Source organism: Lytechinus pictus, chromosome 14 (assembly GCF_037042905.1).
Source record: "Lytechinus pictus isolate F3 Inbred chromosome 14, Lp3.0, whole genome shotgun sequence".
NCBI lineage: Eukaryota > Metazoa > Echinodermata > Echinoidea > Temnopleuroida > Toxopneustidae > Lytechinus > Lytechinus pictus.
The window spans coordinates 27,459,409-27,524,153 of NC_087258.1; the positions used below are offsets into that span (position 1 = coordinate 27,459,409).

General features: G+C 36.5%; 1 long non-coding RNA gene across 1 annotated transcript; it reads left to right on the top strand.

Annotated features, from left to right (window-relative positions):
* The first annotated feature begins 50,917 nt into the window (after positions 1-50,917).
* On the top strand, positions 50,918-53,991 carry LOC129275609 (uncharacterized). Its single transcript, XR_008586031.2, has 2 exons — positions 50,918-53,114; positions 53,907-53,991. It is a non-coding gene; the product is annotated as an uncharacterized LOC129275609 (long non-coding RNA).
* Positions 53,992-64,745: the final 10,754 nt, after the last annotated feature.

Sequence of the window (64,745 nt, forward strand, 5' to 3'; positions counted from 1 at the left end):
CAAGTCTTCAATCACTGATCAATCTAACTTCCAAAACAAATTTATCTGGTAGAAGCATCGACTGAACAACTTACAAGACATTGCCTCCGTGTACTTTCTCATGTCTTTACCATTCTTCTAAGAGAATAATCAAGCCCTTCACATTTTGAGTCTCCTCCACCACTAATGTCTATCATGGAGATTTTTATTGTGAGGTGTAATTGCATTTATGGGGCCGCTCTAGTGAGAGAGACTTGATCAAGTATGTCAGAGATGTTTAAGAGAGAACAGACTTCCATTAGAGAAATGAAGTTGAGGCGAGCCTTAAACAAGCGAAACCTGTTTAAATGTTCCCGTTTGTTTGATAGGTCTAATGAGTGTGTACTTCTTTGTAGGTTAGAAGGTGTTTCTCATTGGGGAATGCTTTGGATTCTGATGGGATATATTGACCGGTTTGGGCATTCTTTTCCTTCTTGAGATATACTTTGATGAGTGCAAAATGCAATGTTTTAGAATGTCTCTACTACAACAGTGATGATGACGGTGATGATGATGATGATGATGATGATGATTGTGGTGGTGATGATGATGATGTTGATGATGTTGATGATGGTGATGATGGCAATAATGATGATGATGAGGAGGAGGACGAGGATGATGACTACGATGACCATGATAATGATAACAATGATAGTGGTTTGTAATTGCCCAAGATATCTCATACTTGATAAACAGACTATTATCAATAATATCATCATTGTCACTTTGTATCACACACACAGAGGAAAGAGAGTATCAGTGCTACGTCCACATCTACTTTAGATCCTGAAAAAGTATTGAAACATGATACATTGTAATTTCCATGTGTACTTTAGAATCTGTACTATGATGTATATGACAAATTTCATGCTTTCAGTAGTGCAATTTTTCCAAAGGTTTTGTGAAAACCACCCATCCACTTCTGCATCATAAATCACGGCACCCACCATAGACAAACACAGTGAAAACAAATAGATGTAATTTGTGTGGAGTCTCCACTTACATTAACCACTCCCCATTGAAGAAAGTACATCTCTCCTGGGCTTTAATCATTTCAGAGGCAGAGCGACATTAGTGGGAGGGAAGTCAATGCCTTATTTTGAATGAATGGTTCTAGCTGTTATTGGCTGAAAACATTGATATTTTATATTGGAATGAACAAACATTATGTTAAGGACAATAGTAAAGAACACTCCCCCCCCCCCCCCCATATAAATTAGGATTGTTTTTATTGAGAGTTTCACTATCAAGTTGCGCTCATTTTCATGGCACAAATTGTACTTGTTTCTTCTTTTTATTTGAATCGGGGTGTGTTTCACAAAGAGATGCAATTAAACACTATGTGATATTCAACCAATCAGAAGCATGTATTACAGACTTGTGATTGATCTCTTGAATTTCATTCAAAGCCTCTCGTACAGGCCCCTGTAAAGTAATGACTTGGCTGTGCCATATTTGATAAACATTCATTTCAATAAACCTATAATCACAGTGGAGAAAAAAATTGTTGAGAATGAACTAGAATATCTAATTAGTAGCGAAGACAATGATGTAGATTTAGTTTGAGTGGCAGATCCAGAATTTACTTGGCAAAGGGGGGGGGGCACGATTTCTGAGAAAAGAAAAATTGACAAGAAAAAAGTAGAAAAGAAAAAAATGTTACCACCCCTTAAATTGGTGCATTTTCCCTTCATTTTTCATTTGACTTTTATTTTTTTTATTTTGATAAATAAAAAGGAAAAGTGATCCTTATTGGTTTTAGTTGATTGGGGGAAGGGGGTTGTGCCCCTTGGAACTGTGCTTGGCCCACTTTACCCTATGTTGATTATAGTTTGCTTCAATGCAATCAGGGTCATCAATTATTGGAGTAGTTGACTACCGTGTAGTCGAACAGGTCAAAGTGATGTAGGTGGAAATGATTTTTCAAATTGCAATATGGAACAGGACGAGAGGTAGTAGTGTTGGTGATTTGAATTGAATTGGTTTTGCCCTTCTCCCTTTTTCTAGGTGACATCTCCATACAGGATGAAAATTGATTCTCTATCTCTTAGTTCCTTTTCTCCTCTCCTCTCCACCCCCCCCTCCCTCTCACTCTTTCTTTCTCTTTCTGCGTGTTTCTGTTTCTCCCTGTCTGTTATTTGTACTAACCTGTGTCTCTCTAGCTCTCTGTTGGCATGTCTTTCTCTGTCTCTATCTTCATCTCTATCCTGCATTCATTTACTCTTTCCTCTCACCTTCTTCTATCTTGCATTCTTTTTCCTCTTCTCCATTTTTACTCTCCGTATATTGTCAAGCAAAGCAACCAGAAAGCATTGAATTGCTCATGAGAATACACCTTAAAGTAAACCCTCTTTTCCCAGTCAGTGCTGTTGATATGATTGTGTGGGGGGGGGGTGTTGATATTTTAGTAATGACTCCTCACTTACCATGATGAAATGGGGGTGACAAAAAGTTCTGTGGCAGTCTTTGACAGTAAATAATGTTCAGATAACCTTTAACTTTTCTACATTTCTTCTTTAGTTGATATTTCATGTACAAGTGAGATACACATTGATGAAGTATTCCAAACTAAGTAAAACAAATCAGATTCTATGTATTGGATGTTACCACTTCTTTGAAAAATAATGTTTCTATTTGCGTTAAGATCTCTAAATAGTTGCTCTCTATTTTTGCAGTTAAAGTTTTAGAAAATATATATATATATATATATATATATATATCATAGATATGGCTCAGATTGGGTTTGGATGTGGGGATAAGGTTTAGGTCAAGAACGTATGCACTATAAATTTCAAGGATTGAAATAAATCCAGATCTGGTGTGAATAGTGACCAGCTGGATATTGGATTTATTTTCAATCTTAAGGATTAACTTTCAAACCTCAAAAGATTTAAATTCAAAACTTTTAGCTTGATATTCAAATCCACAAGATTTAAAATTAAATCTCATTCTTTAATCTAATAGTTACCTGGATTCATTATAAATCCTTGAAATTTATCGTCCAGTCACACCACTAAATGGTCACCATCAAACACATCATCTCTATCATAAGTCTAGACTTGTTCAGTCTGACTAGTGCATCACTGTCACCATAGACCATAGCTCTCCGTCGTCATGCCAATTGGCTTTTATCGGCATCATTTAGCAAGAGGATGATGTTCCCTGTGCCTTGTCACGTAATGCTCTCTATATTTCATATTATATTTATCAGGGACAATGAAGGGGCCCCTAGAAACTGAGGAGATATGATTTTCTACCAGAAACAAAGAAACATACAACCAAGAGAGTATGAGTATGACGTACCTCCAAATTGATCTAGTCTTACTGATTTACCTTTAATCTTCAGTTGCAATGACTATCACATGATATGCGTCAATTCCATGGAACCCATTTTGTGGAATATTATCATGTTTTATCATATTATTATAATGCTGTTTTTGAGGATGCCATTTGGACTACAGACAATAGCACATTAATGAAATAAGTAATGCTCTAACTTCTGAACCTGCTAGGATAATGAAAGTACACTCAAAGCTTTGTGTACTTACCAACTGCAATGTTAACTGAATTCAGTGTACAAAGAATTACTGATGGACCATTCCACTTTACAAGAAAATTTGGTAATAAACTTTCATAACATGGGATCAGTGTTGAGTAGAAGAACATCTCCAACAATGATGATTACTTTGTCCGAAATTGGAGCAATCATGTTTTTATGAGATATGAAAAGGACTATGGAAATATGAGTATATTTATTGATTTATGCCATATCTTTCAGGGGACACCTGCACAGTGTGTGCATGTGTGTAAAGAGAGAATCAGGCATCCTAGGGGCCTACTATTAGTCTCTTTTTCAAGGCACATCGATTTTCATTAAAATAGCTAGAATATAGTCATTGCAACCAACCATATTAACATAATAATCATTGTCCAACATTTGTATTTTTCGGGGGGGGGGGCACATCCGGGAGTGCAAAAAAGGTGAAAGTAGGAAAGAGAGGGAAAATACCCTTAAAAACCGCATTGTAAACGAACATTCAAAATCAGAAATTCAAAGGGACATAAATAATACCAGTGTTTGCCCTGTCATATGCATTGTGTGCTCGCAAGCCAGGATCTGATGACTGAATCTGTAAAGTGCTTAGAGATGTCTTCTGGTGTATTTAGTGCTGTATGAAAGTGAAATATTATTATTATCATAATTATGACTTGTGGTTCAGTTCTTATAATCTTCAATACTAATTAAAATCAATATAATCAGATAAAACAAATGATGCATGCACTTCAGTTACAAAACAGATGCAGTTGACACACAAACAAAACAAGGTTCACACTGACTTAGAACATGGTCAGCTGTGGATGTGGGGGCGGGGTTGGCTCATGGATCTAGAGCTGGGAAGGGGTGGCTATGGATCTAGGGTAGGGGAGGGGTGGCTATAGATCTAGTGCAGGGAGGGGTGGCTATAGATCTAGGGTAGGGAGGGGTGGCTATAGATCTAGTGCGGGGAGGGGTGGCTATGGATCTAGGGTAGGGGAGGGGTGGCTATGGATCTAGGGGTGGGGAGGGGTGGCTATGGATCTAGGGGCAGGGAGGGGTGGCTATGGATCTAGGGGCAGGGAGGGGTGGCTATAGATCTAGTGTGGGGAGGGGTGGATATGGATCTAGGGGCGGTGAGGGGTGGCTATGGATCTAGGGGCGGGGGAGGAGTGGCTATGGATCTAGGATGGGGAGGGATGGCTATGGATCTAGGGGTAGGGAGGAGTGGCTATGGATCTAGGGTGGGGAGGGGTGGCTATGGATCTAGGGGAGGGGTGGCTATGGATCTAGGGGCGGGGAGGGGTGGATATGGATCTAGGGGCAGGGGAGGGGTGGCTATGGATCTAGTGCGGGGAGGGGTGGCTATGGATCTAGGGGTGGGAGGGTTGGCTATGGATCTAGGGTGGGGAGGGGTGGCTATGGATCTAGGGGAGGGGTGGCTATGGATCTAGGGGCGGGGAGGGGTGGATATGGATCTAGGGGCAGGGGAGGGGTGGCTATGGATCTAGTGCGGGGAGGGGTGGCTATGGATCTAGGGGTGGGAGGGTTGGCTATGGATCTAGGGCGGGGAGGGATGGCTATTGATGTAGGGCAGGGAAGGGGCAGCATTGGATCTAAGGTTGGGGAGGGGATCTGTGGCTTTAGGGATGGGGGAGGAGCAGACGTGACTCTGTGACCTTCCAACCTCAACTATCAGACGGAAGGGAGGTTGTGCCTATTTCAAAAGTCTTTTTCAGCTAGACTACCAGTGTAAGATTATGGTTTATGCAGGGTGGAGAGAGAATGAGGTTAAGGCGTATGTTTCTGTGATTGAGCACCCTGGGTTTGAATTTCAGAAACCGATCTCCGAAAAGGATTGAAAATATTGGCAAATAGCCAGCTCGAATCGATGCTGCTTCCCGTTTCATTTTTTGTGAGAGAAGTCCGTATATCGCAAGCTGGGCAGAAAAAAGTACAGTTTTACACAATCTTGTGAATTCTCGTGAATTTCTGTGATTTTAAAGGGTAATGGTGCATGGTGTCTTTTTCAGAATATTGTACGAAAATAATATCAAATTATTGTCAATACTAATGTATATGGATTCATATTTCTGTTCAGTTTCTAACAAAGAGCATTTTTCCTATTATTCATCTTCATGAAATGGAAGCATTTGTTCATTCTAGTTACAATAGTTAAGAAGTACCCAAGATGGTGATCATCAATGTGAATGGATAAAAGATCAGTAGAACTTAATCAGTTGGCTCACAATGCCGTCGGCAAATGAACCCATGTTTGCTTTCATCACAAAACATTTCCTACTCCTCAAAAATATACTTTTAAGAATGAAATTAGCAACAAATTTTCAATAAACAGAATCCTAACCCCCCCCCTTCTCCTTGATAGATGATTTCAGTAATCCGAATATCCTCATGGCTATCTTGTGAGGGACAAACATTGTGAATAACACCAATCCCTCTTCTATTGAAAATCACAATTCACCCTCAATCCAACACACATGCTAAATATTTGTCGATGGATTCCCCGGCGATTTTGAATTTGTGTTCATTGGTATACAGTGAGCCGTTTCCTTATAGAAGGCCTTAAGGTATATAGACTGTGATTTGATGAGGAATATATTCAGTTACACTGCCCTTGTAAGGTGGAGCAAGGAGAGGTTGTCATGTCCATCATCCCAAAAGATAGTGTTGGTGAGCATTACTTTGTTTGGGGTTTTTAAAACCTTAAGTACTTGGTAATTTAACAAATTAATTCTGGAAGAATCTTGAAGTATTCAGTGAAACTTATGGTAGTGAAACTCAAGGTAGCCGTGCTAAAGCCGGGGTAATAATAATAGCAGGGCCCGCTGGGAGAACAGTTTTCGGAACTGAAGTGGCTATCCTGGGTAAATATGCCGTTACTATTATTAAACTTCAGAACCACCAAAAAAAATATTACTTTAGCAAATTTCTAAAGATCTGTTGTACTTGAATGCTTAGTTGAACTTGAGTCAAAAACATACAAGAAAAGTGTATATTTTCATGACTAGTAGAGACATGTGGGAAAGGGTATAAATGAAGATAATTGGTAGGGGGGGTTTTGGTGAGAAATAAATGTTCTTCACTACCTCCATCACTCTGTGTAAAAAAATAAGAAATACAGTGTTTTGTGCAATTTACTGACCTCTATCATTTTGCCTATCACTCTTGTAATCTTGACCCCTTTTGGAATGGCCAGACCGCATCTCATCCATTATCTAGTGGTCAGTTTTTGTACAGGTAATGGATGAATTGCAAATGTCTATTTCCAGGTGTAAATATATTCAGTGACCGTTGCCCTTATATGTGTATTGCTTGCAATTTTATTTCTCCTCATTTTTTTCTGCTTGACAGTGACATCCGTCCCTGCTCTAAGTTAGCTCCTTAAATGCTAGTAGGCCTGTACTTCCACACCAAGTAGAAAGCACTATTGATATTATGTCATATAATTTGCTATATGATTAATAATTTAAGTGCAGGCTATAGCATGATTGCATATAGGGACCTTGGCCCGTATTCCATAAACGAGATAAGCATGCTTAAGTCAAAAATCTAAGCATTTTGTCTTAGTTTTCTGTCTAAGACAAAATTCTTAGCCAAAACGCGTATTCCATAAAGAATTGGCTAAGAATTTTGTATAAGAATTTGGCTAAGAATTTTTGCGCGACTAAGACAGATTTAGGATGAATGGCTAAGTAACTTTTCTTAAATATGCAGAGTCTGTATTTCATAAATTCTACATGGCTAAGAATTTTGCCCTAACTTTAAGACAGTTGTGAGTTGTCTTAATTGCTTTAAGACAACGTTTAAATCCAACAAATCATGGCCAATTTTTTTTTAGAATTTATACCTATATTGCATTTCGAGCTACTTCCTCAGTTTTTAACCAATTTTCATGAAATTTGGAACACATATTGGTCTTAAGGTAAGGAGGTGTAAGAATTTTTTTTTTGCTTTTTCAGAAATTGTGTTGCCATGGTAACAGTATATTATGGCCAAAATTTAAAATTTAAATTACTTCATCGGTTTTCTACCAATTCTCATGAAAGTTGGCTCACACATTGGATTTGAGGAAAAGATGTGCAAGACACAATTTTGCATGTGTCGGAAATTGTGTTGCCATGGTAACAGTATATTATGGCAAAAATTATGTATAAATCTTGCTATTCCAACTACTTCCTCAGTTTTTAACCAATTCTCATGAAATGTGGCACAAACATTAGTCTTGATGTGAAGATGTGCAAAACATATTTTATGCCTATATACAAAAATTGCGTTGCCATGGTAACAACATACTAAATAACAAAAATTAGGTGGAAAATTTGTGGTTTTAACAAGTTTACAATATTTCAACCACTTCTCATGATGTTTGCCACAGACATAAGTCTTGAGGTAAAGATGTGCAAGACACATTTTCACATGTGTCGGAAATTGTGTTGCCATGGTAACGGTATATTAGGGCAAAAATTATGTAAAAATCTTGCAGTTCCAACGACTTCTTCAGTTTTTAATCAATTCTCATGAAATGTGGCACAAACGTTAGTCTTGATGTGAAGATGTGCAAAGTATATTTTATGCCTTTATAAAAAATTGCGTTGCCATGGCAACAAATAAAATAACAAAAACTAGATGAAAATCTTGTAATTTGAATTACTTTATCAGTTTTCAACTGGTCAATTCTCCTAAAATGTTGGCGCACACAATAGTCTTGAGTTGAAGATGTCTAAGATATACTTTTGCCTGTATCAGAATTCGTGTTGCTATGGTAACAACATATTATATAAAGAAATTAGGTGAAAATCTTGTGGTTTGAATCCCTTTATTAGTTTTACCAATTCTTATAAAAGTTGGCTCACACATTGATTTTGAGGTGTAGATCTGCAAGATATATATTTGAAAATTTGTTGCCATGGTAACAGCATATCAGATCAATAAATGTGTAAACAGCATGATGTGTATTGAACTACTTCTTCATTTTATGACATTGGCCTATATGTCCATGAAATGTAGGTTTTGAGCTAAAATAATCTGCAAAGACACATTTTCTCATTCATCAAAATATGTGTTTGTATGATAACTACATGTATACGCCAAAAAAGATTAAGACAATGGTCAATGCTAACTTTTGTTTGGCTACATAGAGAACTACATGTAGCTGAGGGCTTAGTTCTAGTTTTTGTTGTTGTTTTTTTTTTTTTTTTTTGGGGGGGGGGGCTAGACCTCAAGATTTCGAACTACAGCCCCTAGTTTAGATCTAAGCCTAGATCAAGATTCTTTAGTCCTAGAAATAACCCAATGCTAGATCCCTAGCCTACTTCCTTTCTCAGGCCTAACGTTAGATGAGTAGAACTAGACTAGATCTAGCCTACATTTACTATTTTTAGATCTAGAATCTACATTGAGATAGAGTCTACAAGTCTCTAGATCTACATCTATTACTATGAGTATGACCCTATGTACACCTAGATTGGTATAGTTCTAGATCTAGATAGGGTCTAACTTTTAGTCTAAGTGAGTAAGTCATTTAGTCTAGATCTAGGCCTAGGTTAGAGATTTCTAGATCAAACAGTAGACTAGATCAGCCAGTCCTAACGTTAGGGCTACCGAATAGGCTAGAAATAAAATCTAGAATGAATAGAAGAAAGCACAGGCTAGGCCGCCTAGGCCCTAGATCTAAATTCTTATATAAATCTAGGCCCTAGTCTAGACTGAGCTGTTGCCAGTGTTGGTCTAGGTTTAGGCCTGTTTTCTAGTCCTGACAGGAATAACCGTCGTTTCTGGGGATTTATTTAAAAGTTTCTGACATTTACTGTCATATCACATTGGTGAGACTAGGCCAACGTAACGTTAGACTGTTTAGTGTCGTACTCGTAATACTAAAATAGCGGAACAACCAAAATACAGTCGGAGACTGAAGCTTTTGGTCTAAGTCAGATCTATTCTAGACCTACATGTAGATCTAGATAGATCTATCCCTGTCTTAAGGCTAAGCCAGGCTAAGTCCTGCATGTTCTAGGCCTAGACCAATACTAATATAGGTCTATCGTTAGATCTAGGCCTAGTATGTAGCTTCAGTCTCAGTTGCTCCATTACGGCACTAGACTAACAAAGTTACGTTTTGCTTCAGCCTTCAGCCAAAAGTAAAAAGTAAAAACAATGTTCAATTCTCCTCCAAACAGACGGATATTAGTTGTAGATCTTGGGCCTAGGCTAGATCTAGGCCTAATGTTAGACCCAAGACTAGTCTCAAAAGTTACAAATGTTTTCCCTTAGACCCTAGGTCTACTTCAACTGAAGTAGAATAAAGATGTCGAGAGGAATCTACCCTATCCCATTTAGATTTTGACAAACAATACATGAAAAGTAATGAATGGGACTGATACATAAAAAACTGTGCAAGTCACTCGGTTTGTGATTGAAATGTTTTGGTAATTAACAAAATATAGAATACTCTGAATAAAGAATTCTTACCATATATGGGTGATGAATGCTCTTCTTTTACTACAATAGTTGTAATTAGTTTCAATAAAATCAAACTTGTTAAGAAAAAACAACTTCAATGACATTTTTGCTATTTTGTTGCAGTCACCCCTGCAGCAGTTTAGAAGGTCATAGAATTTGACTTTGAGACTTTGGCTTAGCCATATCGTCTGACTTGAGACAAATGTCTTAAAGTTTATAGAATATCGTTAGGGAAGATTTCTTAGACAAGCAAAATGCTAAGACAAATTGCTAAGACTTAAGCAAAAAGCTTATCTCGTTTATGGAATACGGGCCCTTGTTCTCTGTTTATAAAAAAAAAAAAACTCTGGTGTTCTTTGGTGTTTCAATTTTCAATTCTGTTTTCTTCGTCATCGACCTGGACAAAAAAACGGCAAAGTCTGTTAAAGGAAAATGAAACCTTTGCAACAAGATAGCTTGTGCGAAAAAAGAAAAATCAAAGAAATAGATAAACAAAAGTTTGAGAAAATTAATAAATAATAAGAAAGTTATGAGCATTTAAAGTTTAGATCATTATTGTTATGTTGATCCTCCATTGGCAATGTGATAATGATGTGTGATATCACACGTGAACAACTTTCCAATTACTTTTGTATATATTTCACTTAAACTGCCTCTTTTATCACATTCATCAGTAGATCGTGTATTCTTTCTATAGGAGGGCATGTAATACAGATTTTCAAAGAATACATTATGGATATAGAGTTTGTATCACCATGAAAAAGAGCAAAAAGAGGCATTTTAGGGGTATTTTATAGTCCATCAAAGGGAAAGTTGTTCACATATGTGACATTGCACATCTTTGTCGCATTGCCAATGGGACTAGGATCTCCATAGCATTAGTGATAGTAATATTTAAATGTTCATAACTTTCTCATTATTGGTCCAATTTTTTTCATACTTTCTTTGATCTTATTCTGTAATTTTTCTGTTTCCACACAAGCTAACTTGTTCCAAGAGTTTCATTCCCCTTTAAGAAAACACAACATAATATAATGCTATACACTTCAAACATATCTGATTGAGATTTTTTTTAAAGAGGGGGCATCCATTCCATTTTGCTACGGGCTAGCAGATGAATGGCTCGCATCTTTTTTTCTCTTTGTTTTAAATTGATTGTTGTCCATATTTATTTGTTCATGAATGTATATACTACAATCATGAATTTATTCCATCTTCTTTCTCCTTTTGTAGGAAAGATTTTTTTTTTTCTGAACGTATCGTAGCCTGATAGTGATAATGATAGATATGTGTCTCTTGTCGGGCTATCATATTAGTAAAGGACATATTGACTGAAAAGTTGACCCGTTTTCTTCCTGAATAACCTAAGGGTACACATAAAGGAATGATTGCTTTCCATCATTCTATTCTCTATCTTACCTTATAAAATATTGTTGTCCTTGTATGCTGTAAGAAGGTGCTTTCAGTGATAGATATTGCACCATTCTGTTGCCATGGCAACCTGTGATATGCCTAATGCCGTGTCATTGACAGCAAATTTGAATTTTATTCTCATGGTTTACTGTCGATTTTGTTTTTTCTGAAAGATACACAGGGATTAGTTGAAATGTCAATTATTTTTCACTTTGATGTATGATTGATGATGTCGTTCGGTTTCCATCATTGCCATGGAAACCGTGATGCTGAGTGGGAGTAAATGTGAGAAATCTTCAGGGAGTATTTTGTTAATGTTTATATGATGTATTTGTTATGTCAAAGAGGAAATTCCTCACTGGGAATATCTGTTTCTATATGTTATTTGTGGGTTTCTTATGAATCTTCTTTTCTAATATTGTGAACGAGTTTCATTTTGTGAGTGTCTCATCTTTTATCATCTAAGCATTAGTACTCTAGATAGTTTGTTGAAAAGGTTAGATAATATTTCATTTAAAAGATCTTGCATTACATCTTGTGAAAGAAAGGTTCAAAAGAGACCTATATCATGATGGTGTTTATAGTCTAACATATCAGTGTCATATTTCCAAGTTCTTCATAAAACAAAAAATAATTTGTTTATATTTTTTTCAAATATCAAAAAATAAATAAAAAGTGGGAAAAGGTTGGTTGTTATCTCTTGGCAATGCGACTCCTGTATTTTCGAGCCATTTTTGCATGATGAAATATATGTACCTACTTTTCAGATCATCCATATATTTGCCCACCATATCACTTGTATGATATTCAAGGAAGACCAAAGGAGAGACAGTTATATAGCTCTTTTGCTTTCCTTTCTGTTGCATCCTTTTTTAAACTGTCATTCTACTATGTATGTATCGTTGCTGAAACTTGATGGAAATAAATGAAACTACAATTTTAATTCGTCATGAGGACGAATTAGGTGATCTGTCTCTGATTCTCATGAATATGATCACCATGTTAATTCAGATCAATATATGATAATCCTGATGAAAACTGAACTGTTATACCGAAAAGAACGTGTTGATAACTCTTGAAAAACGGGAAAAATAAAGTTGTGTGAAAGATATAGGTAATAGTATTTTCTGTGTGCAATATTTCAACTTTTATACCTTGTAATGGTCATAAGGACCATGTGCGAAATGTTAAAAAGAAAGAAAAAAAATTCTCATGTTCACCCTTGTGCTCAAATCTGTGCACCTATGACCACTTGAGACACAAGTCTGACGCCTTACCGAGATAGAACTGCAGTATTTCGCATATAAAAAACTGGGCAATAATTAAACAATATTTACGGAGTTAGATTCAAATTTGCATAATTATGATGACGTCATAACACGCAAAATGAAAATTTCGAGTTCCGACACCATTTTGATGACGTCGTGACATTTTTGAGGGTCAATTGAGAAATGAAATCATGTATGGTTCATACTGTATCCGAATATGAAAAAAAAATTGGGGGTCAAAGGACTTTCTGAGGAGCTATAATGAGTTTTGTATGTTTTTGCACATATATGGCCTTCGGCGAGCGGGTGCGCGTGGTGTGAACTCTGATGGAGGCTAATTCTAATTCTGTCATTACTTCAAGGTATCAAATTGCTCAGAATTTTATAATCAATGCATTTATATGAAAAAAAATTGCGATTAGAACTATGTTGTATAGTGTTGTTGCGCCCGTAACTGTGCACGCGCAAATTTTTGAAAAGCCTAAAAAGTGATTTGAGCATTTTAAAATTTTGACGTGTGCGTAATGACCTTTGATGACATGGACAGTTGACCCTTGACCTGAAGTTGATGTGATGTAAATATGGTTTTTTGATAATTGATAATGGAGATATGATTTAACAAGAAAAGGGTGGGAAAATAAAAATAATATATAATATATAAAATTTGTAGGATATTAATAGTTGATCTGTGAATTGACAGATCACCTAATAAAACTATATTTTAAACGTAAAGAGAGAAGAGGGGATTTATTTAAGTGAATTAGAAATTGAGCAGAGAGAAAGAGGAGAAGAAATAAGAGAATGAGGGAATTGAAAGGGAAGTAAAATAGAGATAGAAACAAAGTTTTGACTTCTTTATGAAACAAAAGTAAATATTCTTTACAGTCGTCTTATCAGTTCATTGCCTCCAAGTGTAAGGAACCCATATTGTATGGACACGGCTTCCCAGCTGAATTCCCTAGGGCTGACAAAGAGGGCTCCCTTGCCTTTTTGACATGACAATGTTAGCATACCATGAATATTGATTTGGCTGGGGGCAAAGAAATCACTTTCCAATTTCTCTTCTCTCTGCAATTTATCGCCTTTTCCATAGTTTGAGGCATTGAGTGTATTATTCAGATTGAATGCGGGGGATAGGGAAAAGGCATTCATGAATTAATCGTGGTTCGCACATTCTTGATTTTTCTGTGTTAAGTTGAAAACCACTTGTCTCCCTTCCCCCCCATGATTGTTCAAATGTCATGATAACACGCCATTCTTATAGAAATCAATGAATTCAATTAAAATTTTGAAATTCTTATCCTTTGTTTTCGATTTCATTTATCAATCAAAGTGTATCCATTCAGTTTTGATATCAACGAAAACTGTTTATTTTTTTCTATCTTGCTCTTTGAAGCCTGTATAATTTTTTTACAGACTGGTAGGATGTAAACCTTACCTTACTTTACCATGGGAGATTCATAATTTTGTTGTCAAAGATCGTTCTGCTCTTTTCTATGTAATTTAAAACACAAGAACACAAGAGGGCAGCATTTGTTGTGATTTCGTTGAGGTTTATCAGATGACAACCTAAAAACATATCAGTGTATTTAAAGACAATTTCCTCCACTCGATATGATAAAATCACCTAGTATACTGACAATAATTTAGGCCTCTATATATTCATGAATTTGGTTTTATCTTCTCAAATTTGTGATTTGTGTACATATCATCACTATACGTCTCTATGTTCATTCGTGAATGAAAGTGAAAGATATTGCAGAATGATTCGAATTACCTGCGTGAAATAATTGGTTTTAAATAAGAAAAAGGGCTCTTAACTGCAGTTAGAATTTGTAGGTTTAGGTAAGAAACTTTTAATTCTATTCAGTTATGATTGATGATATTATTGGTTGATACACATTTACTTTTAACTTATGTTTCTCCTTTTTTTACTTTTGATTTAACCAAAATTATTTTGTTTCTTTATCTTATCTTTTCATGCATGTTCCTGCTGATCCAAACAGGTAAGTCTCAAAATTTCTTATTTTTTGGAAAGGAATGTTGATATTAATTGTATGATGGTATTTGCATTTAAGGCATATCAGTTATAGTGATGCAACTACTTGTATGGAAAAGAATTTTGTATGACATCCTTCAATTTCTGAATTTGATCATCAAATCACGGTTGTAACTCTCTAAAATGATCTGAAACGTCTGCTTCCAAAAAAAAAATATATATTTTTATGAAGTTCGGTTATACTGCAATTACACCTACGAAATCAACTCCAGCCTGATAAAAGCTAAATTATGTTATTTATAAATGGCATATCATTGGTCAGTTTGGAGTGACCGCCCTTTCACACGGTAAAAAGAATCGTAATTTGAATGATGATTCCAGTGAAAAATAAGGCTAATGATGAATATTTAGCATGTGTGAAACCAAACTAGAACATGATTAGAATCCCAAACGCTAATCGCAGTCACAATAACAATAGCAATCAATATTACAATGATGATTCAAGATTCACGTGTGACAAGGCCCTTAGTTTGGTCAGTGTGAATTTTTTACAGTAAGAAAATTCAACAATGAATTCAGGAAGACCTCTGTATTTTCTTTAGAAGAGAAATATGATTGATTGATTCTTTGCATGAAAAATGAGGGTAATTTCTTAATTTTGAAGTTTTGCGCGTTTATCAGGAAATGATACTGACCCTGGCATGGTTGATGAATGATTTTTCAAAGGTGTTGTGATCATGGTGTATCCATAACGTACTGGGTGTGGAGGATAAGCATTGCCCAATTTCTTAATGTAGCTGGAGAAGTTATAATGTATAGCGCCCTCTCTCATTGAATTCCTTACAGTGTGAGATTCATCTAGTTATCTTTTCTGATTGAATTGAAGTCATTGACAAGATGTATAACCATTTTTTTTTCCAATTCAAAGTGTGTGTTGCACGTTGGTAGGGTAAATAGTTTTCTAAAATCCGATCAAAACATAAACATAATTAGAGGTAGAGAGAGTGCTATATATAGATGGAGAGTGAGAAACAGAGAAGAAGTATTGAAATGTTATAAAGAAATGTAGAGTGACATAAATTATGAGAAATAAAGAAGTGGGCAAAAGAAAAACCAGAAGGGATATCATACTTCGAAATAGAAAGTAGAAATTAATGAGAATACTTTGATTCAATTTTAATTTGATTATTATGTACTGATTCACTTTGCATTTATATGATAAAGGAATCTCAAGAAAATCTTCTGAACTAAATAGAATTTTAAAGAAATCTGGCTGATTTCTGGATTTGAGAGATAGCGGGTCAACATTTTGCAGGTCATTGCTTCATTAAACCTCTTTCTATAAGAGATATGAAATGGGATTTTGTTCTTATTTAGCTAGCGATGAGAGGAAATAAACTAAATCTGACAGGAAGTCCTTCATCAAAGAAACATTGAGAACTCAATATCACAGGGAGAAATTTCGATAAAATGTGGTTTTGATTTGATCAGTCAATTTGCTTCTTCTATCTCATTTTGTAACTCTTTCTCTCATTATTCCCTCCACTCTTTCCCTCTTTCTCCCTCTCTCTCTGTCCATTCTCCCTTTTTCTTTCCTCCCTTCATCCTTCTGTATCCACCTATTTTCTCTCTCTCTCCCTCCCTCTTTCTTTCTCTTCCTTCCTCCATCCATCTCCCCCTCCTTTTTCTCCCTTCTTCTATTTCATCTGCTCTCTTTCTCTCTCCCTCGCCCTCCATCCCCTTTCTTTCATATATATGCGAAAATACTTGGTATTCTCTGGTCAGGGAAGATCGGAGTATGATTCTCTCTTTTTGAGTCGGTGTAAAAGCAGCTTCTCTCTTACTCTCTCTCTCTCCCAACCACCATATTGGTTTATTAAAAACTGTGTCACACATCCGGATCGACATGATTTCAGATACGATGATTCTGTGAAAAGAAAAGGAAGAAAACAAAATACCATACCATATCATCACATCCTATCTCGTGTTTTTGTTTTGGGTGGTTTAATCATTAATCAAGGAACTTTTGTACAGAGTAACCAGAGCCTTGCCCATGCCCCTCTCCCAAACCATTCAACTCTCAATTATGAAAGAAACCAACCACAAAATGACTGTCGGATATCCTTCTTCCATGTATAAAGAAAAGGAAACAAAAATGTATATAATTGCACATGATAACCCTTTGAATTCTATTTGACCATATCAGGATATACAGTAACTACATACATTAATTATTTTCTTTCTATTAAGACATTGAATCATTTTCCGTTTGTTACTTCTGTAGGTCATTCAACTTGGTGTATTAAATGTCCTCAAGTTGATTTCCACTATTCTGACTTGAGAAGTAACCTGCAGCGATGTTATGAGTATTTGTTTGTGAAGGAAGATGGTATTTCCTGTGGGAGCCCATGGGAATAAGCTACATCCCCTTATACTTTCATTTGAAAACATGATATTGACTTTATGATAAAAACCCTATGTACTGTTTCTGTTTAATTAGTTACTATTCTTTACGGGCATTGAGTTTGTATTTGATTTTTATGAGATATAACATGTTTTATAGTATTAAAATATTATAGTTTATACTTAATTTCTTTTAATTTTTTTTGCCTTTTGAGTTCTCATTTTTTTTAAGCAGCAGCACCAATCTATCTGTAAAATGCTGTATGCAAAGTATCTAAATGAATTGAATAATATAATGAATTTAAAACAAAATATGTAATACTCCCAAAAAATATGACTTATGAGAAAACAGGTCTATTCAACTAATGTACTTTACACAACCTATAATGAATATGAAAGGTTTCTTGTTTTAAATTCATATTTGGCTTCATTCTTACATTTCAAGAAATATCCAGACAAACATAATTTTTTTTTGTATTTATATGTTTTTTTTGTATTTATATGTTTTATTGGGTCAACCAGACCAAGTATAAACAAAAATAACAAATCAAACATAATTAAACTATTTACAAATAATCATAACATCATTAGGAAAAAAAAACACAAACATAATATTTTGACATGATCATGGGTGAGTCATCATAAAAGGGAGTTTCTATGAGAATCAAAATCAATATCAGCATATTTGTGTATTGTTAGTTCCAACTGACTACGCCTCATTCCTTAGCTACACATGGCCTTTACACGCACCGGGCCTTTATCAGTTCATACTGTTTCTCTTATAATTTGGCTCCTTTTGATTGTAGAAATGGAATAATTGCAACATATGTAGCAGACATAAAGACATGATCAAAATGAGGACAGGGCCACGTTTTGAACAGTAGAAATTTGAAAATTGTGGGAAAATTTGGTATTTGATAAGCATAGTCTTGTATATGGGTGATTTAACCTTAGATGAATATGATTATTTTACTCTCCTGTCTAAAAAAGATATTGTAGTATAAATTCGTCTTTTGGTTTATCAATGGAGTTTCAAATTTTGTCCATTCAATTTCTAATTTTACAAAGCATGCATAGTAGAATAATGTTACCTGTAGGCAAATAAACAAATATAAATACTTTGAAAGGAAAAGGGATGGCAGCAATGTTGTCAGTGACATTTGTCATAATGAAGTAAGCTTGCATTTGAGTTATATTGATTAAATGTGGTAAACAATAAGATATATTTATTGATTTCATATTATAACATCCTTGTTTTCTAATCAATTTAATGGCCTTACCCTGCCCTAGAATAGGCATTCCAAACCAGCTGCTCTGCGTCTATTGTATTCATTACAATAGTTTGTCTTTTAGGAATAATTGGTTGTGGACCTTTCACATATGAATTTTTCTTTTCAAGAAAAAAAAATACTATAAAGGTTGAAATACGAATAATGATGGATTTTATTTTTTTAAATCTTAATGAGTTTATGCATTCAGTTATTTTGTAATAGATGATCAACATTTCACTTAAACCTCATTCCTTTCTTACAGTGATTATTGAAAAGAATATGATTAACTTACAATACTTTAAGCCTCAAGAGTTTGTCGAATGTTGATGTGTCTTGAAGTAAATGTTTCATATTTTCCCATTTGTTTATTTCACACCTGATGCCCTTAGCTGGGAGGATGCATCCACAACCTTACATAGACTAGATGGTCATGTGACTGCATGCTCTCAGAAAACTTAATATTGGTGTGTAGCAAGAGTGGAAAGGTATAAGCTTTCGTAAGCTTTGATAATGACATATGAATTTTGCAATTGATTTTTAAATCTGGTTCCAATAGACAGCAAGTTCAGATGAACAACAACCGAATCCAACTAATTAAAAATCTACGTCCTATAGCTGTTAAAGATAAATTCCAGTAGTTGCAGTAAACACTGATTTCATGAGAAAGTCTGTAAAACCAGGTTTAATTGTCAGTATATCATCGAGGATCTAGATCTGGTACAGTTACATAAACTGAACTTTGTGAAATCTTGAAATCTACACTGAAAAATGTTCACACTGAAGATCACAAACACAGATAGGCACACGTGGGACAGTGTATTATTATTGCTGGAATGAAGACCCGACGGAAGTGACCGAATCCGCGCTTATTTTGCTTATTTCTCAGCAATTACACAATTTCTTCCAGAATCCTTTGGCACATATTTTTTATTCATACAAACAGACACTTGGGTGGTCATTATATTAGATTCTGTAAAAAGTCATTTTGAGATCGTTACCAAAACTGGAATTTATCTTTAAGTTTTCAATCATGTAGCGATTTTGCATATGTGAACAGCTCAGTACATTTATTAATTGGACTGGTAGAGAGAGGGACAACTGGAGAAGACCTTGGATTGGTGACAGTACTTGTTCAGTGTGCAGCAAGCAGCTGATTGTATTATTACCCATCATATAGAAAACGCAATGAAATCATCACATGAGAGCTAGAAAGATGCTACATCATACTGCCCTGCATAGAGTTAACGCCCTTATGCCAGGAATTATGAACTATGCAATGCTATAGAGCAGAAGTATTGGGTATAGATTTATGCTCTGTGGGCAGATGCTCTATGGTCTGAGTTGAGGAACTTTTGGATTGTAATTTGTATTAATGTGCTGTATCTTTACCTACTCAAAGGTTCAGAAAGCTGAGTTTGGTATGATTTATGGGTTTCTTGCGATGAGAGTATATGTTCAAGAATTGCTACCAAAATCATTCTCCGTTGACTCTATCTTTGTTTTCATCTGATTATGATCAGGAACAGTTTGGGGCAAAGGGTTGAATTGATGGAAATACTTTATCTGCAGAACTACCAATGATGGCTATCATCTATCATTAGATTATATTGTGTGTGTCTTGTGCTCTCTTAAATGAGCTGGACTTTGTTTTCCAGACATTCAGATCATCATCTGTTGAATTCATTAAGACCAATGTCATGACGTCTGTTTCATAAAGAGGGCTGGTCCGGAAAATATTGATTGATCAGGAACAGGCAATGAGCAACGGATCGATGCGAACATTCTTACATCGTCAGCTTTGTTTTCGGCATCTCTCTGGCCTCCTTGGCTTTGTTCTAGGTCCCCCAGGGAATTTTGAACCTATTCGAAAACATTGATGAATTTGATCAAAAGGCATCACCTTGTCCGGATCTGCAGCGGAATTCTTTGAAATAGACATGCTGAAATTAACAAAGGAAGTAATTAGTATCGGGGGCAAGCGTATTCCATTTTGCAGAATAAATTTGTGACAGTTTCTGAGCATGCATGCACAAGGTCAGGATCGGGTGAGATTAAAATTGAGATAATTGCTATTACTGATGAAGAGCCGCCCTCCTGCATGAATTTAACACTTCACTACCCCCTGTGGCGTACTGGTAGATGGTGGACCAATACCGGTAATGAGACTCTATTAAGTATGATATGGGGTTAAACTAACAAGATATGACAAGCGATTGAAGCGAAATTAGATGTAAACCATTCTCGATTTGCTGAAGGTCTTAACACTGATATCTTTGCAATTCACTCTGGAAACTGTGGCGTTCCTATAAACTAAGATTTCCATAGAAGAGATTCAGAATCGGATGAAGGAGAAATCAGATGACTATGAGGGTTGTACGTCTGCTAAAGAAATTACCATGCCTGAGGTAAGCTTTTATAAAGACCTGTTTTTCTTGAAACTTCAATCTTCTTGAGATAATGGTTTTTTGTTAATGCTTACTTTGTTAAATGCTTATTACAAAACATGTTTCCATCCATGTTTAATGAATTTGTCGGCAATTCTCTTTTGAAGAAATGCGAGACGAAGGATAAAGATGGAAATACAGAGACAGTGGGATGGATGGACGGACAAGAGATGAGAAGCAAAAAAATAGCATTGATGCTCTTTTCTCAGAAAAAAATGAGGTACATACATTATGTGTCAAATTGATAATGATTTACATAGGTAAAGATTCAAAGATGTCTTTAACATCAGAAATGTATCCAATTTATCACATGAACTGGCATTGTGGAATGGAATTTCATTTTGTAGAATAGAAAGGAGGAGAAACAATGCATGAATATATATCTGTAAAATGAGAGAGAAACTGAGAGAGCAAAAGAGAGCAACAGAGAGAAAACGAGAGAGAAAGAGAGGAGGATGCAGTATATCTACAATAACCCGATTCCCTTGAAAATACCATTTTAAGTTCATCAGTAAGATTTGTTTTTGATGGTTTAATGCTTTCAATTTGCTTCCATGTTTGTAAGATGTTTTCCAAAATTGTTCTAAATGTTCCCAAGTGGTGATTTTATTTGTATTGAATCATTCATCACCATTGTATCGGTTGTCTTTGGAGCTAGAAAGGCATTAACTAATACATTACCATGTGGAGTTATTTCCTTTATGATTCTTAGTGTGTAATTTGTTGTTTGGATAAAGTGGAATCACTACTTGTATCATTTGTTTGTGACTCTGTCCGAAGAAAAGAAAGAGCTTAGCCCAGGATTTCATGTGACGGATCTTTGACCCCTTTCTTTACTTTCTTGTCTTGGGATGTTACATGTAGACTAACTATTCCTAGAAAAGGGAATTGATGAAAGTGCCACAACCACATTGAATTGGCAAATCAATTTTCACCAATGAATCGTTCAAGTTTACAATACAAAATTATATAGAAGCCAAGGCTTGTTTAAATTGTTCACTTTACATCAAATTAATGAAACGGCTACCATTGTCCGCACTTGTAATGCAGACTTTTTTGTAAAATATTGAATGCAATCTCTAACGGTGTATCTGCATTATTCTGATGCAGAATTAATGAAAGATTTGTTTTTACCCCGTTTGGTGCTGAGATATAATAAGAGATAGCTTTACCGCTTGTGTGGACTATCTTATGAAGATATGAAACTTGTATTTGAAATCAAGCATCTAAATCATATTTGGAAAAACTCCAAATCAGATGAATTATATAATATTTTCAGTCATTTATACTCATTTACGTCTTTTTTTAATGCTGTATAAAGAGTTATGTAGAAAAATTAACCAATATTGGTCTAAACGGAACATGTCTGTTTGGTGGGTTACAATAGGAAATTAAATGGGGTAATTTTTTTTGTATGATGTTGTGTAAATTTGACAGAGCATTTGGTGGTATCTTTGCCTAGCAATTGTTTTCCCTTTTGATCCAATGTTTTGTATTTACATTTTAGAGTGTCTTTTATCCTTAAATGCCCCAGTTGCAGAAATGTTTATCGTTCCAGTTTGTGATGATTCAAATTGTTCCCATATAGAACAATTTTTCATGCGATTTTAATCTAATTTACTGAGACTATTTTGTGACAGTATCGACTTTATTATGCTATATTTGTTTATTGAGCCGGCAAATACCGCACGGGTATTTATTTCACATTTCTCAGCATTGTAAATCTAATAATTTCAACATCTATGGCTGTGTCTTTTTGTGTGTGGTATCACCGAATTAAGTTGGTAGAGGGTTTTCATTACTTTAAATTGCATCAACTCTGTGAGATATGTCAAAGAAAAACACGTTTGTTGACCGTACTTTTAATCAGTAAGTTTGGTTTATTTATTTTATATATTGTTCAATCATGTACGTTCATTAACCAATTTATTGTACAATTAATCTTTAGAAGGCACAAGTGAATTGTATATTGCCGCTTGGGTCTCCACTCACTTTCTCTAGTACAACATCTAATCCAGGATCTTCCAAGGGGGGGGGGGCACATTTTCCTGACAAGCAAAAAAAAAAGGTTTTTAACCAAACCTCAAGGACATTTCGCCCACGAAACAATTTGACAAGCAAAAAAAAAGGGATTTCAACCAAAAATTAAGGACATTTTGTCCATGAAAAAATTGACAAGCAAAAAACAATCTTTCAAGGGGGGAGCACACTTCTGTTTTAACGGCATTTTTACATTACAAATTTTAATTGTGCCTCTCAAAAGGGGGGGGGAAGGGTTGGCTGTGCCCCCCCTGGATCCGCCAGCGATCTAATCCTTGTTTATCTACAAACTGTTCATCTTCTAGGCCTAGCCATTTAGTCAGTTTACCATTTTGTCTGATTTTTCAGTTAGGCTATATCTATTTTGACTATATATCGAGTTGGTCTGACACCACTTACTAGTCTATATGGGTTTCATTTGACAAAGTGCAAAATAACGAGTTGACAAAGTAAGTATCGATCAAGTGATGGTTGGACCGAATGATAATTAGTCCATCTGCTAGTAGACCTAGTGGATACCAGCAAAGTGAATATAATACCATGTGATGAACAGACTGCTCAAAAGAGCTTGAGATGAAGGAAGGATGTCAGAAGAAGATCTTGGTAGCATTTCATGAGACACGTCGTCACAGACAACTGTTATAAGCTACTGAAATCAAATCCTTGCATCTGATTGGTCAAGAGCAAATTCATCAGTCAGAATCAATCACCAGATACCTCGTGAAAACACCCCCTGAAGAAATGCTTGGTTGAGTTACCGACTAATAAGGCATCTTGGATTACACATTATGGCGTTATGTTCACTCCCCCATGAGGACCCCCTCTATTCATGTTCCGAAACGCCCTTGTCACACTGGTGAAACCAACCCCTCCAGACCGACCAAACCTATTACATTATTACCAATGACATACCATTAGTCGATTTGGGGTCGGTTTCATCGGTGTGACTGAGTATAACTGGGTCCCTGGATTTAATGTAGCGTCAAGGGAATCAATTAATATCAAGGAAAACTGAAGGCATCTTTAAGTTCTCATAGAGATGTCGGCTCCCAGAAAGAAATATCTACACTCTGAATTGGAATACAGAGAAAAAGTACTCAATAATTTGGTAATTAAAAAACCAACAGAACTTAGGAATCATACTAAATTATTAGGCCTACTGACTACCTATTCCTCAGCACTGGCTGAATTTACAAATTTGTGAATTACAGTATGATTACAATAATGGTAAAATAAGTAATTATACATAAATACATAATTATCTTTTTTTTTAATCAGATATAACCAGTAAACAAAGTGTCCTCTACAAGTGATGTTGTTATATCTGCATGGGGGGGGGGGGCAGTTATCATTTTCTTTCAATGAATGAAAGCTTCCCAGATGCTGTTTTCATTATATCTCTTTTCCTTTCTCTTTGCAATGTACGTTTATTTCAAATTTTCACCTCATATTAATATATTTTCATTCAACATTCAAATGAAATACTCTCATTCCATTTTTTGAATATGCATACAGTTCTTGCAGGTTCCCTATTTGATTTATATTTGAGTGATTGGTTTGGGGTTTTTTTTAACGAGCATGTTTCATGAGCAGCGATTTGTCTCTTGTCACTTTCATCTGTCTTCACCTGCCTCACATGTCATAGGTGCATCCTCGCATCCAACCCATCTAATTTACACCGCGGCATCCAATCAAATCTTCACCATAACCCATCTGAATTTATCCCTCCACCGTGCAATCACCCTATCTTCCGAACGCCCTGCGTGGGACGTGCCATAAGGTATGGTGTGAGATGAAATCTCTAGTCCCTTAATGTCATATTGTATCCCAAACCTCTGCCATGTTGTGAATTAGAGCGGCCTGTCAAAATTGGAGTGCTGGGGGCCGGTAAACATACAATAAACTTTCAAAGTAATATCATCTCTCAAATTGGAGGGCAGGGCTGGAGTACATGAAAAATAACATGAGGGTATGCCCTTTCTCACAGATGTGACTTACATCACTAGCATCTTCATTATGATAACAACTAGTCTCATCAGTCAAGTCCTTGTTTGTATTTTGCATTTGAATGCATCATTATCATTGAATATCGGAAGGGAGCGTTCATTGCCAAGGGCCTAATTGTTAGACTATTTTCAGCAAAATAATGAATTCATTCTTTTTTTTTCTTTTTTTTATAGTTTTTATTGGGTTTTCATGATTTTGTGTAACAAATCACATATAAACAATACAAGTAATTTGAAAAGAAAAAGAAAATAAAAAAGCAGCATACACATTAGTTTACATTAGAAAAAGTACAGCTTATCAACAGATAATAAGTGATAAACATGTAGTAAAAGCAGTCACTTTGTCTCTTCTACATGTAGGTATTCCTCATCCCCTATAGTATAGTAAAGGCAAGAATGTAAATAACAGAGGGATAAAAATCAGGTGATTTACCCATTACAAGAAACACTTGATCTTTAAATATTGTGTTTGAGTGGCTAAAATAAGAGTTGACAAATGTAAAATTTATTTGTTTTATCGTATAGACCAATGTGCAGATGCTGTGAAAAACATTACTTAAAACTACCCTAATATTATTTTTTTCCTTTTCTTTTTATTTTTTTTGAGGAGGGTGATTTTAGAATAATTACTCAAGATTTAATTGCTTGAAAGCTTATTCAATTAATAGTTTACTGTAAATGTGTCAATATTGTGGGTGTCAGTTACTTGTATTTCTATATTTGATTTTATATTGGTTGATGTTTTGTTTCATATAATTTCCCCCATATTAAATCTTGGTTAGAAATGAATCTATTTTCAATCATGCATTTGTGTTTGTATTTCCCGCTTTCTTGGTCGTAACAAAAAATGTATTTCAAGTAAAATGATATGACAGAGTTGAAGAGAACACCTTTACATACACCTTGACAACCATTAAGAGTGACCTGTCATTGCTGTTCCTTTCTATATATTCATCTATCGAAACTTGAAGTGGAAAGATTGTCATATTGGTTGCTATGTCAGACTAGCATCCCTCTGACAAACCAACATTGCCTCTATCCCTTGTGCTAGGTTCAAAATAATGAAAAGGTAAAATCAAGAAGCTTCAAGGCTCAAGGGAATAGACTAGGGGAAGACTTTGAAGGCAAACTCTGCCTGCTGAAGATCTGACATTTTCTATTCCAATTTATGTCATGAATGTCTTCATGTTGTAATTTGAATGATGCTTCTTTTTCCCTCCTCCCCTCCATCTTTCCCTCCTTGCCAATCTTTCATGGAAGGAGAGGGCTGGAGATTGCTCCGGAGGCAAAGATGCAGTTTTGCTGAGCTCATAACACGTAGCTGTTTGCGTTTCCCTACCTCTGACGCAGACAGGGCAACCAATCTCGGCAGTGTCATTTTCATAGCTGCCAGCCACTCTGAATTTTCAAGTGTTTAAATTCATATTGGGTGTGAATCATACAGTTATCCTCATCCAGTCCCATCCCATCTTTTACACGTCGGTAAGGGACAGTCCTCAATGTCACTTTCCATCAACACGCCTGCAGATCTTATAAATATCAAGTTATTACACTGATAAAACTGATGATCATGTGGTGTTATTATATTGTGGAGGCTGCGTTTCTTGGTATACGCTTACGTTCAGGGAATATTACGTCAGAATAAGAAACTGATAGGATAGCAAAGGCCATGAATAAAAATCTGGAACTCAAAGATATCCGTGATTGAATGAAAGGAGTGTTAATGGATTAATTGGACGGATTGCATACATGTCTCTGGTGGATTTGGTCAGGTTATTCTGCTAGCCCAATTCTCCTGTTTGACTCTGACATTACAATGTGATCTCTACTCCTTTCTACTGCTAAATATTTGCAAAACTACCTGCGAAGCAATCCTTGGATGCAAAGATTTAAGAGGAGAGAGAGAGAAGTATGGTAGCATTCGAGATTTATTTTGGGCTGCCTGTTGCCATCCAGCGTGAATTCGGCAGTAACATGGCATGAATGACCTTTCATCTATGTCCAAGATGCGGTCCTTGATGATGTTTTCATCTAATGATGCATGCTGAAGATTGAACCTATCCATACTCATCAGGAAGGTGACAATATTGTGAAGAAGCACCTCAGATTGGAGATGACAAAAGGACTTTAATTACTGCTGCTTTACGTGTGAGAGCATTCAATTTGAACTTGCTTTTTGCTGAGCATCACTCTTTACCCATAACCCCCCCATCAATCTAAACCTGGTAAACAAGGTCAGTGGGATACTAGTGATCAACAAATGGTGTTTCATTAAAAAAGATCAACCTCAAAAACAAACATTGTCACTGTCACTCTGATGACCTTCTTTAGATTTGTTAGCTAACGACTGGAAACGCTAAGACAATGATAGCTCAGAGCATTGCACGTAGCGTGGCGTACACCACTATGGACGGCAGGTGGGCATCCTTAATTGGTACACCTACGAAAGAAACGAGGTAAGAAATGATTTCATCCACCCCCAATCCACCCCCAATTTACCCAGATTTTTTCTGATATTTTACTAGCCAGTGTATTTTTCCACCAATGCATGTTGGCCTTTGACGTTATCAAGAAGCCATTTGAATTGATTCATGACCCCCCCCCCTTACTGCTAAGTATATAGACGGACTGACCTTTATTATTTTAAATGTCAGATATCAAACTTCTTTACGTTTCATAAGATATCTTTCTTCTTAAATTCACCATAAATTATTTGTGTGTCTTTTTTTATTAAAGAAAACATCTCCTTGTTAGTTCCATTAAAATAACTGTCTTCACCTCTTCCTATCATAAAGACAATACAAAGACACCATTCTATGGGGGGGGGGGGAAGAAAAAATCAGTATTCAATCAGAATAAAAGTAGATATTTTGATTTTGTAATATATTTATATGAAAATGCATTAAGAATACTAGAATACAAGACATTAAAAGATACAAGTCTCTTGTTTCAAGAAGGGAAAATTTTCAATCATTTTCTTTTGAAATATTGACAGTGGATTTGTTTTGTATTGATAAGGGCACTCTCTCGCCCCCCCCCCCTCTCTCTCTTTCTTTCTTTGTAATTATAGAACGTGTATAATAATGGCAAGGTTTTAGAGTATAACTTTGAAAATATATACCCCTCTTTGATATAATTCAAATGAAAATCAAATCTTTGCTCCATTTCATATGAAAAGACTTACATTTAGATACATCTCATTTGCAGTTTGATTGCTTTATATGAGCTTATCTGTTTTGTATTTATCTGAACTATTTGTTGTTTGATATTCCTAAATGATAGAGAAGGGCATAAACTTTGCATGAACACTGCTGCTGCTGCAATAGCTTTTATTCAATTCATACCTCGGTCACATTTGATCTACGGCGAGTCGAAAACAGCCGTTTTAACATTTTTTGTCATGGCCGCATATAGGTGGTTTGAATAAGCGGCTGTTTTCGACTCGCCGTACAGCCGCCGTAGAGCAAATGTGACCGAGGTATTAGTGTTTATCACCTTCATTATATTTGTTGTGTAAATGCAGCTATTTGTTGCCAGGGTGATTCTACTCTACTTTTGAATGATATCGGTTTCACCTTCATTATATTTGTTGTGTAAATGCAGCTATTTGTTGCCATGGTGATTCTACTCTACTTTTAAATGATATCGGTTTCACCTTCAGGTTTTGCTTCAAGATGAAACCTAGTTAAAATGAATGATTAATACATTCTACCCATGACAGAGTTGTTCAGTTGTTATCCAATGTTCAACAAATTAATTACAATTCTTGGTAGTCTTGCCGAAGACCTGATACAGGTTTTGGGAAATGAATAATTGTTGTAAATTGTCCTCTCTCATTATCTTTTATTTCATATGCTCTTGATTATTCTGCTGTTAGGTTTCTCTTGATTTTTATGATTGATACATGTACATTTCTATTTGATTTTACTGGTGAAAATCAAGGTTATGGTGATGTATTTTATGAGAGATGTGTGATGTAGGTCTTTATCTAGACTAGTCTCATGTGAGCTCATCAGCTTCCACTTTCACCAATCAATCTTTCAATTGTTTTACAAAACGAGGTTTACCATCACCCTAAAGAAATGGGATTCAGGAACAAGTTACCTTGATTTTGTAAAGGCCAAGTCAATGTGATAGATCATATGATAAGCGCCCAAAGATGGGTAAAGCCAGATGGCCACTGCTTGTGTTTGTCTTTTTGGGGCGGGGTGTTATTGAAAATGTTACTTTTTTATATCATATACATTTTATATCATATACACTTCACCCTTATTCTTTTTGTGATCATTGGGTGATTTCAAGTCCGGTGTTGGCCTTGGTGTTGGTGTTGAAATTTGGATTGCTTCCCCTGGATCCAAAACTTATTCATATGTTGCAAAACTGATCCAGGTCACATCATTAACACCTCAACAACTAGTGAGTTACTTTTCAGGTCCATCTCCATTTTGTGTTTGGCGTTATAATCGTGTAAAAATTGACCTAACACCAACACCAAAAGGTCAACACCATACTTGAAATCACCCATTGTCTTGTCTTGACAATTGTTCTGAAAATGAATCTTCCTTTTTACTAGCTTACAGGGGTAGGGGGGTTGGCATATTGAAATATGAATGGTATTCAATAACCTGCTAATAAAATGTTTACGTGCATTTAATGAAGGTGTCATTGAGAGATCCCATTTCATTCTGTGGTAAGGATTTATTTGAATTCTCTTTCTTTTGATTTTAAGTTTGAGAAATCATAGAAACCATGAAGCTAGAGAACAAGAAAACAGATCATTAAAGGAGAATGAAACCCTTGAAACCAGCTGAATCCATATCAAAGAGAAAAATCAAAGAAACATATTGTTGAAAGTTTGAGGAAGATTGAATGAATAATAAGAAAGTTATGAGCATTTGAATATTGAGATCACTAATGCCATGTAGGTCCTCCCATTGGCAATGCGACCAAGATCTGTGATGTCACACACGTACAACTCCCTCATTACTTTAGTACTTATTTCACTTATATTCTCACTTTTATAGAGTCTATCACAAGGTGAGGTGTTCTCTTTATGAGAGGACAAGTACAGAGGTTTCACAACATTATATCATTGATGAATCGTTTGTCATATGATTGGAATTAGCAAAAAGAGATGTTTTGGGGTATATTTTCAGTGTCCAAAAGGGGAGAGTTGTTCATCTGTGACATCATAGATCTTGGTCGCATTGCCAATGGGAGGATCTCCATAGCATTAGTGATCTCGACATTCAAATGCTCATAACTCTTCTATTGCTAGTCCTATTTTACTCAAACTTTTGTTGATCTTATTCTTTGATTTTTCTACATTCACAAAAGCCTTACTTGCTCCAAGAGTTTCATTCTCCTTTAAACAGTAACCCTTAATGTGTACAATCCTTGTGGTTGCCTTAGAAATTTGACTTTTTTCCATACTTTTTGTTCACTTTTTTAATTCTTTTCATTTTTATGCTGGCATATATCTTGCTCATGTTTGCTAGCAGCGCTGCATCGCGGAATAATTTGATCTTGGAGGGAGATATTTGCCAACGACACGACGTGTCTTTAAGTGAGCGGGAAAAGAAGATGCTATTACATGATCGAGTTCCTCTCTCGCTCTCTCTCCTTCTCTGTCATTTCTTGCCCACTCCGTTTTTGAGCTGAAAAACAAAAGAAGAAGGAAAAAATAGAACTGTGTGGGAGGAATGGATAATGGATAAATCCGGAGAACTTTTGGCACTTTTTGTCAAAAACGTCAGATTCTATCCACATGTTATTTATTTCATGTCTGTAAGGTTGTTTGATCAGAAATAGAGGAACTGTTCACTGGAGGCTTTCAGCACAACCAGTAGCCATTGGTTTGACACTGAAGAGCGCTCATCAAAATATCTTGCAAACATCGCTGTTTGAATTTTCTTTTTGTGTTTGTTATTTATGAGCAGCATTAGCTGATGAACTTCAGTATGGACCTAAGCAGCAATTGGGATGGAAGCTCAGGTGAAATTGGAACCCTGGAATTATCAAGCAAACGTCACCATTAAATTGCTCTCATTTTGTTATTTATGAGCATACTTCATGTTTTGCGTGTGATCCTCAAGCTTGCAATTTGATTAAGTGGTTGTGCATCTTGAAAACATGGATTCAATTCGAATTCTGCCCGTAGATATCGCATCGCAAAGTGATGACAATTGGTCTGTATTTTGGGCCACTTGACACGTAGAGTTACTAGATACTTTTCATTAATATGCAGTGCTTTGGGCCTCAGATAAGAAAGAGAAAGCTAAAAATTGATCTCTTTTCCATACGAGCCAAAGAGCACAATTAGTCTCGTAGAAGTTAGCACGGCTGGTTGGTCAGCGAGTGGGAAACGTTTTAACGGGCGATGATTTTTGTTTTCACCCTCAACTCTCTGCTACTCTGCCCATCCATTTTGAGGCCTGAACCTTTGGGCGATCCATTTAGAGATGTTTGACCCCAAAATAGTCTGTTTTTATCATTCAATGAGTTCTTTTTAAACGGTCTTCGCTCGACATGTGCATAGCTCCTTGTCCTGTATCTCATATTCTTCTCATATATTCCATATATGGATGTCTCATCCATCATCTCTACAGCGCTCCGCCTCATCTTTAGGCGCTGATTTGATTTTTCACTCTCTGGTGTGTAGGTGCTAATAGTTCTAAAGAGGTTGGAAGCTGTCAAGATGATTTTATTTTGTAATATTCATCTAACGTGCTGGTGTGTGTCAACATGGTACAATTCATATGAAGCATTATAGTGTATATTTGTTGTGGTTAAGAAGCATATAAATCATAAGTGCCAAGCAGATCGCAGGTATATGGGATTTATGTGTATTATTTGGTGCCCGTTGGAGACAACTGCATGTTAAGAGTTAAGAGGAATAGAATGAATTCAGCATCAGAGTTCAAGTGATATTCAGGATTTCATATATGCTTCAACTTATAGCTAGCTTGAAGTCTAGAGAGGACATCATTATTGATATGCATTTATTTATGGGACCTATGGCTCCACATCCCGGCAGAGGAAAGGATACAACTTTTAGATTTCACACCTATTCTTGGCAGCCATGCAGTCTTTCAGATGCACTCACCCGTTTGCTCATCAGAACATCTTCGCAGGGAGATGATATTTTCTGCTCCAAGCTATCATGGAATTACATCTTTCTAATGGAGATGTTATCCTCTGCCCTCTGAGGCAGTGCAGTTGTCATGGTAACAGGCTTCCTGGTCATCTCTCTATTGTTATCGTTATTATTTCCATGACTGTTATTGTTGTGATAAAGTTGGTGTTCTGTGCAATTTCAGATGCTTTGAAATTTGTTGCTCAACATGATTCCGTCATTTGTATTCAGTTGTGATGAATCATATCATTCATCTCTTTTCTCTTTTCATTACTTGACAGTTATCTTACTATCCAAGTAATCTGTATCAACGTCCCCAGTTGCATACGTCAGCCGGCAATTAAAACCTATTTAGTTTTTCCATTTTCATTTACTTCTTAATAGACCGTAGCTCTACCCGTTAGGCATCGGCTGAAAGTTAGATATTAGAACCCAAGGACATTGGAATAGCTCTATAGGGTTGATGTATTGAGAGTAGATGAACTGGTCGTGCCATGATGCAATTTAAATTGCACAAAGTTCTATTTAAAAGTAGACAAGTTGATGTTGTTCTTGATGGAAGTTCCTGAAACCTTGTTCGTTACATGGCTTTTGTATGTTTGGTTTGAAATTGTAGAGGATTCGCGTAAGCACTGATTGAATATAGATAAGGATCAGATTTGCTTCCTTCTCGTAATGTGAAAGGGGTGATCTCCGGTAAAGCACCATCCAATATCAGGTGTGGATTATATGAGAAAATGTAAAGGGATAAGAGGCACCCAAGTTATTCATTCTTTTGTTTGATATCTGTTTCATGTTCATGATGATGACAACCAAAGGATATAGATGCCCTGATGGAGACAATGGTTTGAGAACTGCATCAATATTCATGAATTTAGGAGTGTTTTCAAGACTAACAAAATGATTTGACATTTGACAAGTTTTCTAATGAGGTTATTGGATGTTCAACATATGTGAGTGCATAGAGTATTATAAGATCTGTCTGATACTGCCTTGGCCTGGATCTGGAGTGGCAAATATAAATAAATGCCTTACAGGAGGAGTTTATAAACGTAAATACATTAACTCATAGAAGCATGTTACTGTAGCTTCGGTTGAGGGTGGCAGGGAGGTTAAACTCTATAGTAACCCACAAGACTAACCTGGGTGTGAAGAGGGGAATACAGCTTGATGCCTTTTGGAATAGTGTGTAGCTTTGATTGAATCCCATGGCATTCTTGGTTTTCTATATTGCTTTTGTTGAAATTTGTCATATACTCTATAAAAAGTTGCATGATGTAAAATTATCAACACATATTTTTAAGAGTAGAAAGGCAGCATTGTCATTTTTTTTTTCAATTTTCATAATGACATATCCCTCCCCCCCCCCCCTTGGTGGGAGGGGGGTTATGGTGCCTTTTTGCGAGAATTACCACCAGTACTAGACACAAAATGAAACATGCGTGCTATGAGGAATATTTTATTTAGTCTTACGGCAGATCTGACATCTGAATAAAGCCTGTTTCATTCTCTTAAATCCCAATCCTGCCAAGGGAGAATAGTGGTATTTATACATATTATATTACATCCAATCCCCTCTGGAATATCTGTTTTGAAGTCGTGAGTGAAAAACAAAAGATTTTTATGCCTCGGGGGCTAGTGAAGAGATTTTCAAAGTCTTCGCTCTCTCATCTTTTTACAAGTAAGTCCCCTCTCTTTCTCTTTGGCAAAGAATCATAATTCTCAATTTGTGCCAGATCATGTAAGCTTCTGACTATCCGTCTTTAAAAATGCAACCGCGATTGATATCAGATGTATGGTCCATGGCTTAAATCTGACTCGTATGTCCTTCACCGAGCTTTCTATTATCAGTGACTGGAAGCAGTTCATTTGCATATCAAGCTATCGATAACATTGGGTTACTATCCTTTGTGGTCGGTGTGCAAAAGGGAAAAGAGTTCTGTTTCCCAGTTCATGTAGTGCACTACTGAGGCCTGATGATTTATCGGTTTGAACTTGTATTTTCATAACCATTAGGAAAGAATTAGATTATGCTAGTTTAGACTTTGGTAATGATGACAACTGTTGAGGATCCCATAACCTGACTTTCATTGCTTTTGTCTTTGGTGCGTATGATCCATGTAGATGGAGTAAAATGATATCTCTGGAATATTGTTCATTTTGCCTCACCTTCTGCAAGAGAAATGATTATACTTGGTTGCCATGGTAATGGGTCATTTGTGGCGGCATTCTTGTAACAGGACAGGCGGCATGAGATGAAAAACCTTGTGAAAAGACATTATTACCGCTGTGGGGGTACTGTTGAAGATTCGAGGACACCTTTTTTTTAATGAGCGCAAGGATTCTTTGAGATAGACAAATGGGATGATAATGATGTAACTTCTGTATCTAAGGGTGTTGTTTCACAAAGGTGTGATGTGAATTACCACATATTTCTCTGTGATATTGTCCATTTGATTTCAAGTGAGCATTGGGCTGTTGTTGATTCTTTGTGAAGCATCCGCTTGAAGCATGTTGTACAAGTACAAGCTTTCTCCTTGATCAACATATTTCTCATTATATTTGCATGTTTTCTACAGAAGGACAGCAAATGTTACTATTTTGGAACATCTGTGGGTAAAGTATAAAATCAAAAGGAAAGAAAGCATGTTGTTGCTTACAAGATATTCATGGCCTTGATAAAAACAGAACTCTCACTTCCCTGGTAAAAACATCTTTTTCAGAGGATTTATGGTTCTCTTATTACCATGATGAAGCAATGCTAAATATCAATAGTCAATCCTGCAAACAGAGATGAATAAAACTATTGAAAATTCAAAGGTTTTTTTTTCAAGTAAGGGCATGATTTTACATGGATACTGTACTTATTTTCAATTTCTCATGGTAAGGGAAAGAGTAATAAAATGTCCAGAATTGTACAATATGTCATGTAATGTAAAAATGCGTGCAGCTGCATAATCTCTGAAAAGGAGCACTAACGAATTGATATGGTAGTGCAAGACAGGAAGGAATTTCATAATTAGTATTAATTCATTCACAGTCACGGCCTCATTAATCAATGGAAGGAGACTAATGGAGGCATTTATTATGAATGATGCAGAAAACTATGATTGCACTGTGTCTGTTGACGACCTTTGAATGCCAAACACGATGTAGTCCTTTCGCACATGTAGGTTTGATTACGTTCACATTAATCATGAATAAATCTCCAGTAATATCATGCAATGGTTTCACTTGTGATGTCTGAAATAACCTCTGAGTCTTTAGGAAGCCATTTTCATACAAGTTCTGCAAATTAATCCTCTCCTCCTCCAACTGTCTTGACGGTGACATTTCTTAATTTTTCACAATAACGTCTATCAATTTGTTAGGTGTCGGTTCAGATAAGTCAAAATATCTGATATTGAATTTTTATTATTAAAATTGGTTTTTTATAGTATTTTGTAGGGTTTTGTTTCTCAGAAGCATTGATTTAAATTGGACGAAGTATCGTATGGGCTCAAGTGTACTCTAAATTGAAATATTAAAAAAGGATGGGGGATAAAAATACATGTATCTCATCATCTCTGCTGCCTTCTGTGTTTCTCCATTAATAAAACTTAAAAGCAACCAAGAAATAGATACCCATGTCATCTATATAGAAGAGTACAAACATTTTAAACAATCATGCCTACCCCTGAAATGAGCCCATTTTCAGCATCCTCTTAATTAATCAATTTTCCTCGCATCATTTAGTAATTGTCTCCATTCTTGGTAACTTCATGCAAAGGTATCCGAGGCTCTTAGCAAAGTATCGACTCGACTTAAAAGTGTTTGCATGGTGGCACTCCGTGCGTAGTTATCTTAGAATGTCCTTGCGTACCTCATCTTTGTGAAGTCATCTATTGGTGTATTCTTGTTATCTATTATCTTCATTTGATTGATCATCGGCTGATGCGGTTGATAACAATCATTTCTTGCTGGTATTAGCATTTAAATGAGATCATTTTTTGAGATAGCTGGTCTAATACAAGGCTGTGGTCGTCTACCTGTCTGATTTTTCTACAGTCGATTGCATCTGAATTTATTATATTTCTTATGTTCTCACTCAGCTTATGGAGTTATCCATATCATATCAAGCATAGTGAAGCAATGCTATTGAAACTGTCTTGCCTAGAATGCAGTTGTTTTCTTTTATTGTTCTAATATACAGTGGAGAAAATTTGTTTTCCAGAAAGACGGTTTGTGAGATGCGAAGATGGATTAGAAGAATTATCACCAGCATATCATATTATAAGCTGTAAAGTGATCTCGTGGGGAGTCTGTGCTGGAAGATGTAACCTCAAGAGTATTTCACGAAGCATCCTGTCTGTGATTTTTCACTGACAAATTTGCCTTGAGCCAATCAGATGCAAGGATTTCAGTAGCTTGTAACAATAGTCAGTGAAAATCACTGTCTACTTGTTTCATGAAATGCTTCCTTCATGTTTATTATTATCTGGTAGAGCGGTAGTTTCAGGAAGCAATTTTCTGTCACGTTTACTATCAGTAACGTGAGCTATTATACTGCTTTTGAGATATACCCATCAAGCTCTCTTCTTTCCTTGGAATCCTTTACACTTTTCTAGTTGGCTGTCTTCGTCGTCGTGTTAGTGCTTCCTACTGAAACAGTTGATGAAATATTCATAAATTCTCAGATTTTTGGCAAGGACGTAAGGTGTTCTGGTGTTTGATTTGACTTTTGTTACAAGATCCTGATGTGGAATGCGTGTAAAACCTGCATAATGGATATATGCAAATAAAGTTGATTGTACGAATAGCCATTGTAGCATGGAACAATATTGTCTTGTTCTGAAGAAAGATACTTTCTGAATTATGACAATATCAGTTTCTTCATGGGTATTGTCTTCAGAATTTGTAATTCATATCACCTCTTTGTCATGCCCAGATTAAAGATGGTGGTTGTGGGTTTTTTCTGAGTGCTAAGAAAGCATGAATGAACAACCAGAAGACTAAAGGCTTAAGGTTCTCTCCAAAGGACCTTGTGAGGATAAATGCCTTACCTACGAACACTACCGCACCAAGTAGGAATCGAACGCTGGTCACTGGATTGTGAAACCGCTGATCTACACCTGAGCTATCATGTCTCTTTCACGATATCTTTCAGGTTTCTTTGGATCTAAATTCTTATGATATCCCAAGATGTGTAGCTTTGGGGAAACTTGCTTGTTCTTTTCAAAAACTTCCAGTCTATTGATGAAACTCACTAAGGAAGGGAGACAACCATAATTTCCACAAGGAGTGAAACACCATTTTCCATCTCCACCTGCTTGTAAACTCAACAATGTAAAATCATATTTATTGAGATGAGCATCTTTTCTTTGAGGCATTTTCTTGCAGATGCGAGGGTGTTATATTTGTCTGCTCTAGGGCTGCATCTTGTCTGTTGATGCCACTTAATTCTTTGTAACAAGAGTTTGGTTTCAGTAAATGAAAAAGGTTTCTTCTGTGTGGGTGTGACAACGGAATAAAGGACTCTCCAGGGTTTCCTAGCTTTCTTTTTGATTTTATGTTACTGAGGGAAAAACAAATTTAATGTTGCTTTTTCCCAGTAAGTCATTATGTTATTTGTTCCTGTGATGAATAAGTAGATCTCAATTTTCCCTTCTGTAGAAACATGAACATCTTTATATTGTCTTCATCAGTCTCTGTATCAAATTTAAACTGTATCGGTTTGTTTCTTACTGCAAAAGATATCCAAGAAAAGTTTATCGTAGGACAAGGTGCTTAATTTCTTACCAAACACATATTTACAGTGATGTCCTGCTCCTGCATTTTTGGTGACCATCTCACTGCAAAATCTACAATGAATTTCCTGCTTTATGAAGTACCCACTTGCTACCATAACTTGATTGTCTCTGCGTTATGAGAACTACAGTGTCTTGAAAATCCTGCAGTTGACTAAAGCCATCAGAACAAAAGGAATATATATGGAGAGAGTTATATTTCCCAGAATCGAAAGTTGACAGTCGTGTGAAAAATTGAACTCTTCTCTAAACTCTGCAATCAAAACTCATCGGCGATATAAGAATGGAATTATTTATATGAACACGACAAGTTTCAATCTGGATTGAATCTGAATTTGGAGTGACCATGCTTAGGAGATTGAGTGTATCTATACGTAGAGACCGGTGTCGGAGCGGGTATGGGGGCGATAATCTTACCCCCATTCGACGGAAAAGGACTCTCAGTCTACCAGAGAGTAGTCTACGATACAGGTAAAAAGATATGTACATGTGCAGTCAGACTGCAGGTCCCAAGAAAGTGGCTTCTTTCATTCAAGTGATATTCATGACTTGAGATGTTTTGCATATTTAATGAGCTTGATGCGGACCAAAACACCTCTTTTCATTCGGTCATTGCTGCTCTAATTGTGCATCGAATTTCATGAATTTGGTACCATTGTAAAGAAGAAGAATCATTCTTTCAGGTCATGTGTTTGGATTTATTCAAAGATTTTGTAATATAGGTTAAAATTTTGATCTAAAATATGCTACAAAATAAATATTTTCACCTGACAAAAGCTGCTATTTTCACACTTTATTTTTGTTTGAGCCCAAATGATTTTTATATCATGATAAAGCTGAATATGTATGATTTGAAATGATATAGGTTTCAAAATAAGAATTGGTTTAATCGGGTCAAGATCACACTTTTCATTTGCCAAGTACATAAAGCAGCTTGAAAACAAGAATACTGCACTCTGATTGGTCAAAGAGACCGCACACTGGCAAATTCCAACGGTTCCAGTGCCTGGGTTCGTGGGAAGGTCACACTTCCCATGTGGTAATCTCCTCAAATACCCCGCGCCTGTTGTTCTGTGAATCTTATCCAGCCAATCAGAACTCTGGATTTCATGCAAGTACAAAATTTCAGAAATCTCGTCTTGTACCTTGGTGGAAAAAGTGTGATCTTGACCCGATTAAAAGGTGCTGCATATCAAGAGTGGCATTGTGAGAAAGTACAGGAGTTCAGCTTTATGTTGATATAAATATCATTGAGGCTCAAAATAAAAAGTTTTGCACAATTTGCAAAAGAAAACAGAGGAAGAAAATTCAGTTTTGAGGCACATTTTCAGGCCAGAAATTTACTTATTTAACAAAATATTGTATACAAAATAAATGACCAATATGAAAGAGTAACTTTTACTCTATCTAATGGTGCAATAATATTTCACTTAACTTGAGGTTAAAACAGGTAAATTCTTAGAGAAAGAAAATCTCACGAATCACGAGATTTTGCAAGGAGGAGGATTCAGCCACGAGATGATTTGGATGAATCTGGCCTTTTTGCTCATTAGCATAGGGACCTGCGGTCTGACTGTGTGATTGATTGATCGATCAATCGATCGATTGATCAATTGATTTATTTATTGATTGATTGATCGATCAATAAATAAATAAATAAATTGATCGATCAACTGATTGAATGAATTGAATCCACAGGTTCAACATGAAGTACTAGATAAGATTGCACTGCATTGCACCCTGTTAATCAATCACTGAACCTTTACTTGTATTGACCACGGTCACTACAAAAGAGAATTGTTGAAACAACACCAGTTTATTGGGGTTGGTCCTAAAGGTTTCACAGGGCTAATTCATTTCCCATAGACTCGTGTGTTAAAGTGGTACTTTAAAAAATTCATTAAAAATAAGGAGGAAATTCAAGGGTTGAATGTGTACTACCAGTGGATAGGATATATGTCTGACATTCCATATCTGACCAGAAAAGGGAACCTCGACCAGCTCATTTTAAAAACAACTCGGCATTTATGGAGACTACACCTGATGGGATCAAATTTGTCACTTGAGAGAGTAAAATGGCCCTAATTCTTCCGCCATTAAAAAAATAGTTCCATAGTTAGTAGTCATATATCTTTCCAATGTGGAAAAAGGAAGTTCAGTAGGTACCCTCCCTAGAATCAGTGTTAGATTGTCAGTCATATTCATTCATTTTTGTCAATCAGCTATATCAAATTTTTAAATAGAGATAGGTTGGCTCGAATAAATATCTTTTGCTTGCCAGTTGTAGTTAGGCCTAAATGATGATGTTTGAACCACCTTTTCTGTGTTTGGGTGTTAGCCTAAAACAAACTGTTATTGTTTCAACATTTCTCTGGTGTGGTCATTATACTGGAATGTTTGCAGTGTTGGGTGTGAAAAAATAATTAGTTACGAGTAAAAAGACCATTGTGTCACTTTTATTTTATGCAACTATTGAAAACATTTATGCGTCTGATGTTTTGTTACTTTGTCATTGTTATATGGTTCTATAAAATGTGAGCCTAATGTAAATTTCTTTCAACCTTAATTGATTATAGAGGTTGATATTGAGCCCTGAATCTTAGAAAGTGATTTGTTCAAAAGAAAATTTCTTCTAGTTGCATGCTCATCCACCACCTGGTGAAGTCAGGAATAATATTGTCTCCTCCCCCCCTCTCTCTCTTTCTCTATCTCCCTTTCTATTTGCTTCTATCCCCCTCTTTTGTTTCTCTATAAATTATTTCCAGTTTGTCCCCTCTCACTTTTCACTTTCCTTTTTTTGCACTCACCATCACTTATTCTCTCTCTTTGTCCATGTATTCCGTGCACCCTCAGTCAAACTTCCCGCTTTCTCTCTCTTTGTCCATGTATTCCGTGCACCCTCAGTCAAACTTCCCGCTTTCTCTCTCTCTCATAGTATCTCACTGTAAACATCTCTCCCTGTAACCCTCTCTTCCATCTTAAGTTCAGCCTTGTCTGTGGGATGATGGCTTGTTTGAGGAAGCAATTCAAATTTGTGGGTTAAACACGATTTTCCTCTCCTATTACCTGTTGGTCACGTGCTCGAGTCTAGAGGGCGGCATACATTACACTCTTACACTTTGCATAACAAATGCTATTGATTCCTTTCGATTTAATTTACCTCACTCTCACTGTGAGGCTTCCTCGAAGCATTGAGATGGAGGTATAAAACATTAAGCACTATCTCTGCAGTAAATAATGTGCAAATTATTGGTGGTCTGTTAACCATGTAACTCCATGGTGCGCTACTGGTTTATAATTTTCTTGGTACATGAAAAAGAGAGTAATGAGAAGAGATCATGTGATACATTTATTGATGATCTGTCCTGATAATGATAAGTAACGGTGCCTATTTTTATGTGTGTGTGTATGTGGTGGGTTGTAGTGTGATGACTTTTTTTTTCAATTCATATTTATTTTTCACTCATAAAAAGAAATCAGCAAAGTACAAACATATAACAGATAAGATAGATGACACGAATATACAATAAAATCCAGATAACATGAGTGAGGGCAGTGGCAAAAAAGGACGAGCCTTATAAACGCCAACCCAAGATACTTAATGAAATAAATTGAAATAACACAATTATACTAAAAATTAAGAAACCAAAATACCGTACAGAGTACAGACCCTAGACAAAAACAAAACTACGATACAAGAGCCTACAATATTAATGCAAATGATAATGATCCAGTAAAAAAGTCTTATATTTCTTCTTGAAAACATTTAGAGATGTACTGTTACGAATTTGGCAAGGAATGGAATTCCAAATGACAGGACCCTGATAAAATATTGATTTTTTATACAAAGAGGTTTTAAAAAATGGCAAGTGAAAGTTTGATGCATTCCTAGTCATATGCATGTGTATGGAACTATTTGTACAGAAATATTGCAACCAAGAAAATTCACCCTCTCCCACCATTCCCTTCATGTTGGATTTAAACTAGTATCCAATTGATGACAACCTGGGAGATGACCGATCAGTTTGGGTGCAGGGAGACTCTGTGTTACTCATCTCTCCTCGTCAATTTGAACTTATCAAGTTGAGATCCTGTTACTCATTGCCCATGCAATCAACAACTCTGACCCATGAAAACGCTGCCAGTCAGCAAATTGAAAGGAAACAGATAGGCCCCATCGATACCTGTAAATCTTTGTGATCGAGAGTGCTTTTTAGGTGGATTTTGCTAACATCATTCTTGTAAAGCAATCTGAATTACAGCAAGTAAAGGATGAGAAAATTAATTGTAATTTTCATCGTGATGGTATTTTTATGGCTTTAAGCTGCTATCTGGATTATTTCTGCCAGGTTCAAGAATGATGCTAAAACACTTGTCTGGAAGAAATCCCTATCTCTTTAAGTTTTAGATAATAATAATAATAATAATAATAGCCAATTTTTATAGAGCGCTTTTCCCAGAATGGCTCAAAGCGCGTTACAGCATATTATTACCCCGGTCATTGGATTCATTTCAATCCCGCACGAAAAGTGCACAATTTCCACTCCCTGGGGAGCATTCCTTGCATTCATCGCAGCCTCATTATGGCGCTGGCAAAATCAAACATACAATATCTTTCGCATCCTACCGGGTACCCATTTAGCACCTGGGTCGAGAGTGGCAAAGTGTGGATTAACGCCTTGCCAAAGGACGCTAGACCGCGGTGGGATTCGAACACACGACCCTCTGTTTACAAGGCGAGAGTCAGAACCACTACACCACGGCTCTTCCAAGTCTGATACGAGAAATGCCTCCCTTGGTAAAGTGGGGAGTCTCCTAGCATTTTATAAACACTTTTATAATGCTGATACTATTTTTGTCCTGATAAGTCATATCAGATTATCTTGAAGGGGTAAGTAAGAAGAAAAAACAGGAAGGAAGAAATAGATAAATCAGAAATGATTTTATAATAACACTTCTTTGTTTTTATTTGTTACAATTATGACAGCATTTTTCCTGCATCTTCCAAAATCAGTGACAAGCCCCCAAATGGATCACCAGGAAATAATAGACCATGTCTATCTTTGTCAAGTTAAAAACAGAACCTTTCCTGGTCTTGTTGAGGAAATGAGCTTTCATTAGGAGCTTATCCTCTAATCCTTACATCTTCAGATTAAGAAAGATAATCTCACATTAGTCCCCTTTCAATGTTGTCAGATTGTATATAACTGTCTTGTGGTAGAACGTGTTTTCTAATTGTTTCTTTCAGGCGTAGAGTCCCAGTTCATTGTGTGGGGGGTATTCATTTGATTTGTTTTTCTTCAGGTGGACTATTGAATTTGTCTGGACTTATTTCCCTGTATATATTTTTGGGGGTCCTGTCATTAATTCCATAGTCGCGAATTTCAAAATTTTGCTTGAGTTTTGTAGTATAATGGCAATATACAGAGGAGAATATCAGGGATGCCAGTTTTCAGGCAAAAGCCTGAATTCAGGCTCTGGCAGTTTATTTTCAGGCCATAGTTTGAGCATTTTTATGTACAAAATATTGTATTCTAGGTGATTTTCAGGCCCTCTGATCAATTCCAACTGGCATCCCTAGGATATGTTTGGTACTCCAACTTAGTAAAGATTAAATTGCAGCCAATTTTTCAATTTATACAAGGTCCAGACATGCCGTTTCCATAGACCCCGGGTGCATAAATTATTCAGGCTCGGTCTTCAACAGGTTAGATCGTTAGATATCATCCATCTTTGAGTTGAGACTAATTATTAATTTTTAGTTCAGTGCTCAATTCACATCAACATGGTTTACCAATGAGTGGATTGACCATTATAAAAGTGCTTTTATTGCCTTCCAATTTGATTTAATCTGAAGTTAATGGACTTGAAAAGGGATCGTTTCCATGGCTCATCTTTTTACCAACCCACTCTTCTTTGCAATCGACTGGGTCAATGAATTACTGCATGAAATATATTCAGTGTCGGTCAGTGTGTACAGTGCTATCGTTATAAAGAGTACATTGGTTGAATTGCGGGGATGAAACACTCTAAATAGCAGTGCAAAAAAAAACTGCTATTCAATGACTGTCAGAAATCATCATAATCAACCATGGAACATGTAATGATTCAAATGGTAACTCAATCGTAAACTCATTGTTTAGAATGGAAGCTGTATAATGGGTTTGGGCTCAATATCAGCTGTAATGAATTGATGCGTTGCCATAGGAATGATGTTAGTATGCTTTTAACTTTGATGTCATCATGTCAATGTCAACATTACTAATGATTAATTATGGGTACCCCCCCTTTCTTTCTGCAGTATTAGACAGTTTTTTGTCTCTTGGCAACCAGTCATCTTTTAAACAAATATTGTCTGCTCTATCAATCTACTTTAATTGATTTCATTATTGTAAAACTGGGGAGCGTTTCATGAAAGGACTTGTCGGATGTTTTATCTGACAAGTCCCATTTTATCCGACAGTTACCATAGTAACAGTACCTCTCAGCCAATCAACATCAGAGAAAGATGTCTGATCTGACAACTTGTTGGATGAAAATGTTGATGAAACACTCCCCAGTTATCCCTCTCCCCATCCCATTCCTGCCACTCCCTCTCCCCTAAGGTCTCCCATCCCCTCCTCCATGTCTAGTTAATCATTCAATTAACCCCCCCCCCCCCCTTTCGCTCTTCTCTCTTCTCTTTTTCTTTACCTTTCTTTATATTTTATATATATATATTATATTCTCTCTCATTCTCCCTTTCTTTCCTCTTTTTTTGTTGCTCTCTCTTTCTCTCTCTCTAACTCTCTTTTCAGGGGCTGCGGAACAGCTTTGAAAGTGCGGGGGCTGAGCCGAAAGTGGGGGGCCGACCATGCAAAAAATCATAATCAGATGGTAATTTTTACGGTTTTGGAAAATGGTTTCCGCGGCCCCTGCTTTTCCCTTTTCTCATTCCTCCTCCTCTCTGACTCTCTCTCTTTCTTTCATCATCACTTTCCTCTTTCCATCTCCTTCTATTTGATGTCAGCCACACTCATACACACACACAAACCCCAAAACACCATCTCATTTCCTTATAACTGTTCAAGGAAATTCCAACACCCACAGAATGAGACAATTGGGATTTGTTACAGACAAAAGTAAGATTACTCCACAATTCCCTTCTGAGATTCACCTAATCACTCTGACATTGTTGTGAATTTCCTGGTGTATTTGCAAAGTACAAGACACCCTAACTCCTCTACAGAAGGATCAGACTGAATCTATTTCAGTAATTGACTTTGATCCTTCTCAGCTGGGTGAATAACAACCGCTCTTGGGCCTAGTCACATCAGAGAAACCGACTCCAGACCGAGAGAGGCTGTAACATTTATACCAATGACATACCATCAATTGGTTTGGAGTCAGTTTCGTGGGTGTGACTGTATCATTAGTGTCTGTGTTTAAAGGAAAAAAAAGAATTCTCTATGCAATGTGTAATATTAATATATTTAAAGGGGAAGTTCACCCTGAAGAAAAGTTTGTTGTAAAAATGGCAGAAAAAATTATAAAAAAACATTGGTGAAGGTGTGAGAAAAATCAATTAAATATTAAGAAAGTTATTAGAATTTAAAGTTTTTGATTTGTGACGTCATAAACAAGCAGCTGCCCCATATGTTATTTAATATAAAATGCATAAATTTCAATTTTTAATGATTCCTGATTTGTTTTTGTTTCCTTTTTAGGAACAGGTGTGAAATGATTTGTCTTTTGATATACTGAATGTACAGTAAAAATAATTTTCAATTTTCTGAGAAAATGACGTCATTATTTTTTGGGCATACGTTATGTAGGGAAGCTGCTCGCATATGACATCACAAATCAAATGATTAAGCTTCTAATAACTTTTGTATTTTTTGATGGATTTTCTCAAACCTTCGGCATTATATTTATTTTTTCTGCTTTGTTTACTATAAACTTTTTGTCAGGGTGAACTTCCCCTTTCATCCCATGATTTTCAAGCCAGTGTGATGTATAGCACACTGTTTTTATCATTTAATTCTAGCTATTGATATTAAAAATAATCATTTGCTAACACAAAAAGGATTTCTCGATTTCAAAAGATCAACTTGTGATATCAAGAATATAAGCACGTCAGCATATATGGTAAGTGACCAGGGCCAGGTACACAAAGGTTAGCGATTAATCGCTAAATAAAATGGCCTACAGTATCAAGATCATCATTGCAAGCGGATTTCCTGACTAGGAACCAATCAGAATTGAAATTCAAATTAGCGATTAATCGCTGACCTTTGTGTTACGGGTCCCAAGTGCGGAATACCCAATTTGCCCCGCCTCATTTTACTGAAAATGATACTTAGACCCCGTTCTCATGCGGATCTGACTTATCATAAGCTGCCTCATAGCTCATCGTATTTGAGGGTAATTTTCACGTCTGTTCGCATGATACCTCGGGAAATAAAAGAAACAGTCATAATATCTACTGGTCCATGCTTCATATAGAAGTGGATATTGTTTTTCGGCCAATTATGCGCTCCAATTACAACACCTATCCCTTCTACCGGTCACATTTTCGTTTGAAATATGATCTGGCTTGCTTCAAGTGAATGCATTGAAGCTTTGTAGACTGTGGTAATAAACAAGATGCTTCAAATTGAATCAAGTAAAGTCTAGGATCGAAACTAAAGCCTCGTCCTAGCCAATTAAGGGCGACTTGACCAATTGCTTTTGTTTCTGGGACTCTACGGAGTTATCTATCAACAAAACATGGAGATGTCCTGCCTTAGATAATGAGCTAATTATAGGACATAGCAGAGCTTGAAGCAAGATGCTATTCATTAAAAAAAGTGTGTAACTGTCCCTGTCTCCTGACGCCTGTACCGGCTGGATTGCCCGTAGTGGTGAGGGGGGGGCAAGGGGGAGGGGGTAGAGTTCTAATTGAGAGAACTGCAGATAGAGCTAGAAATATGCAGTCAGGGGATTCCCTGCATAGATGGAAAATAAATGTAAAGTTGAAGGGAAATTTTTTTTTTCACTCGAGAGAGGGGAGGGGGGGTATGTCGGATCTATCTTGAAATAAGTAATGATAGTACAAGGATGCATTTATCAACTAATTTGCCATCATTGTGCACACCCTTGGGAATGAAGACATTTCAATAACCAGTCATCATCTTGTATTTCATTATCAGATGATATTGCTTGGCAATAAATCTAGATGAGCTGACACAAGGAAGGTTAAGATATTTAAGGACTCTATTAGTTGGACCCATAAGGAATTAAAGTGAATTTCTTTCTGAAGTGTTTGAGTGCAGTAAAGTCCTTTTGGTCCTGCATTCAGTGCGAGAGTAAAAGAGGGTTGGTGAAAGAATGTAATATTTTATTTATAGATAGGAATAAAGAGAGAAGAAAGTAAAGAATTAAATGATTGACATTGAGAGAGAGTGAGAGAAGTAGAGAAAAAAGAAAGGAAGGAAGGAAAGAAAGAAAGATGATTGAGAGAGATGGAAAGGGAAGTATCATTTACATTAGGAGCATTAATTTAGTGTAAGAGATACAAGATATTGCATCAAAGATGAATTATAGATGTCATTGTAACCTTTATATTAGATATTTGATGATGAATAGCTGTCATATGATGCCTATGTAGAGATAATTAAAGTAGGAACAAGGTTACCATTAATTAAAATCTCCATTCTCAATGATTCCTAATGTCGTGGAATCAACATGCCCATTATTCTATTCCCTTTTCATAATATATTACTGTGAGCATAGAAGGGGAGCGGTAAGAAGGATGGAGGGTTGATATTGAGGGTGGGGGAAAAAGTCTAGATAGTAACTTTGTCCAGATTCAAAATCTTAATTTTCATTTCATCTTCTGGTGTTATCAAAATTGCAAACTTTTCACCAGTTTTAGAATGAATTAAGCGTACCTATTATAATGTACCAATAAAGAATCCTTGTGATCGTCATAATCTGTGTGTCACAAGCAGACCACACTGACTCCACAAACCTTCTGTGTCCACTGGGCACCATCAAGCCCATGGGCGGTAATCTGCCCCCAAAGGTAGGGGGGACCAGGGGCTGGAGAATTTGACAAGCAAAAAAAAGAGAAAAGGTTATCACCCAAAATGTAAGGTTATCTTAACCCCCAACAAATTGACAAGCAAAAAAAAATGTTAGGTCATTAAAAAAAAAAAAGGTTTTCACCAAAAATGTAAGGTCATTTAGTCCAAAATACATGTATTATTTCGATTGTGAATGATGTATTTTTCTCCATCATAAAATACCAGAAATAGTAGGGGGGGCATTTGATATTGTGTCCCCCTACTATTTTTGATTTCCGCCCATGATCAAGCCCAATGCACAGCAAATCTTTATTGTTTTCACTTGTTTTTGTCCATTTGTCTAATATTTTCAGATATTGCTGATTTTACATCAAAAGCAAATTTGTCTGTATTAAAAGTAATACATGTACTTAACCATCAAAGTCTCTGAAGAAATAATTAGCTATCATCAATTAACACTTAATTTAAGAGGATGTAATTTAAAGATTTTAGAGCGAAGAAGGGGAAACCTGCCTACCAACTCGGGACTGGTCATGAGGGGTGCAGGAAAAGGGTCATTGTATGAAGGAGGGGGTAATCATTGTGAAAGGGAAGTCCCCGCCCTGTTAGTTGGAATGAACAGTGGAGCATTTCATGAAGCATCTTGTCACTAACAATCGTTAAAAGCTGCTAAAATCATTGCCTGTGATTGGCCGAGAGCAAGTTTGTCAGTTATATCTACTGACAAGGTTTTTCATGAAATGTTCCCCACAAGTATTTTCCAGTAAATAAAGCTGAGCTCTAGGAAAGTTGTTTGTCCTCTTCTCAGAGTATTGTGCTAAGCTGGTGAAGACGGATCTAATGATTGAAGTAATTTATGGAACTGGGTGTTATTACAGAACTATTACAATCTTAAAATCAACCTAGGGGTGTTCCACAAAGATTTCAGTCTGTCTAAAATTGAACGTAAATTCCATGTTTCATGTGGTATATAATTCATCACCATGTTGGTGAGATCTAATTTATGGGACGCATGCTACTGTGTAATCAATTAATAATAATATTAAGCAGATATAGTATCTGTTCACATATCCATCATTGACATAATGCTGGTTATCATAAGCGTAAAGCATGACTGAAGTCAGACTTCACTCGTTGTGAAACACACCCCATGGTCATCAATATTCTGCAGGCACAGACCCTGATTAAAACTTTGATCAACGAGTGGGTCTCCATGCAAAGGCTAGCTATACAAAACTTGCCATTTCAAGCCTTCAGTACACAATGCATTATAGGCTGCATATTCAGACTAACTTAAATTAAAGGGTTTGCACAGCAGGCTAGGTCATCCCCTGCGTAGTTTGTCACCTCTTTCTACTTAATTTTTGTCTATTTATTCCATTCAACAGTAATCTACCATTAATTAGATATTTGTGTTTCTGTGAACTATTATTGACATTTACTATATGATTCACTCGAAATTGATGCTAATATTTGCACCTTTTTAATTTACCACCATTTATACATCTAGATATTGTTTAAAATCTTACAAAGCTGACTCTCGCTCATGCAGTTGTTGCTATGATGAAAAGGATGATCAGCTTTTAGATTTAATTGTGTAGATTGATGCGTGCATAAAAGAACATAAACATCCCAAGTTTTACGTACTTTATTAAAAATACTGGGTTTAATGCAACTAGGGCAGACAATAGGTCTTCAATGTAGCGTGAGTAGAAAGTGATTCAGCTATATTGCAAGGGTTTTGAGATCTAAAATGATGAAAAGTGTGAAATTTGATCATAGAATCCCTGTGCGGTGTGATTGAACTATTTCTAAAGGAGAATTTTCCTGTCTAGCAGTCAATTTCATTTGAAGGTAGTAGAGAGGGGTGTGTAAATATTTGCATGAATTAAAATGGTTTGATGTGTCTAGCCATGGAGTAATTAAGTAACAATGCAGCGGTGATTTAGAGAAGATCTGACTAATGTGAATTACCCCCTCAATTGGTAGTTTAGAGCTGCAGACCCTATTCATTATAAGTTTGGTGCTTGAATGTTGTTCTGATCAAAATTACTTTTAATTATGTTTCAGGCCACTTAATCCCGAAAGAGCCAGATAGATAACGAGAGAGAGAAAAAGAAAGATGGAATGGCAGACAAAGAAAGATTTATGAGGAGAAAAAAATGGGAAGTGGAGGGAGGAAGAGAAAAATGTAGAAAATGATTATTATGAGAAATTAAGAGATATTTGCTAAAATATTTATGGATTTATAACAAATCCATAGGCCTGTTGACTTTGAATATTACAGCAGATCTGCATGTTACACATGAACAGGGTCTGGTATGAAGACTAATTCATAAGATGAGTTTCTTATTTGGTATGTAGGGAGAAAGTGCAAACTGCCCAATAAAATCACTTCTAAGATAAATGGTATTTTGCTACATATTGAGAAAATGCCATTAAAAGGGGAATCTGTGTATGGGTAACCCCCCTCCCTAATGGGTCTTTGTATAGGTGATTGGATTAAAAGGCGTTGAACCGAAAATGTTACAGACGTCGGCGGGAGTCCTATCTTTAGAATGTCAAATTCATCTTCATCGAGTCTCAAACAATATTACATTGTAACCAAGCTAAATAAAAAGCATAAATTGCAGACCTGAATAGACTTATTTAGGGCATGGACCCTACCAAAAAGGAAGGCGCATGGAGCTTGTCATGTTGGAAGTACCCTTCAGTGTCTCAATTAAGGTTTGATCCTACTTGATAAGGATAAATGGGGCAAGTGTGAAAGCCCCTGGCTTAGTGTTATACTCTTTGCCCAGTAACATTTTCTTGCTGGTATATGGGGGTTTACCTCAATGTTGGAATCTATATAGGGATTATACCCCTCTCATGTATACTATTTCTCTCTGTTTGAAAAGGAATCCACTCACACTTGACTTTTAAATGACGTTAGCCTATGCAAGGATTGGATTCATGAGAAAATTGGAGTCTGAAAAAAGGTTTTATGGAAGATCATTTCAGATTTTGATAAATGTGTGTTGTGTGAAAGCTCCCTTGTGTGGCAGTGTCAGGTTTAGGGGAATGCTGTGAAGAGGAAGTAACTCCAGATCCTTGTGATTGGTCGTAATAACACAGTGCTTCCTGTTGGTTGAATACACCACAGCCAAGGCTTCCCTTCCTTCCTTGCTCACTGCCCCCTTCTCCTCACTTCATTCCAAGTTCTCAGACAAGCCAGACCCTGGTTTGGCTAGACCTAGCTAGCCAGGACAAGAAGTGTTTCACTCCTAGCTATTCTGGCTGCTGAAGCTCATCTCTTGCCAACTTGGAGTTAGAGGAGCAGCATTTGTTATCATTCCATTGACTACATCACTCATCAAGAGCCAACGTTGTGATCAGTTTTTAATTATCATTGGCTTCGCTTTAGATCACTGTCACTGTGCCCCATTGACTGATTGTAGATGGTTTCCAAATATTTCGATCAATCATTGTGCACTTGCTAATTTTCTTTCCTCACTGTCACATCAGTTAATTATTGAGGAGAACTTGGGGGAATATGTTGGGGTTTCTTTCTCAAAGAAATCTCTTAGTACTATCCTTCTGTCTCTCTCATCAGAGATCTTAGTTGTGATGTCACCGAAAGGATCTAACGCTTTCCCCGGATTGGATCAGATTGCATAGCAGCGTTATTGACTTCTCAATTTTTTCCTTCCTGCATGGGTGTTTTCCTTGAATACTGGAAGTTGTACCACTAGACGCAGCAACAAGAACTGGTATAACCTTGGCTTCACTGTTTGGATTATACACTTCCAGTTGGGAGTGAAACTCTGTAAAGATCACTCTGTCCCAGCTGTAAAGTTGAATTACATGATAAGTTATCTGAGAAGTTCATACTTCGAATTAATTTTGGGGATCAAAACTGGCTTTATTTGACCACTGTTACGAAAGAACGGTCAAGCACTGTTTTTCTCCCGTTTGTTAAAAGTGTTCCAAACCCAGTTGGAGCGTTGTTCATGCTGTGTTGGCTAATGGGTAGAAAGAAGGCACTCTCTAAGGACATTTGCTGAAGCAATTACATCTCCTTGGCCAGATTTTGGAGTATAATATTTGACCTTCTCTGGACTTCAGATAGCAGCCAGAAGGCAAAGTGAAGGAATTTGTTTACTACAAGGGTGATAGTTTGATGGATATCACTACTGTATCAAAGGAAAGTTACTCTGTTATTTCTACCAACATTCCATAGAGAATAACAAACCCTTTGTTTTTCAAACCCATCTGGATTACACATCGCGTTGTGATTTTGATGAAGGCAATAATTGCATTTTTCGCTCCATGATTGTTTCGAGAACTTGGCCTTATAATTCATTGCTGATTGTCGCTTGGGTTGTGAGTAAGCGTGTATTGATCTATTGGACAGTCATCCGTGCTTATCATCACTGCATTGTTTAAGCGGAAGCAGGGTGATGCTCATTGGTATCTGACAGTCTGACTTTCTGGTCCCCAAGTGCTTGAACCTCATCATTCATAATCAAGAGTCTGATTCAACTCCAAGCATCTCATCACATCAACATCATTGACCCAACTTTCAAGTCCAACAAAGGATCTTAATCACTATCTGTGATCATTCTGATGGATAACCTGTAATTGTTGGGCAAACCCCAGCGGCTTAATCCATCCACCATACACCGTCGTCGACAGTCTCGGCTCAATCATATCAATAAATATTTGATCTGAAGATCTTTCCCGGAAGGTTTCGGGCCCCCCCCCGGATGAGGAATAAGGAAAACATTTTCCCCCCGACACATCTGTGTTCGCCATCTTATTTTGACTCAGACCCATTACCGAACCTCATTTACTCGCCGCCGCAGTGATCGCACCGTCCCGAGCGATTCTTTTACCAGACTCACACTCATGGATAGAATCATTCAATAAAATACTTTCTCTATTTCTCCGTCTTGGTCAGCCCCTTATTTGGCTCTGTGATCCAGCCCCCTCCTAGCCCTTCACCAATCTCCATATTACATCTCTACATTTTCTGGACCTGACAAGGATTACTGCGGTGCTCTCTAACTTTGGGAGGAGGCGGTTTTGAGGAGAGCAAGTCGGAAAGCCAGAGTGAAATTTTATCTTGAGGAATTAAGCCAAGAAGGATATTTTTAGCACGACTTGCCCGTGCTTTGAAACACATGCACCCATTTGGATTATTTTTTATCAGCTTGTGAGAATTATCTTGTCAAAATGCCGCCTGTAATTGCCGCTATTCCTGGACGCAGATTCTCATTGCGTCGAAGGTAATATTGCTTTGAGTGATTTATCTGCATCCATTCTCAGTTCTCACACAGACTTCTTGTGTTATGAAATGTGGAAATTTCTCAATCTTGCACTATAATACCACATATTTGATCAATCCCCCCCCCCCCTTAAAAAATAATTGCTGGTAAATTCTGCCATTTCTCAGAGATTGAAGCTTTAAAAATTGTCTAATCAGGTCCGCTGGCCATTCTACACCATTAAAGGAATTTAAAATAATACATCCTGTTATAAAAAACAAATGAAGAAAATCATAGCATATTTTATCTGGATCTTGTATTTGGTTAATTAAAAAAAAACAGTTCATCGTGAAAGAATGTGCATTGTGAAAGACTGTGCATTTGCTGTTGTCTTGTTTCATGAGATGAGGAGATACAGTCTTATGTATGATCGCACAAATTTTTCATGACAAATGTGTCATGTGGTATGAATGTATGATGATGATGATGTTGATGTATGCTTTAATTATTCCACCTACATAATGCTAATTCAATGAAGAGTGATGACAATATTCTGTTTGAACTATGTAAATTTAGTATTTTCAGAGTCAAAGCTCAATTTTTTTAATGACATTTTACAGTAAGTGTCACTCTGTGTTACGTACTTCATTTTCATTATTTGTTGTTTTTGCTTTTAAGAGCAAAACCACTTTGATGCTATATTTTCTTTGCAATGCAGATTAAAAGATGTATTTCATGATATGATAAATTGATCATTCTTCTCCAAGTTTGCTTTCTTCATGATATATATTTTTTTATTTTGCCCATGTACAGGAGGAGAGAGATGGAGGGGCAGTTATACTGCGAGGAACACACACCAAAAGAAAAACCTCCGGTAAATGGAGGTGTTGCTGTCAAGGTATGAAATCAAAACTTCTACTTGAAATTTTCTACACTTATAACACTAAAAAGTGACTTTTACATAGTAAGATGTCTGCTGTGAATTTTCATTTCAATTATTACAATTATTGACTTGTAATCAATGTATGTAGGTATACACAAGTGATATCAAATCAAAATTCAATATTATTCATTATAATTCAGTGTAAACAAGATATTTTAAATCTTAGGCAGTGTATTTTAAACATGAATAAGTTCACATTAGCTCTGTGACATTGAAAAAAACAACTTACTTGGTTATTGTTGGTGTAATTAATTCTGTAATGTACTACTGGGTAGAGGATTGTAGGGAGATGGAAGCATATGATGCTGATAGATATGCTTTTCACACTGCATTTCCTTAACCCCATACTATCCTTAACCCCGGGACTATCCTTAACCCCATACTATCTTTTTTGGATTCACACTGTCTTTCTTAACCCCATACTATCTGCTTAGCCGGGGTTAACGCCTTAACCCCGGACTATCCCACAGCTCATGAATATTGATGATTTTACCATACAGAGCGTGATTAACGTGCAATTTCGACTTCTGTGATTGGTTATTGCTTGGCCCCACTTTTCCTTAGCCCGTTTCGTTTCACACTGCATCTCTTAGCACCGCAATTGTGGTGCTAGCACCACAATAAGCCGGCTAACCCTGCTTTTTTGCAGGGCCAGATAGTACCGTACTATTTACCGTGCTAGCCCACTTTGCTAAAACGTAGTGTGAAAACGAAGTGGGCTAAGCTTAACCCCGGGAAATTGGTGGGGCTAAGACCCCCCTTAGCCCCACCAATTTCCTGGGGTTAAGGGGAAAAAGTGCAGTGTGAAAAGCATATATGTGTATTTCCCGGGGTTAATGAAAAGCATATATGTGTATGACTTCAATCTCTGCTAGTTTATTGCTCCCCTTCTTTCCCATCTGCTATTCAGTCATTTATTGAGCAATAAAGTAGAGAGAAGAACAACCATGTTAGTGTTTAGGATTTGACATGTTCAAAGACTTCCGCAATGGCAACTCAAGAATTCATATGACTTTACAAGATCATGGAGGGGTATTCAAGAGAGATTTCCAGGGTTTAACTCAAGCATCTGTTACATGTTCACTTTAAAAAATAAAGTCATTTTTTTGGATGCTTGAGTTTCCAAGGCTTTTTGCTTCACATGCTGGCTTGGAAAAAGCAGAGAAATTTTGTTCCCCCTTACTATGTGGCTAACCAAATTAATTACAACATGGACCAACTACAATCATACCAGCATATTTTCACTTTGAGAGGGTGGGATAATTTTTGTCAGCCCCCCCCCCCCCCTCTCCCATATATTGTCATTGTGTAACTAGTTTGAATTTGAATATATTAAAGGTCAAGTCCACCCCAGGAAAACGTTGAATTGAATAAATAGGGAAAAATCAAACAAGCATTTCGCTGAAAATTTCATCAAAATCGGATGTAAAATGAGAAAGTTATGGCATTTTAAAAATTTCGCTTATTTTTAACAAAACAGTGATATGCATAACTCAGTGGTATGCAAATGAGTCAGTCGATGATGTCTATCACTCACTATTTCTTTTGTTTTTTATTGTTTGAATTATACAATTTTTCATTTTTTACAGATTTGACAATAAGGACCAACTTGATTGAACCATATAGTATTGCACAATGCTAATTCTTGATATTCAGAGAGGAATTAATCGTTGTTTCACTTGACATTAGGAGAAAATTAGAATATTTCATATTTCATATAATAAAATACAAAAGAAATAGTGAGTGGATGACGTCATCAGTCTCCTCATTTGCATACCAGCCAGGATGTGCATATAACTGTTTTGTGAAATTAAGCGAAAATTTAAAATGTCATAACTTTCTTATTTTACATCCGATTTCGATGAAATTTTCGGTCTTAAGCTTGTTGGATTTTTCTCTTTTTATTCAAATGAACTTTCTGTTGGAGTGGACTTGTCCTTTAACAAACTTCATTTGGCATGAACATTTTGTTTTACGATATTGAAAACATAAACAAAAATATTTATAAATGTATGTCGTATAAATCAGTAATATTTTCCATAGATGTCCAATTATTATACAAAGGTACATGTATGCCAATATAGGCCAAGATGTATTTCATCTAGTTTCTTTTGAGCTAAATTTAGCAAGATATGGAATGCTTATTACTTTCATAACTATACAATTTTTTTTTCATTGGTTTGATATGAACCTGTGCATTAAAGCTTCATGGTTTTGTGTAATCAAATGGACAAGAATAATTTAATGATATTAGTCCTACAAGTTATTGAATTCATTCTGACTTATGAAAAATAAACTCATTCAACTTCCAAACAAACCATTGTAACCCCAATGCAATTGCAAGCTACTGAGCTGGCCCACATTGTTCACCTGTGCAATATGAAAACAGGTGATAAAATTGATAATTCATACTGGCACTATGTAGAGGAAGTAATAAACTTACATGATTAGGGTTGAATGGTTTTGAAATGTAAGGTCATTTTATCAGGAGGTAATCATTAACTTTATGAATATCTCTAAGATATCATAGGCTTTCTGTAAGTTATGAAAATCAGAGGTGATCTGGTTTGGTTACATATTGTACTTATGTGACAGAATTTAGATTTTGAAGAAAAAAAAATTGCCAATGTAAACCAGGCTTTGAATTATTTATTTTGTTTCTAGTTTGTTAGGGGATATGAATAATTTAGAGAAAACACCTGTGGTCTGATAATGCTTAGATCATGATATTAGATTGCTGAGTTTGGTGTAATAAAATGATTATCATTTTGAAACACAGAAATAAGCTAGACTTGGTTTTAAGATTGAACCAAGTAGGCCTGAGTTAAGTATATACTGAATCTAATACTTTATAGGCCAATAGCATCTCCGTTCATTTGCCTTGTATATTGTTGATTTAAGGACGTTCCACAGTTAAAGTGAAATCCATGTCATTTTCACCAAACTTTGCACATAGATACTTTAGAACCTTAATATTCGAAATATGCAAAAATTAACATAGGTCCATGTGCTTGATTTTTTGCTATAGAGCTTCAAAGTTCACCCAAATTGATGTTCTTAAGAATTGCGCATTCAAAAGAATTTTGCATTTTTAGACCGCCCAAGATTACTACAATGAGTTTAAACCTCTATTACTCAGTCAAAATACATGAAAAAGTCATCAAATTTCGCAAAAGAGTTAATAATTGTATCGTTCGAAAGGAGAATCTATTTAAATTGCTATTTGTTTGCAATTTTAAGTTTAACAGCGCTGGCAGTTCTTAAAAAAGGCGGAAACTATAACAAAACCCAAATCTAAAAAATGTAAAATTTTAGTAACAAACTACAAACGTACAATAAATGCTGCACTTTATTCAAAATCCATGTCATTTTCACCAAAATTTGCAGAGTTGTAGAGGAAAGTATACCTAACAGGTACAAACTTTAAAAAATAGGGGTCCATGTGCTTGTTTTTAAACTATTAGCATTTTTATTAGAGCAAATGTGCTTTTTAAAACACCAAAAATGCGCCGAATGCTTTGTATCTATGTGAAGAAAAAAATCAAAACCACTCTACCATTTATTCAAACTCGGGGTAATATTCCTGATTCTTGGCAGCAATGCAGAGTAAAGTATTTTGAAATTGTAGAATTTTTTTTTTGAATGGTCCATGGAATAATTCCATTTTTAGCTTCATGAAATAACGCATCGGATCTGCAGTTAAAGTGCAGAATATGAGAAAAATCAGCTCATACCCGCAGCTAATCAATCACCTGTTCATCCATTGTGACGTCAGCGCGCAGAGTGTAAACTATGCGCAGATCATAATGCGCACAAATATAACTGTGGAACGTCCTTAAGTGTGAGGTGATTTGCCAGCTTGATGATAAATTCATTGTCCTATTCATCTGACAGTTTAAATTTCAATCAATATCAGACTAATTATGTCATTTGCCATATAGACAGACAAATTTAAGCTAAAATGGGAGCATTTTGCACTGAAAGTTAGAACTCGTGTGATTGATGACCACTTTTGTCTGAAATTGCTTTGCACATACACATGAATATTGAACATCATATCATTATGTTCAAAGAAAACATCCTGAAAACCATATGTGACATTTATACAATAATTTGTAGCATCTAGCAGTGAGCCTTGTCTTATGACTAGAGAGACGTAAATTGCTGATTTTTAGGCACAGGATGTGAAGCATTTACCAGTCTGATCTATTTTGTTTTGAACCATTTGGATGAGATCGAGACTTGATCAGACTTCCATTATCTCCATTCACTGAAACCCAGACAAAATCAAGAATTAAATCACGACTTAGGGTGTGTTCAATGTCGATTTTCAAATTTAAACAGCAACGTGAATCATGATTGAAAACTCAATCCCAAAACACTGAACACAAACACGATCAGCGGTGCACCGTTCAGTGTCAAAAATATAAAGCTGTGATTGCCTTTAATTTTCCAGCTTTAATTAGCGCAGCTTTAGTGCTCAGTTTGACCCATCAAAAAAAAAGGTTAGTTCTGGCACCGGTTTGTCTAGGCTTCCACTGCGAGAGCAAATTTAAAGACGTTTCAAAACGCAATGGTGTTCAGTGTCGCATTCGCGATGCTCAAGGTTGTAAATTTGAGCTGATCGCGTTTACAAACGCATCTTTTTCACCGTTTAAATTTTCCTCTGAATCTTTATTTCAAAGACGTTTGCTTTTACGACCGGGAATAGTGGACATTGAACACAACCTTTGTTTCTCATTATATTTGTGTTTTGTAACCACGTTTTCAATCACGTTTTATGTTGGTGTTTTAATTTTGAAACCGACATTGAACACACCCTTAGTCATTTCATCAGAGACAATCATCTATTTAGACACTGTGTGTGAGGAGCTTTAAGAGGATTTTTAATATCATGCTCAATTTGAAGTAAAAATGTAATTATTTTGTCCTGGAAATATTCCCTCTTCAAGAAAATCTCCCTTATCTTGACACAGTAGTGATTGATGAGTCCAAATGTTGACTTCCTGACGTCCGACAAAGAAACTAATTAGGAAGATACTGAGAAATCCTTAAAATAAAATACTTCAAACTGAGTTGAATATTTGAAGGGATGTATCAAAGTGCTTTTCAATTTATTCCATCCTAAGTTTGATATTTTATTAAAGTCTTAGTTTAAAAGAACAATAGACCTACAGGACATATTTTCAGTCAGAAATAATTTGGGGATCGTGTGGTAGTTGATCTATCCAATAATTATAGAAAACTGGAAGATATTGGCTGATCTAATTTTCATTCAGAAATTTCATAATCATATTAGGTTTTCCTATTTATTTAGTTGGAAATACTTAATTGAGGATCATGTATGATAATTGTTGAAGCCATTGAGACAATAAAAATTATTCATCTAAGGTTTTAAACCTTTTCAATTTTCTTTCAGAAATGTCATAATCTTATTTCACTGTTTTTTCTTATATATCTGTGTTGTTTCTGAGTGAGGTTATGTATGAGGTGATGAAAGGAAATGTATTAGAGGATGTTAGGTAGTCAGGCCATGTTTTTTTTAGAGATTTTCAGGAAAATTAAGAATTCCGGTCAAGGATATTTGTCATTATAAGCTATGAAGCAGATCATAATATGAATAGCCATATGGTAAGCGTGTCCAAGTTTAGGGCCTTGTTTACCAAAGAACGCGATTGATTGAATCTAGAAAAAAGGAGCAGTAATACCATCGTGCAAATGTCCTTTCCAATCGTGTTCTCAAGAAATACTCACACTATGTCTTTGTCCATCTGCATCAACATTCTTGTCGCAAATGGATAATAGTGCCTTACCTAAAAAAAAAAAAAAATATATCTGCTTACTTTCCATCATTTTAGATTGATTGGATCAATCACATTCACTTGTGAGACTGGGGGTAGATCTATAGAGAAAACCTGGTAGAGTCATTAGGTCACTCAATTCTTTGAAATGAAAGCCATACCAAAAAAAATCACATTTTGTTTTCCCTATCAAACATCAATCATTTTAAATATTGTACCCTGATGGGTTTTTTTTTCATTTTATTATTACGTTCGTACAGAGTGCCATATTATGATAAGCCTTATAATTATAATCATTATTGAATATTTATTTGAAAATGGTAACTCGTATACTCTTGATCTTACCTCACTATGGATGGACCCTAACACTGATATCTTCATGAAAGTCCTGTTTTTTCGTACTTCCCACAATTTTCGTTATTAAATAGCAATTTAGGGAAAAATATGTTTTTAGGGGACCATTGTTATAGCATTGGTTTACAGAAACCAAGCCTTGCTATTTATGAAACACATGCTTAGACTCGACCTAGCCTGTGGTCAATCCTTAATTGGCAGTAATTTGTTGGAACCGCAGGATTTAGTGTTAAGAATTCATCAGGTAAAGTATGTCAGACATTATCAGTTGGAGCAAATTGACATTGTCTGGCTCATATGTATTATTGTGAAATAAATATGAAACCCCCACACTTTTGAATACCACATTTTCATAAAGTTTTCCAAAATGATTCGATTACATTTGGCGGGTAGCTATTAGGCCTTTACCCTTTCTTGCATCATTAATTTGGCTTTTGTCCTACATAATAAGTTTGACTATGGCCAATTGAAGTGGAAACCTTTGTAAAAATCAAAGTAGGCCTATTTTATAAATTTATCTCTGATAACTTTGATCCATATTAAAATCTTTCAAGATCCTGTTAGAACACAAAAATCTTACTGTAAATAAGCCAAATGGATGATTTTTGGCCAGGTCAACCAAATAAGAGTTTTTGGTTTGCCCAGGACTGGCCTACCGTTTGTTGGGAACTTGGGAAAGGGTACAAAAAAGTTGTGTACTGCCCAAAACCAATGCCATGCATGCAGACAGTGAAGGCCTATCCAGTCAATAGTTGAAAACTATTCAACATTAGCCATTAGTAATTTATTCCCCTGTACACGGATTTACCAAATATCACAAATTTATTTAGAATGATATTTTCATTTGATGAAATATACTTTTATACCCCTTTCATAAACCCAATAAAACCTATCCTCCAATTAGCCGCCTAAGAGTAATGCGGATAATTCAATAAAAATTGCGTTCACAAACTCCGAAAATTATCCGCATTATTTTTACGAGCGCCCGTCCTGCAAAAGGCGGATAATCGTCATGACAACTGGACATGCCCCCTCCGATGCGGTTGTGTTGGAAAAGGGTGACCTTGTGACCGCACCATGGCAATTATCCGCATTATTTGGAAATACGTTCATAAACTCAAAATCTTGTCCCGATGCCGCTATTATGCGGACAATAGCAGCATCAGAATAATGCGGATAACTCTTGTCCTCCTCTGATTTTACGACCAAATTATGCTGCTATTAGCCGCATAATTGGGTTTTATTGGGTTTATGAAAGGGGTATAAGTAGCATATTGGACATGGAAATGGTCTGCATTGTAGACCCATGGCATGATAGGACCATGGAACTAGGCTTAATTCTACAAAAGGCGGTTTCAAACCACCTCGATCACAAGAATCTCCGATACATTACGAGAACATTTTTAGGCTAAAAAATACCCATTAATTATTCCTGCATTCACACCGCCCCGAAACATACCCTTCGGGATAAATTCCTGAAGTTAGGAGCATGCGCAGTATGGTCTAATAAGCAGGCAAGGCGCGAGATTCAAAACCACTAGCCCAGCAGCCACCCACGGCGCCCGCGCCCAACGACACGCTGGGCTAAAAGTTCCCGTAAATTGCTTTCACATTGCCAAAATACCTGCGACCTTGGAAAAATCCCCGCGAAAGTTCTCGTAATTTCGCCAAGTACCTACTATTTAGCGGGTATTTTCTTTCGGGGAAATTACGCGTAGTTTGCTTTCACATTACCAAAATACCTGGTATTTTCTGATCGGAGTGAATTTCCCCGATCAGAGAATACCTGGAACTGACGAACTTCGAGGCGGTCTGAAACCACCTATTCTCTTTCCTTGTGGGACCAAATAACTTTGAGTAATATCTAATGTTTGTCTGGGTTAGGGCTTAGACTAGAGCCAGGTTATCTTCATCAGATAGTGTGTGCTTTATTATGGAGTCTGGATGGTGAATGTTTTTTATTATGTGATGTTACAGATGATTCTGGCCAATTGTTAATTGGACTTTTTACATCTCTTTGTCCTTGAGATGATGGAAGCCTACCACCCCCCTCTTGTTCTCTCTCTCTCTCTCTCTGTGACTCCCTCCCCTCTTTTTCTTCCCACTCTGTCTATCTTTCTCTTTCTTCCCCCATTCTCTCTCATTCTCTTCCTTTCTATCTCCCCTTCTGTCCGTCTCCCCCCTCCTCTCTCTTTCATCATCACTTCCTAAGAACACAGCCTGTTTCCTGTTTGACAGCAGGTTCATTGTTGAGTTACATAACTTTCAAATAACAACCATTTTCCATGCCCGAAGATTTTCTTTTTACGATGGGGAAGCCAGAATGAAGCATCATAATGAAGATACCTGACTTCCCTGTAACTTATGTCTACCATATCAAGGGGCTTCCAAAAAAGGAGCAATAGTCGCTTTCATTGGATTATGCAATGAGACAGGTGCATTGTTATGTCATTCCAAAAATAAAAAAACATAAAAAAGTCATCCTAACTCGACCCATTCTATAATATCTCCCTTGCTTTCCTGAAGGTAAAAGCCTGGTTGCCTGACGTGTATTTTATAATCTGGCAGCATACATAGACCTAGTATTAGTTTGTATTAACTTCTTGACTGTTGAATTTTATTAACTAGGCCTATATAGTACATTCAGTGGCTTCTCAAAACCCAAGACTGAGTCTGCAGGCAGAGACTATAGGCATTATTTTGCAATTTAGCTTCAGGACATGATTTCCATTCCTGTCTTGTAGTCTGAAAGTTCAGACCTTTATGTTGTGTTTCAACAAATGGGGGGTTTGGGGATGCAAGAAAGTTGTGTCCGAGTACATAACCCTTCTGGGAGGTTACTGTGCAGATGGACCTTTAAAATCAGTAATGCAATACTATTGTATTATAGGGAAAATGGGGATATATCAGAATATTTTGCCCCTTTTTTTCATTGGCTGGCTTTTTTGGGGGAGGGGGATGGTGACATGGGATGACTAATGATGCAATGTACTCATATTATTACCTTCTGTGTAAATAACCATTTGAAATCATCAGCCATGATGGTTCCAGGGAAGAGGGAGTTAGTCAGACTTCATTGATAAGTTTGTTTTTAGTTAGATAACGTTGGGACCGTCTCTTGAAAATTAGCATTTTTAAGTAGACCTCCAGACGTTGTGGCGTTGGTATGAGTCAAGAGCGGATTAGAGCCAACATTCCTTTCTTCATTGAATGGTTTATGGAAACATGTGCTTGAAAGTAAATGAATGCTGGTGATGATTGGATGATGTCCTTAATTTTTTTTTTCGGTATGAAATACGAAACATGTCACTTTTGTGTAGGCCTAACTCTCCCCCAAGAAGGGGAGGTGGTGCACATCAAGTTTCATTGCAGATTATGTGAAAAGAGAAAATCCCTTTCTTACCATGTTGTTTTTCATTATCTGCAATTGTATCTGCAATTGTGATTGCACCAAATGCTAATATGCTTTTCACACTGCACTTTTTTCCTTAACTCAGGGAAATTGGTGGGGCTAACGGGGGTCTTAGCCCCACCAATATCCTGGGGTTAAGCTTAGCCCGATTCGGTTTCACTGCGTTTTAGCGAAGTGGGCTAGCACGGTAAATTGTACGGTATTATCTGGCCCTGCTAAAAAGCAGGGTAAGCCGGCTTATTGCGGTGCTAAGAGATGCAGTGTAAAACGAAACCGGACTAAGGAAAAGTGGGCTAAGCATTAGCCTATTGCAGAAGTCGAAATTGCATGTTAATCATGCTCATTATCGATCACAAGAATCCCCGTTAAATTACGAGAAAATTTTTAGGCTAAAAATACCCATTAATTATTCCTGCATTTACACCGCCCCGAAACATACCCTTCGCGATAAATTCCTGAAGTTAGGAGCATGCGCAGTATGGTCTAATAAGCAGGCAAGGCGCGAGATTCAAAATCACTAGCCCAGCAGCCACCCACGGCGCCCGCGCCCAACGACACGCTGGGCTAAAAGTTCCCGTAAATTGCTTTTACATTGCCAAAATACCTGCAACCTTGGAAAAATCCCCGCGAAAGTTCTCGTAATTTCGCCAAATACCTACTATTTAGCGGGTATTTTCTTTCGGGGAAATTACGCATAGTTTGCTTTCACATTACCAAAATACCTGGTATTTTCTGATCGGGGTAAATTTCCCGATCAGAGAATACCTGGAACTGACGAACTTCGAGGCGGTCTGAAACCACCTTGTGTGGCCAAATCATCAATATTCATGCGCTGTGCTATAGTCCAGGGTTAAGGCGTTACCCACGGCTTAGCAAATAGTATGGGGTTCAGAAAGACAGTGTGAAACAACAAAAAATAGAATGGGGTTAAGGAAATGCAGTGTGAACAGCATATAAGTGTTTGGAGCATCATAATCATCACATCTGTCTGGAATTAAAGTACTGGCCTGGAAAATACCAGACTAGCATGCTGCCTGTTTGGCTCAAGACCTGACGCCAGCCAGCTTTTCAAAAGACCAGTCAACTAGTGTTTTTTTTTTACTTTACCACTCATTATCCATAGCCTATGAATAAAAGATTGA